The sequence below is a fragment of the Rutidosis leptorrhynchoides genome, chromosome 7, assembly GCF_046630445.1.
Source record: "Rutidosis leptorrhynchoides isolate AG116_Rl617_1_P2 chromosome 7, CSIRO_AGI_Rlap_v1, whole genome shotgun sequence".
NCBI classification, from domain to species: domain Eukaryota; kingdom Viridiplantae; phylum Streptophyta; class Magnoliopsida; order Asterales; family Asteraceae; genus Rutidosis; species Rutidosis leptorrhynchoides.
In genome coordinates, this window is record NC_092339.1 from 292,282,876 (window position 1) to 292,354,964 (window position 72,089).

The following is a 72,089-nucleotide window of genomic DNA, read 5'->3' on the forward strand; positions in this document are numbered from 1 at the left end:
AAACACCTCAATCGAGAGAGTGAATCAACTGCATCTCATCTACGGAAGGAAAGATTTATGCATATAATTATGCACCTGAAAAACTTTTGGAACCTGAGTAAACGTTTACAATGTATCTGTGCTAGCTTCTTTGGCGTTGTTATTACCGAAAATAACTTTACAATCCCTTTCCAAAATAGCCAATTTTGTCACAGCTCCAACAAGTCAACTTCGACTTTTCAGTCGGACTTACCTTATTATAACCTTGATATACACGTTGTATTTTCGCCATCGTTACCGGGGAACCTTTTACATTCCACCACATTATCAGCAGATGTACTAGCAACTTCTTTACCCTTTGACTTTAGCCTCTTCGAAAAGTCATTATATTATTGAAATCCTATCATGTACCCAACCGCATCTTGTAACGAGAAATGTCATACCAATTACTGGAATTAGCAAAACAATATTTTGAATCTCGCAGCGTTTCTACATCAACAGTTATATGTATACATATAACATTTATCTCTTAGAATTATGATTTCCAATTCTGATATTCTGAAAAGCACCCAGCCTACGAATCAATACTCTAAATTTTGAAAAAGTTGAATGAAGCAGTAAAAAAAACTATAGATGACTTTAACAGTCAAAAGTTTGATGATAAAGAAGGATAGTTGGAAAAGCTCAAAAGAAAATTTGGTACTGGAAAAACGGATTGAGCAAACCATGAGGGAGATGTGGACAACTTACAAAGACTAAACCTGCCTTCAAAGAATCCAAATGATTCAGTGTCTGCTAAAGTTATTAACGAATGCCTTGCTCCTGACTCTAAACCTTTACGGACAAATCCTCCTCATCATCCTTAAATATTAGAAATTCTAAGATATCATCGTATCTTTCATTATAAATATCCTCGATATTTCTGAAGATATTTTCATAACTATTCTTATCTGAAATCATTTATCTCTTCGCGATATCAGTGTTACGTCAGAAAGGAAACTGTTTTAGTTTCCAAATTCTGAAAAATTCAAACTTAAAATATGAATGTTATTGAAGTAGTGTTGGGAACTGAAGCATGAGTTAGTATAATATAATGACACTTGATCAACGTGATTATATTACAGTAAGTCATGCTGAGTTTCTAATGGAACGTGAGGATTCACAGACTATAACGTCATCATGTGCCATGTTACACGACTCTTACATTCTACCTAATCTCCAAACATATTGAGAACGTATCTTCCTAATAGTTCAATCTTTTCCCGTGACTTCTAGTAATTTGATTAATCAAGATCGTACTACTTCAATTTCTTTCTTAGAACATTAACTATGTTCATTCCCAAAATTTATATCTACGAATTCTGGACCATTACTTGCTACTTAAAATCGAGAAGAGGAAACAGAAGTATGAATTGAGAAAGAAAAAATAGAAGATGTGAGCTGTGGAAATAAGGAAATGAAGAGGGTAAATTTATAGTGAAATATCCGACAGAGTAATCGAGACAGATTATTGTATTTAACCAAAGAAGATACCTAATTTCCTTAATTACCGAAAATCAAAATCTTATTACGAAGATTTCCTCTAAATTCTTTGATTTCCGGAAGTCAACTGTGACTACGTCGCATTTAATCATTTCACTCTTTTGCGATAGCTTCACTCATACTCTTCACATAAATGAATCGTTTTATCCATATTACTAACTGATGATAAAACTATAATTTTCAACTCATATGAGTCATGAAAACATACTTATTGTCAGCCATGACGATCCCAATCAAATTTCTGGACGAAATTTCTTTAAAGGGTAGGTACTGTGACGACCCGGAAATTTTCGACCAAATTTAAACTTAATCTTAATATGATTTCGACACGATAAGCAAAGTCTGTAATGTTGAGTCTCAAAGATTTTGAACTGTTTCATATATTCAGTTGACCTTCAACTGTTCTCGACGATTCACAAACAATTAATTGTAAATATATATATGTGTGTGTATGTATATAAATAATAATTTGAAATATAATTTAAAGTATTGTATGTTGTCGTTATTAAAATTAATTATGTAAAATAAAATAAAAATTAATAATTATTATTTAAAACATATCTATATATAAATAAAAGTATATTAAAAATAAATATTAAATGATTGTAATACTCGTTTAATGTGCTGATTGATATTAAGCAAGTTTAATTCAAACTTATATGATTTTAAAATAAACGGTGATCCGAAAATGAGTTATATAATTTTTAGGCTTACTAAAAATGTATTTAGGATCTACTTATTAAATTTTAGCACTTTTTATATTTTACCCAGAATCGAGCGGACAGTTGATGTAATTTTTATTTAATAAATTAATGATCGATTTTTATACCATAATGACAGAAATAAATAAAGATAATTACTGTGGAAGTTCGAGACTTTTCCAAAGACTTTTATCGGCCACTGATTTATCAACGGAACACGAATTTCAGTCCGCAAATGAAATAGTAAATGACGGCTAACTATCTCACACGTTTAAATTATTAAATATTATTATATTATAATTATTGTTATTTGATTGAAGTGATTTAAAGTACTTTGTTTTCTTGTTTCACAATTATAAACCTTACGGAGTATAGATATTATATGCATATATGATAAGGGTATCCTATTATTCTTCTTCTTATTTATCTCTGCTACTGTCCCTTTACTCAATCAAGTCCCAAACACTCCAACCCCCTTAAAGACTGCTGCAAGGTTGTTTGATCAGTCACAAGAACAATCATAAGTCACCACCATCAAACACTGCCATTACTTCTTGTTCAACTTACACACATGTACCAACCTGCAAGTTGTAGCCGATTGATTTTTGTTTACTCGTGAATCAGATGCAACAAGGCGAAACCTAACTTGCACCATCACCAAGATCGGTCAACTGAGGACCATCATTCGAAATACTACTGCTGACCTGCTACTGTTTGCAGTTGCAAACCATCACGATAAACCACCCATATCGTTGTAAGTTTATTTTGTTTCTATTCCGGTTTAACCTAAGAACACTCACACAAACCATGATTTCTCCTGCATATTTCTGTTTAGACTTCGACAATCCACCTCACCACCGTCACCCTAATACAACTACTACCATCACTAAACCCTATCACCATTAACCGAACCATTAGGCTTAACTATTTATAGTTCTCTTCTTTTTAACCTACATTAGAAAAACCCATCAGGACCCAACCAAACCTTATTACTCATGCTGCTCGAATTCTTTTTGGCTCCAAACCATTGTAATAAATAGCTACTACTGTTCGAAAATTACTGCTATTACGGTTATCTCGTTTTCTGTTTCTTGTTTAAACGACCATCCAAAACCACCCAACTCCCTTGATAACCACTACAATGTGCCTGTTTCATTTCAAACTGCAGCTGCTCGGAGTTTCTGCTTTAACTAAATAGGACGATGCACAGTAGGAATAATAATGATAATAGTTGATGATGTGGATTATAATGGATGATGATGATATTGTATTATAATGATAATGATGTATGTAGAAAAGGTGACAAAAGAATGTGGGAGAGGGGTCACGATGGGGACAATCCTTGAATTCTAAATTCACATTAAACCAAACACACACGCATATTGTTGTTGTTTGGTATTAGAATAAAGAAATGAAAATAAATTATTATAGAATTAGGTGATGGGCCATGATCTATTTTTTTATGGGCTGAAACAGATAATGAGAACGTGATACTTTGATGTTGTACATGCAATATGACGATGAGGTTATATGAGGTATAGATGATGATGTACGGGTATGGTAACAGTGATACAATGATGTTGTGTTAATGAATTGGTTCGAATATGATACATGTTATATAGATCGTGATGATTAGGTGAAAATGATGATATATAAGAATGATGATGATGGATGGATATGATGTTTAGGAGATTATACGATGATGATAAAAGATAATAATAAAACTTAGATAATGATAATAAAAGATAATAATAAGATTATATAATAATATGATGATAAAGATAAATGGGTTTTGTGAGATTTAAGGTTAAAAGGATATAGACTGTGTATTAAAACAAAGATGAAACAGATGGAGGAATGGTTAGGGGTGTTGGTGTTTAACCGAGAGGTCTCAGGTTTGAGCCTGGGCTCGGGCAATTTTTTTTTAAAAGAAGAAGAAGGATGCAGAAGTAAAAGTTAAAAACAATTTAAGTTGGGTGTTATTTCAAAATTGAAACACACAGCGTTATGGTTAAGGATGTTATCGGGTTAGCGAGATATCGCGGGTTCAAACCCGGACTAGGGCATTTTTTTATATAAAAGCTTTGGAAGGTAGATTTCATTACCAAAACTTATTATTATTATTGTTATTATTATTAGTATTATAATTATTATTATTATTATTATTATTATTATTATTATTATTATTATTATTATTATTATTATTTATCATTTATTATTATTATTATGATTAAAGTAAGTATAATTATAATTAATATTATTATTACTAATATTATTATCATTACTATGTATTTTCATTAATATTATTATTACTAGTAGTATTATTTTATTAATATGTTTATTATCAATATTAACAAATATCATTACTATTATTATTAAAGTATTATTATTATTATTATTATTATTATTATAAATATCATTATTTTTATCATTACTTTAGTATAATCATAATTATTATTTTAACAAATAAAAGGTACTTGTATAAAAATGTAATTATTACATATATCATAAGTATGTCTAATTTACTATTTTAATATAAAAATAGCATATATAGATATATATAACATTTGAAATAATAAATACATACTAATTTAAATAAGTAACATATTATGTAATTAATATATATAAACTGGGTTAAATACCATTATGTGTTCAATATGTGTGTTAATATATATACTTGATATAGGTTCGTGAATCCGAGGCCAACCTTACATGGTTCATTATCATCGTATGCATATTTTTACTACAAAATATCGTATTGTGAGTTTCATTTGCTCCCTTTTTAAATGCTTTTGCAATATATATTTTTGGGACTGAGAATACATGCGCTACTTTTATAAATGTTTGATGAAATAGACACAACTACTTAAAACTACATTCTATGGTTGGATTACTATACCGAATATTGCCCCTTTAACTTGGTAACCTAAGAATTAGGGAAATGGCCCCTAATTAACGCGAATCCTAAAGGTAGATCTACGGGCACTGACCAGCCCCAGTCAGAGAATTTGAACTGCTTTAATACTTCGATTTAAATGGTGATTGCGATTGCCAGTATATGGCATACTTGCGAGTATGCGGGGAATATTCTATATGCATTATGTTAATGTCGGTTACCAGATGTTCATCATACGAATGATTTTTATACACTTGAGAGTGTAATGTTATTTATGAAAATGAAATCTTGTGGTCTATTAAAATTATGGAAATGAATGATTACGATAAACCCAACTCACCAACCTTTTGGTTGACACTTTAAAGCATGTTTATTCTCAGGTATGAAAGAAATCTTCCGCTGTGCATTTGCTCATTTTAGAGATATTACTTGGAGTCATTCATGACATATTTCAAAAGACGTTGTATTCGATTCGATGAGTTCATCAAGATTAATATTAAGTCATTCATAGTTTAGATATATTATGAAAGGATATGCATATCTGTCAACTTTCGATGTAATGGAAGTTTGTCTTTTAAAAACGAATGCAATGTTTGTAAAATGTATCATATAGAGGTCAAATACCTCTCAATGTAACCATATGTTATTGTATTCGTCCTTATGGATTAGGACGGGTCGCTTCAGTTGGTTCATACCCATTTGCCATCAATGTGGCCATCACATCCATTTCTTCTTCAAGAAATTCTTCATCTCCACTCGCCAAATCGTATACACCTGTTTCATCCGATTCGGGAAATTCCTGCAAGAACTCATAATGCAAATCTATACTTTGCATAAAATAACAAGTATCATCTGAAGATTCTGGATATTTCAATGACTTGTCAATTGCAAAAGTCGCACTAGCTTCACCAATTCTAAGGGTCAACTGCTGGTCATAAACATCAATGACACATTTAGCAGTATTTAAAAATGGTCGACCCAAAATAATTGGTATTCTTTCATCAACCTCCATGTCTAAAACCACAAAGTCTGCCGAAAAAATCAGATTCCCGGTCTTAACTAACATATTCTCTATTATTCCTCGAGGGAATTTTATAGAGCGATCGTCTAGTTGAATAGCCATTCATGTGGTCTTGAGTTCCCCAGGGGCTAATTTAAGGTAAATCGAATAGGGCATTAAATTTATACTAGCCCCCAAATCGGCTAATGCCCTCATACAATCAAGGTCACTGATAATGCTAAAAACAAACATATATTTCATAGCATTATTCCCCAAGAAAGACAAGCTTTTAGTTGCAAATGTTCTATTTACAAGTGATATTCGTTTAAATATTAAAAGGTGAAGACAAAAGACAGATTCGACGAATTGAAGACGCAAACGACCAAAAAGCTCAAAAGTACAAAATACAATCAAAGAGGTTCCATTTATTGATAAGAAACGTCTCGAAATTACAAGAGTACAAGATTTAAAACGCAAAGTACAAGATATAAAATAGTACGCAAGGACGTTCGAAAATCCGGAACCGGGACCAGAGTCAACTCTCAACTCTCGACGCAACGGACTAAAAATTACAAGTTAACTATGTATATAAATATAATATAATATATAATTAATTATATAAATTATATATATATTATATTTATATAATAAACCGTCGGTAAACAAAGAGCCAAAATGGAGTGAGCTGTAATTACAAACTCCACGACTCGCGGAGTTTGAAGAGCAAAAAGGGCGCGAGTCGCGGAGACCCCCTGAACTCAATTCCCTATAAAAGCAAACGCAGTTTGATCGCAAAAACCATCCATAATTCAATCTCTCTCTATATATGTATACGTAAATATATTTATATTTATATTTTAATTTTAATTTTAATTTTAATCCTAATAATAAGGGTATGTTAGCGAATGTTGTAAAGGTGTAAGTCTAAATTCTGTCCGTGTAACGCTACGCTATTTTTAATCATTGTAAGTTATATTCAACCTTTTTAATTTAATGTCTCGTAGCTAAGTTATTATTATGCTTATTTAATCCGAAGTAATCATGATGTTGGGCTAATTACTAAAATTGGGTAATTGGGCTTTGTACCATAATTGGGGTTTGGATAAAAGAACGACACTTGTGGAAATTAGACTATGGGTTATTAATGGGTTTTATATTAACTAAACAATACCTTGTTAATTTAATATACAAACTTATAATTCGACGTATTTATATATAACCACATACGCTTGACTGGGTACGGTGGGCGGGATATCTATAAATACCAATAATTATTCATTTTACCGGACACGGAACTAGATTAATAGTTAATAGACTTGTTGAAACAGGGGTGAATTACATTCAAGGGTAATTGGTGTAATTGTTAACAAAGTAGTAAAACCTTGGTTTACACGCAGTCGATAACCTAGTGTATTCATTAAACAAAGTATTAAAACCTTGTTACAATTCGAATCCCCAATTAGTTGGAATATTTGACTTCGGGAATAAGAATAATTTGACGAAGGCTTTCGCTCTTTATATTTATGACTGATGGACTATTATGGACAAATCCGTATGGACATATTAAATAATCCAGGACAAAGAACAATTAACCCATGGGCATAAAACTAAAATCAACACGTCAAACATCATGATTACGGAAGTTTAAATAAGCATAATTCTTTTATTTCATATTTAATTTCCTTTATTTTATATTTAATTGCACTTCTAATTATCACATTTTTATTGTTATTGTATTTAATTGCACTTTTAATTATCGTACTTTTTAATTATCGCAAGTTTATTTTATCGCACTTTTATTATTCGCAATTTCATTATCGTTATTTACTTTACGCTTTAAATTAAGTCTTGTATTTATTTATTATTTTACATTTGATTTTAACTGCGACTAAAGTTTTAAAATCGACAAACCGGTCATTAAACGGTAAAAACCCCCCTTTATAATAATAATATTACTTATATATATATTTGTATTTTTATAAATTTAAACTAATATAGCGTTAAGCTTTGTGAAAAAGATTCCCTGTGGAACGAACCGGACTTACTAAAAACTACACTACTGTACGATTAGGAACACTGCCAATAAGTGTTGTAGCAAGGTTTAAGTATATCCATTCAATAAATAAATAAATATCTTGTGTAAAATTGTATCGTATTTAAGAGTATTTCCTTGTAAAAATTAATAGTATTTTATACCCCTTAGCTTTAACTATCAAGTATTTTTGGCGCCGCTGCCGGGGACTCTTAAACGCCGAAAGCGCAACGCTAAATATTTTAAAAAAAAGGATTTTCATTTTTAGTTTACTTTTATAAAAAAAAATACACTTTTGTAAAAATACGTGTTAATTATTCGAAAACATAAAAAGAAAACAAAAATATAAATATTTTTAAGAATTCATTAAATATTTAAGTTTTATAAAGTTTCTTTATTTTTATTTTATAAAAATATAAGTTTTATTTAAATATTTTGTGTTTATTTAAAATATAAAAAAAAACCGAAAAATATATATATATATATATATATATATATATAAATCTAGTTTTAAGATTTTTATTTCTATTTTTATTTTAGTTTTTAAATATAAGTTTTTATTATATAAATAATTTTATTTAAACAGAAAATATAAAACAGAAAAATAAAAAAAAAACGCGTCGAATTTTATTCAACCTGTCATCTGAAAATTGGAACCCCGCGACTCGCGGAGTTTGCAGCTTCAAGTACCGCAACTCGCGGAGCCACCCTGACACCGACAGAAACCCTAATCAGCATTTATTACGGATAATTATTATTATTATTAATAAACCCTAATTACTTAATTATTATTATAATTAGTTTAAGTTTTTAAATTAATTTGTATTTTAAAGTTAAATTAGTTTAATTAAAATATAAAATTAATAATTTTATAAAATAAATAATATAAAAATAATATTTTTATAAAAATTGTACTTTTTACAACTTTTTATATATTTTTATATTTTGTCCCTTTTTAATTGTTTTAGCGTAATATTTGTATTTTTCGCTAGTTTTTAGTTTTAAACTTAGTTTTTGCCATAGTTATATTTTTATTTCTAGATTTTTAGGCTTTGCCGTAAAATCCCTTAAGTGCCTTTTCTTTAGACTAAGATTTAGGTACTTTAGAATTTTGCGACGCCTTTTTAAGTTTTAGTTTCTTTTTAAGTTATTGCCATTTGGGATATAGTTTTTCTTGTAAGCTTTAATATTTTTAGACACCTTTTACCTATGTATCAATTATCATTCCAATTAGTAATCTCAATTTGCGATTATAATTTTAAGTTAGTGATAGTAATAAGGTTGGGTTAGTTTAGTGTTTTTAAGTTCTATAAGTCATTTTTTTTCTTTCTTATTTTTATTTTTCGATCTTTTTCCGACACGCTCTTTTTCTTTCTTATTTCTCGCTATTCTAGTTTTTAGGACATAGATTTTTATTCTACTTCTTATCTAAATTTCTTAAAATTACGAAAATTTATTTTAAGTGGTTAAATTGATAGACATCAAAATTTTCTGGTTCGTAGTAATAGTTGGATTTGTACGTGGACCGGGTTATTGGAGCCAAACAGTCCTCAATTATATTGGGAAAAAACGAATCCTGCCCCTCTGCTGCATCTTTTGGCTATTCGAAACGTGGGCAAAATCAGAAAAGCCTATTAATTGGATAACTTATATAATTTTTCTTTCCTTTTTAAAAAACTAATAGGATATTCAGTGAATGCACCGAGCAAGACGTTCACCACCTTTTGTATGTTCACCACCTGTAACTAGATCAAGACATTTAGAAAATATTACCGCCGTTGATTTTTCTTTAGAATCGTCATCCAGTCGACCAAGTACTCCTGTTCAAATTTTCGATAATCCATTTTTTGAACCCGACCTCACAATTGAGAATCCGGAGAATATTCAGGGACGATTCATAGATCCTGAACCACTAAACTTTCCTCCGGAACCACCAATCATTCAAACAGAGATTGTTGAGGAACGAACCATTAAATCAGAATCCTCCAGTGATTCCGATTCAACAAATTCAATTATGGAGAATCTAGAACCTTTAAGTATGGAAGACCGAATGAGAGCTAAACGCACTGGCCAAGGTCACGCACTTACTCATCCTGACATTAATGCGCCAGATTATGAAATTAAAGGACAAATTCTACACATGGTGACTAATCAATTCCAATTTAGTGGTGCGCCGAAGGAAGATCCAAATGAACATCTTCGTACCTTTAATAGGATCTGCACTCTATTTAAAATAAGAGAAGTTGAGGATGAACAAATTTATCTCATGTTATTTCCCTGGACTTTAAAGGGAGAAACCAAAGATTGGTTGGAATCGTTACCTGAAGGGGCGATTGATACATGGGACGTTTTAGTTGAAAAATTTCTTAAACAATTCTTTCCGGCATCTAAAGCCGTAAGACTTCAAGGAGAAATTGTTACGTTCACACAGAAGCCAAATGAAACTCTATATGAGGCGTGGACAAGATTTGGAAAGTTATTAAGAGGATGTCCGCAACATGGTTTAGACACCTGTCAAATAGTACAAATATTCTACCAAGGATGCGACATCACTACAAGAAAAGACATAGATATAGCAGCTGGTGGTTCCATTATGAAGAAAACCGAAACTGATGCTTATAAAATTATTGATAACACTGCTTCCCACTCACATGAGTGGCACCAAGAAAAAGATATCGTTAGATCATCTAAAGCAGCTAGAGCCGATTCTAGCCATGACTTAGATTCCATTTCTGCAAAGATAGATGCTGTCGAGAGACGAATGGAAAAGATGACTAAGGATATTCACTCAATACGAATTAGTTGTGAGCAGTGTGGAGGACCACATTTGACAAAATATTGTCTTAGTATTGAATTAACAATGGAACAAAGAGAGAATGTTTCATATCTAAACCAAAGACCTGGAAATAATTATCAGAATAATTATCAACCGCCAAGACCGATTTACAATCAAAATAAGAACTATAACCGAAATATTCCATACAACAACCAACAAGGTCCTAGCAATCAACAAGTGTCCAACAATAATTACAATCAGCAAAGACCTAATTTTCAAAACAAACCACCACAACCCGATGATAAAAAGCCGAATTTAGAAGATATGATGACAAAGCTAGTTGAAACTCAAACGCAGTTTTTCACATCTCAAAAACAAACTAATGAACAAAATGCTCAAGCATTTAGAAATCAACAAGCTTCTATTCAAAACTTGGAACAAGAAGTAATTAACCTAGCAAGGTTAATAGGTGAAAGAAAACCGGGAAGTCTACCTAGTGATACAAATGCTAACCCCCGGAATGAAACAGCTAAATCCATTACCACAAGAAGTGGTACAACACTTAAACCACCTGAAATACCTGTAACTTCTGATGAAGCTATTCCTACTCCACAAGAACCACAACCTGATCAAGATAAGGAAAAAGAACCGGTAGTTGAAAAGGTTAATGAAGATAACACAATTAAGAATAAACCTTATGTTAAACCATACCAACCACCACTTCCTTACCCGAGTAAAATGAAGAAAGAGAAACTTGAAGCCGAGCAATCCAAATTCTTGGATATGTTTAAACAGATAAATGTAAATCTTCCTTTCATTGATGTGATTTCAGGAATGCCTAGATATGCTAAATTCTTGAAAGATCTAATCTCAAATAGAAAGAAAATGGAAGAACTCTCGGCTGTTACCATGAACGCTAATTGTTCAGCAGTGCTGTTGAATAAGATACCAGAAAAATTATCTGATCCAGGAAGTTTCACAATTCCATGTTTTCTGGGTAGTCTTAGTTCAATAGAAGCATTGGCAGACTTAGGTGCTAGTATAAATCTAATGTCGTATTCACTATACGCTAAACTAGACCTTGGAGAATTGAAACCAACAAGAATAAGCATACAACTAGCCGATAGATCAATAAAATATCCTAGAGGGATAATGGAGAACATGCTAGTTAAAGTTGGTACTTTAGTATTTCCAGTAGATTTTGTTGTTCTGGACATGGAAGAAGATTCTCAAGTTCCTCTCATATTAGGAAGACCATTCTTAAACACGGCTAAAGCAATGATAGACGTGTTCGGTAAGAAATTGACCCTAAGTATAGAGGATGAGAGTGTTACCTTTTCAGTTGATAGAGCAATGCAACAACCACAATCTGCAGATGATACATGTTATTATATTCAAACTATAGATGCACATGCAGAATTGTTAGAAGAATTTCCAGAATTACAAGGAACAGGAGAATGTTCTTTAGGAGAAGGAACTGAACCAATTGATGAATCTGAAATGTTAGCTACACTTATAGCTAATGGATATGAACCAACAACAGAAGAAATTCAAATGCTAAAAGAAGAAGACAGATATCGATATAAATCATCGATAGAAGAACCTCCGAAATTAGAGCTAAAGCCACTTCCAAACCATTTGGAATACGCTTATTTACATGGTGAATCTGAATTACCTGTAATAATATCGTCTTCTCTTACTGAAAATGAGAAATCACAACTCATTTCTATGTTGAAAGCTCATAAACCAGCCATTGCATGGAAGATTCATGATATTAAAGGAATAAGTCCTTCATATTGCACACATAAAATCCTTATGGAAGAAGGTCATAAAACGTATGTGCAATGCCAATGAAGACTAAATCCTAATATGCAAGATGTAGTTAAGAAAGAGATTATTAAACAGCTAGATGCAGGTTTAATTTATCCAATCTCTGATAGTCCATGGGTAAGCCCAGTTCAATGCGTGCCTAAGAAGGGTGCCCAGATTAGTGAAGTTGTTGGTAAGTTTATTGCTAATGTGGTGAATATAAACGATTCCCCGGTAACGTTGGCGAAAGGGCAACGTATCTATCGAGGTTATAATAAGACTGTTTTGATTGAGAAGTCGAAGTTGACTTGCTGGAGCTGTGACAAAACTGTCTATTTTGAAACGGAATTGAAAAGTTATTTTAGCTAGTAAATGCCAAAGGGTCTAACACAGATACGTGTTGAACTATGACTTGGGTTTTGAGAGTTTTTCAGGTGTATAACTGTGGGTAACATGTGGTTGGATCATCATCTCGATTGTTCCTTAGTTGAAGTGTCTTCGGGAATTTCGAAGGGTTTGAGCACATATTGTAATCGTTAATACATATGATGTTCTAACACAGTTTTGAAGTCAAAGTATAGCTTTAAAAGATATAGGAATCTAAGAGTGATGATACCGGTTATAACTTGAATTGAATTCGGCGATTTCAAAATCAGAATATGTAATTAGATTTTTGAATGAGTATGGTTGTTTTGATTTCTATAAAAGAATGTATATTGTTGTGAAAGTAGGGAGTATAATGGATGATCTGCTAAATCAGATTCGAAGAATGTAACATATTAATTGTGAATTTATATATCTCTCGGGTATTACCTACCCGTTAAAAAAAATGTCACAATTAATATTTTGTACAAAAGAATTTTATTACAGTCTTTATGGAAATATATGTGTATATTTCTTCAGATGTAATATAGATTTAATGAGTTAATATTAAATTAAACTCACTTGATTTATGGTTAAGGCTATGATAGATAATTTATAAACTTTAGAAATTACATAATCGTCGTAGAATGTTTTCCCAATGAAGTTATGAATCAATACTTCATCGTTGTGGTATTCCTTAGTATCTACAGGGCGTATGACGTCGATGCTCATGGGACAGATTGTGAAGTTGAGGTTTGCGATGCGGTTGTTGTTGGTGGTGGTAATGGTACTGTTGATGTTGTTGATGGTGGTACTTGTTATGTTGCTGGTGCTGCTGCTGGTGTTTGTAACCTTTGCACCATATTCTCCAAAGCCACTACCCGAGCGCGAAGCTCGTTGACTTCTTCTATTACACTTGGGTGATTATCGGTTCGGACGAGCGGATAAATAAAATCTAGAATTTGGTGTAGTATGTAATCGTGACGAGATACTCTAGAAATAAGAGAGAAAATGGTGTTTCGGATAGGTTCGCCGGTAAGTGCTTCAGGTTCTTCGCCAAGAGGACAATGTGGTGGATGGAAGGGATCACCTTCTTCTTGTCTCTAATGATTAAGGAGGCTACGAACCCATCCCCAATTCATCCAGAATAGATGATGACTAATTGGTTGATCCATTCCGGTCACACTGCTTTCGGAACTTGAGTGGGATTCCATTTCGGAATTCGAGGGACTTGAACTAATGACAAATTCCATTTCGTACGATTGAATAAAGAATTTTTCGATATGAAATGATTTTTCAGCTATCGGGTGGTATTCTAATTATATAGAGCAAAAGGTTTCGTAGATTACGGAGGAATTTACGGAATATGTCAGGCAAAGTTTAAAGTAACAGATACGCTAAGATATGAATTTTGTCTATACACTATTCATGCAATCATTGCAATAAGATGTGTCTAGACTAAGAATGATAAGCAGGTAATTTTCGACAATAATGATGAGCAAAACTTTTGACATGCAGACACGGTCGAAGTCCAGACTCACTAATGCATCCTAACGACTATCAGTTAGACACACTAATGCAGACCTGGTTCGCTAAGACCACCGCTCTGATACCAACTGAAAGGACCCGTTCATATACATTATAAACGATTCACAATAGTTGATTACATCGCGAGGTATTTGACCTCTATATGATACATTTTACAAACATTGCATTCGTTTTTAAAAGACAAACTTTCTTTACAACGAAAGTTGACGGCATGCACACCATTTCATAATACATCAAACTATAATTGACATAATAATAACCTTGATGAACTCAATGACTCGAATGCAACGTCTTTCAAAATATGCCATGAATGACTCCAAGTAATATCCTTAAAATGAGCTAATGCACAGCGGAAGATTTCTTTAATACCTGAGAATAAACATGCTTTAAAGTGTCAACCAAAAGGTTGGTGAGTTCATAGGTTTATCATAACAATCATTTCAATATATTAATAGACCACAAGATTTCCGTTTATAAATATATGTACACTCGCAAGTGTATAAAAGTATTCTATAAGTTGTAGGCACCCGGTAACAAGCCTTAATATTCATGTTTTACCCTCTGAAGTACACCAGATCAGGTGTGTTTAAAATAACCTCGAATTACTAAAGCATCCCATAGTCAGGATGGGGTTTGTCAGGCCCAATAGATCTATCTTTAGGATTCGCGCCTACCGTACATAGACAAGTAGTTTAATGTTACCAAGCTAAGGGTATATTTCTGGTTTAAACCCACGTAGAATTAGTTTTAGTACTTGTGCCTATTTCGTAAAACATTTATAAAAACAGCGCATGTATTCTCAGTCCCAAAAATATATATATAAGGGAGCAAATGAAACTCACAATACTGTATTTTATAGTATAAATACATATAACGTCATTTAACAAGTGCAAGGTTGGCCTCGGATTCACGAACGTATCAATATTGAGATTCAATATTGCAGGAAAGTACGTAGACGCAACGGAGATGATAAACACTAGATTGACCTCACGAGCATACCCATGAACCATACCCATCACCTCCATAGCTATAACCCATAATTTTCTTAGCTTCGACTCATTCAAAAAAAACTATTTTGAAATCACTCGGACAGCACTCCGTCGTAATATTTTATGTATACTAATAATATCTTGAAATAATACAGAGAAAATATATATATTTATATATATAAATCGATTGAGAGAGTTTAGAGAAATATATTTTCAAGTTTCTATGAAATAATGAAACCTACTGAATTCTATTTATAATAGATTTTTGAATTATTAAAGTGAATTATTAAAGTATGAATTATTAAAGTGAATTATTAAAGTGAATTATTAAAGTATGAATTATTAAAGTGAATTATTAAAGTATGAATTATTAAAGTGAATTATTAAAGTGAATTATTAAAGTATGAATTATTAAAGTATGAATTATTAAAGTGAATTATTAAAGTTAAAGTAAAGTAAAAGTAAATTAAAGGTAAAGTTAAAGTATAGTAAAAGTATAAAAACTATGTATGTATAATACGTGTATAAATATATATAATATTAATTTAAATCGTTATATATATTTAATGAAATAAAATATAAATATCGTTATATTTATTATACTGGTTAAGTAATGAGTTGTCAAAAGTGATTCTAGATATTTATAAAAGTTATATACGTTTTAATAATAAAGTTCTTTTTTAAACTGAAAACGTCTTTGTACGTTTGAAAATAGATTAATAGAATATTATGGAAACCAATTCTCCACTAACTTTTGTCTAACTTTCGTAAATGACACTTTTTGTTTTTATTTATAAATAGCTTTACAAATTATTCCAAATATCGTTAAGAGGAATAGATTTTCTCAAATCATAGTGGACCTCTCAACAGAGACTTGCAATCATAATTCAATGTTTCTGATAATTCAATCATTTAATATATATTTAATTTCGTCAAAAATCATATTGAAACAAATACTTTCGTGTAAAGTATTATACGTTTAATACTTTATTAATATTCTCAAGTTATAATATATATATATATATATATATATATATATATATATATATATATATATATATATATATATATATATATATATATATACATATACATATCTATTTATATATAACGGTTCATGAATCGTCGGAATTTGGTCGAGGTTATAATGAATGTATGAACACAGTTTAAAATCCTTGAGATTTAACTTAACAAACTTTTCTTATCGTGTCGGAATAATATAAAGATAAAGTTTAAATTTGGTCAGAAATTTCCGGGTCGTCACAGTGTGTGTATTGATTATAGAAAATTAAATGACGCCACCAGAAAAGATCACTTTCCCTTACCTTTCATTGATCAAATGTTGGAAAGATTAGCCGAAAATAGTTACTATTGTTTTCTTGATGGATTTTCCGGATATTTTCAAATTCCAATAGCACCCGAAGATCAAGAGAAAACCACATTCACGTGCCCTTATGGTACTTTTGCTTACAAACGCATGCCATTTGGACTTTGCAACGCCCCTACAACCTTTCAAAGGTGTATGATGGCGATTTTTCATGACATGATAGAAGAATGCATGGAAGTTTTCATGGATGACTTTTCAGTCTTCGGTGATACATTTGAATCATGTCTAGCTAATCTTGAACGAATGCTTATTAGATGCGAACAATCAAATCTAGTTCTTAATTAGGAGAAATGCCATTTCATGGTTAAAGAAGGCATCGTTCTTGGACATAAAATTTTAAAAGAAGAAATTCAAGTGGATAGAGCTAAAGTAGATGTAATTGCTATACTTCCACATCCCACCAATGTTAGAGGAGTTAGGAGTTTTCTAGGGCATGCCGGTTTTTACCGACGTTTCATAAAAGATTTTTCTAAAATTGCGACTCCTATGAATAAACTCCTAGAAAAGGATGCTCCATTCATCTTTTCAGATGAATGTATCAAATCTTTTAATATTCTTAAAGAGAAACTCACTAATGAGCCGATCATGATAACACCAAATTGGAATCTACCATTCGAATTAATGTGCGATGCAAGTGATTTTGCAATGGGAGCCGTTTTAGGACAAAGGATTGAAAAACGATTTCAACCTATATATTATGCTAGTAAGACGTTACAAGGAGCACAAACAAATTACACAACTACTGAAAAAAAACTACTTGCTATTGTCTTTGCTTTTGACAAATTTCGATCAGATCTCGTTCTAGCAAAAACGGTGGTCTATACCGACCATTCTGCTCTTAGATACCTATTTTCAAAACAAGATGCCAAACCAAGATTAATCCGTTGGATCTTACTCTTACAAGAGTTCGATATTAAAATCCGAGATAAAAGAGGAGCAGAAAATCTCGCCGCTGATCATCTTTCTCGTCTTGAAAATCCCGAATTAGAAGTTATAAATGAATCGGCCATACAAGACAACTTTCCTGATGAATATCTATTGAAGATAGATTATAATGAAATTCCATGGTTTGCAGACTATGCAAACTATTTAGTATGTGGATTCCTTGAAAAAGGATTATCGTACCAAAAACGAAAGAAATTCTTCAGTGATATAAAACACTATTTTTGGGAGGATCCACATCTGTTTAAAAGTTGTCCAGATGGAATAATATGCCGATGTGTATTTGGAGGTGAAGCTAGTAAAATTTTAAACCATTGTCACACAGGACCAACAGGAGGGCATTATGGGCCTCAATTAACAGCAAGAAAAGTTTATGATGCTGGATTCTATTAGCCTACAATTTACAAAGACGGACACCTTCTTTGCAAATCCTGTGATGCTTGTCAAAGGGCCGGAAAAATATGTCAACGTGATGAAATGCCATAAAATGTCATTCAAGTATGTGAAGTATTTGACATTTGGGGTATTGACTTTATGGGTCCATTTCCAAAATCTCATAATAATCTCTATATTCTCGTAGCCATTGATTATGTATCTAAATGGGCGGAAGCACAAGCTCTCCCAACTAATGATGCACGAGTTGTAGTCAACTTTTTAAAACGTCTTTTTGCAAGGTTTGGAACACCGAAAGCTTTAATAAGTGATCGGGGTACTCATTTCTGTAATAATCAACTTGAGAAAGTTCTCAAAAGATATGGAGTAACTCATAAAATCTCCACCGCATATCATCCACAAACAAGTGGACAAGTTGAAAATACCAACCGAGCTTTAAAACGTATTCTAGAGAAAACCGTAGGATCAAATCCGAAGGAATGGTCCGTTAAGTTGGAGGATGCACTCTGGGCTTTTAGAACAGCCTACAAAACTCCAATTGGAACCACACCTTTTAGACTTGTTTATGGAAAAGCATGTCATCTTCCAGTAGAAATTGAACACAAAGCATTTTGGGCTTTGAAGACATGTAATCTTGGTTTACATGAAACTGGACGTTTACGATTAAGTCAACTAAACGAATTAGAAGAATTAAGACATGAAGCATATGAAAATTCGTTAATCTATAAAGAAAGAACGAAGAAATGGCATGATAAAAGAATCAGAAGTTCAAAAGAATTTAAAGAAGGAGACAGAGTTCTTCTTTTCAATTCACGATTCAAGCTATTTCCTGGAAAATTGAAATCAAGATGGTCTGGACCATTCATAGTCAAAAGAGTTTTCCCATACGGAACGATAGAATTAATAAATTCAAATGGAATTGAATTTAAAGTTAATGGTCACAGAGTTAAACATTACATACATGGTCCGATGGAAGTTGACAATGAAGTTAATCATAATTTCACCACCCAAGAAAACCTTCAAAATGAAAACATAAATATGTTATCAACAACATATGAAAAATCAAAATTAGAATATAGGGAGGATTCAAATTTGAGTGATGAAGAAGAATTCTTATACAAACCTCCCATTCTAAGAAACGAAGAAAAATGTGAACAAGAAATTCAAATAGAAGTGAAAGAACCAAGGAAAGAACACCCGAAAAAGGTTTACAAACCAACTCGACTTACTAAAGCAGGAGACCCGGGTGAATTTATCATTTCTTGCTTACTTAATGATGGTGCTGTATATAATGGACTCGCACATTTAGGAGCAAGTGCAAATATTATGCCTCTTTCCTTATACAAAAGATTAGACATGGGTAAATTAAAATCAACCAAAATAGGTGTTCAATCATATGACCAAACCATTAAACACCCGGTTGGAATAGCAAATAATTTACTTGTTAACGTGGGAAGTTTGACCTTTGTTGCAAACTTCATAGTGATTAATATGGAGGAAAACCTTGATATTCCTCTAATTCTAGGTCGCCCATTTTTAGCAACCACCGAGGCATTCATTGATGTAAGAGAAGGTAGAATGACACTTAGGGATGGTGATACATCGATCACCTTTGTGAACTGAAAGTTTAGATCTCCACAAACCAAAACTGTTAGACCAATAAAAACGCATAAGTGTGGGGAAGATGAAGAAACACTTAATGATGATCCAATCACAAAGAAAGCCGTTGATGATACGAAATTAGATGAACCCATTTTTAACAGTTCAACGAAGAAATTTTATAAACGGATTCACGATGCTAAGATTAAAGGAAACTTTAAGTTATATAACCGATTAATATCCAATTTATCGTCAAAAGAAAAGGCAATGTTAGTTGAATTTGTGAAAGTTACGGAGGAAATCAACAAATGGATTGAAGTAAAAGTCAAAGATATACAAGTTATTGATGATTCAATTGAAAATAATGTTAATCACAATTTCAACTAAGTATAGGGGGTTTATGTATTTCTGTTAGAGTTAGATTTTCTGTTTTCGTGTAGTTCTCGAAAATGGAACCCGAATGGTCTTTCCCTAGCAGACCCTAAAGAACTAGTCTTCTCCCCCATTCTGAATTTTTATTTTTTTTAGGTTTTTACGAAATGAAGACTGCCTGTGAACTAAACCATGGTCTAATGCTACACGCTTTGATCACTAAACGTAATAATGACACACTTCTGAGTGAAATAGTATCAGTAATCAGAGAAAGATTGGACAGAGTAAGAAAAGAATCCAGATGCGAAGATAATAAGTCACAATTTGGTAAAGGAAAATCAAAATCCGCAGCGAAAAGAAGAGCACGACACCTAGAAAGATGTCACAAATGCGGAAAATGGTCACATGGAGGTAAATGTTCAAATAATCAAACCTATTCAAACACCGAATTTGTTACTTTATGCAGAGACGGACCGTTCATATGTTTAGAAGAAAAAACACTGAATGCTCGAGGTTACGCCTATGTAGCCATGGAAAACCAATTAAACCGACTATCTTATGAATGGGATAGATCATATAACTAAGAATACTATCTCACATGTAAGTCTGTACAGTTTTTATTTTTATTTTTATTTTTAACCTTTTGATAATAAACGCTAATTTGTTCGCTATAAAGTATTAAATTGGTATTGAATAAAATTAGGTTTGGCGACCGAAATTATTGATATCATACAAAAATTTATTACATCACTGCGAAATTTAACGTTTATTCTTAAGGTATAAATATCTTTAATCAATCAATCCAAAATATTTCAAAAATTCGTCATGAGTTAAATTAATTCTTGGAACCGAAATTACTTTACCGAAAAGAGGGGCGCATATTTTTGATAATATTTGATTGATTAAAGTGGGATAAAAAGCCAAAAAGATTTTTAATTTTATTTTTACCATGTTTTTAAAATTAATATATAAATCTTAAATTAATATTGTAAACTTTGTAAAAACAATATATTTAAAATTGTAAATATTTGAAAAATATAATATAAGTTTGGTGTGATTTTATAATATGAATTTTTAAATTAAGTTTGGTGTTAATTTTTAATATTAATTTTGAATTTTATGTATTTTTATTTTAAGTTGTGTGAATTTAAAAAACAAAAATTTACTTTATTTCGTTAAGTTAAAAATATGATTTTTAAAATTCGTCGTAAGTTGAAGACTAGGTCTTTAAACCGAAATTGCTTTACCCGAGGGAGGGACGAGAACTTTTATTATCATTATTTTTAATCTTATTGAATTAAAATATGCCAAAAACATTAAAAAAAAACCAAAAATCTAAGCTTTTAAAACAATCGCTACAAAAAGACAAATTTTAAAATTTTATCGAAGGACGGACTAGGACATCGATCCGAAACGACCTCATCCTAAATAACAAGGGAAACAAAATTTTAAAATTAATTACTTAATTGTTTTAATTAGTATAAGAAAAAAAAAAATACAAACTCCGCGACTCGCAGAGTTTGAAGGGTCAAACACCGCGACTCGCGGAGCTTGCAAAATCCAGAAAAAAAATAAAAGCTGAACGAACTGATCAGTATCCACACACCACAAAAACAAAAACTGCGAAAATAACCCGCAAAAACCCGAAAAATACACACCAAATTCGCAATTTTTGACCGTTAATCATCAAATCTTTTACTAAAATCATGTTAAGAAGGATGCTATCAAGGAATTACTCAAGAAAAATGGTAAATTTCTACACCTAAACACCATTTAATCCTAAAATTAGTGTTCTTGAGCAATTTTATACCCAATTTGATTTTGATGCTTTTTAGTGTAATTATGTTTAAATTGCTTATGTATTATGCTTGTATAACCTAAATTGATGCTATTTAACATGATTAGAAGCCTTAAACTTCAAATTTTGAGTAATCTAGGGTTTGTGTTCTTGAGCAATTTGGGACTTTTTGATATAAACAGGTTATGGCCGATTTTTGTCATGAATTGTTGCTAAATTAAGTAGTGTAACATGTTTAGGTAGTTAAATGATCCAAACTTTGAGCCTAAACATGATTTTGAGAATTAAAATGGACTTTTTCAAGTCTAAAATTCAGGAACTTGATTTTTGAGAGATAATGCCATTTGAAACATGTTTAATTGCTAGTAATGATTATTTTGACATGTTATTTGAGTTGAATGCTTATGAACTTGGCGAACATTTTCGTATATGCTTATTTGAAAAAGTGTAGATTTGATGAAAATATGAAAATGAGCTTAAGTTTGATATAAATTGATCATGTCATTGTAATTATTTTGATTGATGATTTTGCTGACACTAATGCATATTTGGATGCACAAAAATTGTGTTTGATGTGTTTTGCAGACTGAAAGGGGTGAATCTTCATCCCAAGCTCGCAATGCTCCTGCTGAGAATACGGAACAACATGAGGTGGATAACTACTACAAACAAGATATACCTCATCCAGTCATGACATTTTCTGATATGCACTTAGAAGATTTGCACCCGAACCTGAGATTTGACAGACTTTGGATAGATTATCCAAAATACCAAAGGGGTTTGCATACACTTCATTCTAAAGCTGTTGAGGTACCTAGGATCATAGAATGGGGACCATTAGAAGCTGTAGAATTGGCCGGGCCAATTAGGGAATTACTTGCACAGAGGTATGGTAATTCTACTTTTAACGATTGAGTACGGTTATTCAACATGCGTAGACCTGTATATAAAGTATGGTGTGAAGAATTGTTGTGTAGTATAGAATTAAATGATCGGGTAGCTAGTTTAACCGATCGATCTTTTATTAGATTTTTGTTAGGAGGTTCGATGCGCCACATGTCTTTACTAGACATGGCTCGGGCTTTACGTATATATATGCCTGAGGAGTTAGCATCTGCCGATTGTAGAGGGTTGATATTGAACGGTAGGAAGATAGATGAAAATTTTGATACGCATGGTGTATGGAGTCAAATGACTAGCCATCACCGATTTAAAGGGGGAAATTACTCTTATTTGGATATAGATAGAGCTGAATTAAGAGTAATTCATAGGTTTTTAGCCAATTCGATTACACAACGAGGTAAGAACAAGGAAAAGGTAAATGATCAGAATTTGTTTTACCACATGTGTATTCGAGACCCACAAAGCGCTGTAAGTATACCTTATTATGTGGGTTATTATTTATCAGCTATGGTTAGGGGGATGAGACCGCATAGCATAATAGGAGGTGGTATATTTATTACTTTGATTGCTGAATATCTATGTGTGGATATAAGTCGGGGGGGTTATTAGTCGAAGAACCAGAACCCCGCGATACAATAGGTTTAAATGTATACCATGGTGCGAAAGTTTTGAAGAGGCGAAATAACGCCGCAGTACAATACCATGGTAGACATCCACAGGTTGAGAGAAACCAACAGCAAGGTAATGTAGGAGGGTGAAATGAAATGGCAGAAATGCAAAGGTTTATAGCTTCACAAGAGTATGAAAATGCTAGACATAGAGCATTTGAAGATTGTCAAGTTCATCAAAACCAAATCATAGCTTATTGCCAACATATAGGTAGAAACTATATTCCTACTCCATCGCCCATATTCCCTCCCTGGTCTATGGAGATCCAACCACCGTATCCTACGTATAACCCATCCGAAGCATTTTATAGCACCTATGGTTATGCATGGAACCCCTACTGGTATCAGTATCATCCCTAGTCTACTTAGTTTTTTATTTATTTTATAATTTGTAATGTTGATACGTTTAATACTTATGTTAATATTGTAATAGTTTTTATAATTTTCTAACTTTTATTCTTAGATTTCAATAATTTTTGAATGTAGGGTAATATACCAAACTTCAAAAATATGTATATATGTTTGCAGTTTATCTTATGTACACAACAGGGTAAAACAACGCATTTTCAAAGACTGGCATTAAGTTCAGCAAAAGCAATAATTTTAACGACAAGATGCAAAATAAATGTGATATAACAACAAGACGGAATGAACAAATGATGTGCACCATTTATCATTCAACACAAACACAAATATGTTTGGAAAATTTGGTAAAATTTAATCATTTCTACGCTAATCACCCTCAATAATTTAAATTGTTACTGATTTCTTGCAAATGAGGGCATTGCAAGATCTTAAGTGTGGAAAGGGGTTAAATTCTTTCGGATTTTTAAAATTTTTATCTTAAACACTTGGTTACCATTAGAAATACTAGTAAAGTAGTAGTTGTATTAGAATCTAGTGCTCTCTGATAATAAAGAACAGCCCTAGTCTTATATACTGACTACCCAATTCTAGTAAAAAATTTTAAAATTTTCAACTAAATGAACTCAAAATCATGTTTATACATATTTATGAACGATAAAACTAGGTGTTAACACCGAAATTATTGTTACCTCGGAAAGGACATAAATTGAGAAACAAACCAAAATGTTAAAATTCATTTAAAATGGAATAGAGGACAATAAAAAGGAAAATAAAAGCCAAGTGTGGGAAAATTTACCAAGATATTTTAAACATATGTCACATATTTCTGTACAAATAACTGAAAATACTTTTGCTTTGGACTAAACTAAAAAGTTTTACCTAATTTACTGTAAGAAAGATGGATCTACACGATTAATCAATTCCATCATTAAAAGGAAGTAAAGTCTTTCGAAAAAGAAACGCGCTTCTTGATTTAGGTCAGGAAGTTGTCGTCTAGACCAGCTGTAGGTTGACGAAAAATCTAGAAAAGTCATCACTAAAATCAGCAGGAAATCCACGGACCTCAGCATCAAACAGGGTCGCCAAGTGGTCAGATTTATCCTAACCATGAGAAGGATTTATCTCGTACAATGGGGGGGCACCGTGCAAATTAGCTTGATAAGACTAATGAATCAGATCCCCAGAAAGGATAATCTCCTTAAAGATTAAAAATCAGCTTTTAAGCCTGATATTACTCAATCCTTGAGATTGACCTTAAAGATTGAGAATTACAAACTCATGGAATTCAATGATATCTAAACTCGAGCTTGAACGAGAAAATATTTTGATCAAATTATAAACCGATTTGTTTTCTGAAAACCCATTTTCAATGCGTTCATTACCATTGAACGTAAAATCCTAGGAATTCACCTGGGATTCATTAGGTCACCTGAACTAAATCGGGTGTCAACCGTAAGAACGGTGGTTGCATAGCATGGTCAAAGACAGGACCTTGTGCCAGATCGACAAATTAAAAGGGTGAGCTTTACTATTGCTCCTACAAAGGATAGTAATTGCGTCCGACACGTTATAGACCATAATTAAAAGCATGTCAGGGGACATTGCCTTAACAGTTGCTTGTTCAACGCTTTCCTTTACAACCGGACGGTAGTTTACCGAAAGGTAATATACGGGACAAGTAAACTGGACGTGTTGCTTTCCTAATACAAGGTTAGCAAGTGAGTGACACAAAACCGCAAGTTTTGAGCTAAAATTTTCAAATATGAAACCCACCAAACCCACAAAAATAATTTGCAAACACCGGTAAAGGGTTATTCCGGAAAACTTATCTAGGGTAAAAACTAGATTTAATTTTCAAAAGATCAAATGTTTTCATAAAGATCCAATTTCCTTAATGGATCTAAATTTTTATAGTCATGTGGGACTGTAAACCATATCGTTACTACCATTGTTTATACCGCCGTAAAGAAATCACTGATGTACAAAGTGTGAAGAATAAAGAAGTGATTCTAGTATTTCAAGACTATATTGCTTGAGGACAAGCAACGCTCAAGTGTGGGAATATTTGATAATGCTAAAAACGAACATATATTTCATAGCATTATTCCCCAAGAAAGACAAGCTTTTAGTTGCAAATGTTCTATTTACAAGTAATATTCGTTTAAATATTAAAAGGTGAAGACAAAAGACAGATTCGACGAATTGAAGACGCAAACGACCAAAAAGCTCAAAAGTACAAAATACAATCAAAGAGGTTCCAATTATTGATAAGAAACGTCTCGAAATTACAAGAGTACAAGATTCAAAACGCAAAGTACAAGATATAAAATAGTACTCAAGGACGTTCGAAAATTCGGAACCGGGACCAGAGTCAACTCTCAACGCTCGACGCAACGGACTAAAAATTACAAGTTAACTATGTATATAAATATAATATAATATATAATTAATTATATAAATTATATATATATTATATTTATATAATAAACCGTCGGTAAACAAAGAGCCAAAATGGAGTGAGCTGTAATTACAAACTCCGCGACTCGCGGAGTTTGAAGAGCAAAAAGGGCGCGAGTCGCGGAGACCCCCTGAACTCAATTCCCTATAAAAGCAAACGCAGTTTGATCGCAAAAACCATCCATAATTCAATCTCTCTCTATATATGTATACGTAAATATATTTATATTTATATTTTAATTTTAATTTTAATTTTAATCCTAATAATAAGGGTATGTTAGCGAATGTTGTAAAGGTGTAAGTCGAAATTCTGTCCGTGTAACGCTACGCTATTTTTAATCATTGTAAGTTATGTTCAACCTTTTTAATTTAATGTCTCGTAGCTAAGTTATTATTATGCTTATTTAATCCGAAGTAATCATGATGTTGGGCTAATTACTAAAATTGGGTAATTGGGCTTTGTACCATAATTGGGGTTTGAATAAAAGAACGACACTTGTGGAAATTAGACTATGGGCTATTAATGGGTTTTATATTAACTAAACAATACCTTGTTAATTTAATATACAAACTTATAATTTGACATATTTATATATAACCACATACGCTTGACTGGGTATGGTGGGCGGGATATCTATAAATACCAATAATTATTCATTTTACCGGACACGAAACTGGATTAATAGTTAATAGACTTGTTGAAACAGGGGTGAATTACATTCAAGGGTAATTGGTGTAATTGTTAACAAAGTAGTAAAACCTTGGTTTACACGCAGTCGATAACCTGGTGTATTCATTAAACAAAGTATTAAAACCTTGTTACAATTCGAATCCCCAATTAGTTGGAATATTTGACTTCGGGAATAAGAATAATTTGACGAAGGCTTTCGCTCTTTATATTTATGACTGATGGACTATTATGGACAAATCCATATGGACATATTAAATAATCCAGGACAAAGAACAATTAACCCATGGGCATAAAACTAAAATCAACACGTCAAACATCATGATTACGGAAGTTTAAATAAGCATAATTCTTTTATTTCATATTTAATTTCCTTTATTTTATATTTAATTGCACTTCTAATTATCGCATTTTTATTGTTATTGTATTTAATTTCACTTTTAATTATCGTACTTTTTAATTATCGCAAGTTTATTTTATCGTACTTTTATTATTCGCAATTTCATTATCGTTATTTACTTTACGCTTTAAATTAAGTCTTGTATTTATTTATTATTTTACATTTGGTTTTAACTGCGACTAAAGTTTTAAAATCGACAAACCGGTCATTAAACGGTAAAAACCCCCCTTTATAATAATAATATTACTTATATATATATTTGTATTTTTATAAATTTAAACTAATATAGCGTTAAGCTTTGTGAAAAAGATTCCCTGTAGAACGAACCGGACTTACTAAAAACTACACTACTGTACGATTAGTTACACTGTCTATAAGTGTTGTAGCAAGGTTTAAGTATATCCATTCAATAAATAAATAAATATCTTGTGTAAAATTGTATCGTATTTAATAGTATTTCCTTGTAAAAATTAATAGTATTTTATACCCCTTAGCTTTAACTATCAGTCACCCATTAGACACGGAATAGTGAAACAACCCGGATCTTGAAGCTTTTCGGGAAGTGTATTGGACACCAGCGCTGAACATCTAGCATTTAAAGTGACCGATGAAACGCTTTCCATCTTCTTGCGGTTAGTAAGTAAGTCTTTTAAGAACTTAGCATACTTGGGCATACCTGAAATCACATCAATAAAAGGCATATTTATGTTAATTTGTTTAAACATATCTAGAAATTTTGACCTTTCGGCTTCGAGCCTTTTTTGTTGTTGCTTCCTTGGGTATAGGAGCGGTGGTTGATATGGCTTCACTACGGGTTTCTCCCGTTCTTCCTTCTCAACCACTTGCTCCGGCTCCTTAACCGGTTCATCATTTTTGTTCAACGGAACACTGAAATCAGAATCTTCGGGCATTATTGGAGCTTCATATGTTAGACCACTCCATGTGGTGATAACATTGGCGTGCTCATTTCGGGGGTTCTTATTATTATCGTCCGGTAAACTCCCTGGTTTTCTTTCACTAAGTAAACTAGCCAAACCACTCATTTGCTTCTCCAAATTCTGAATTCCGGCTTGTTGGTTTTTGAATTGGTGTTCGTTTTTCTCGTTTGTTTGGCTTATATTGGTAACAAGCTGGGTATGAGATGCAATTAACTTCTCCAACAAACTCTCCACATTTGACTTTTTCTCTTCGTTTTGGGGTTTTTGATAGAAACCCGGAGATTGTTGTTGGAACCCATTACTTGACCCTTGTTGGTAATTGGAATTTTGACCTTGAGGGTTGTATGGGTTGTTGAAATTTCGGTTAAATTGGGCTCTTCCTTGAAATTGATTATTATTTCTTTGGCTTATGAAAGCCACTTCTTCTTTCTGAGCCATTGTTAAACTGTAACGACCCGAAAATTTCCGACTAAATTTAAACTTTATCTTTATATTATTCTGACACGATAAGCAATGTTTGTTAAGTTAAATCTCAAGGATTTTAAACTATGTTCATACATTCATTTAAACCTCGACCAAATTCCAATGATTCACGAACCATTAAATGAACATATATGAATATGTATGTATATGTTATAAATTGAAAATGTCAACAAAGTATTTAAACGTATAATGCTTTATATGAACGTATTTGTTTCAATATGATTATCGACGAAATAAAAAAATAATATTAAAAGATTGAATTATCAGAAACATTGAATTATGATTACAAGTCTCTGTTGAGAGGTCCACTATGATTTGAGAAAATCTATTCCTCTTAACGATATTCGGAATAATTTGTAAAGCTATTTATAAATAAAAATAAAAAGTGTCATTTACGAAAGTTAGACAAAAGCTAGTGGAGAATTGTTTTCCATAATATTCTATTAATCTATTTTCAAACGTACAAAAACGTTTTCAGTTTAAAAAGAACTTTATTATTAAAACGTATATAACTTTTATAAATATCTAGAATCACTTTTGACAACTCATTACTTAACCAGTATAATAAATATAACGATATTTATATTTTATTTCATTAAATATATATAACGATTTAAATTAATATTATATATATATATGTATACGCGTATTATACATACATAGTTTTTATACTTTTACTATACTTTAACTTTACCTTTACTTTATTTTTACTTTACTTTAACTTTAATATAATTTAATAATTCACTTTAATAATTAATACTTTAATAATTCACTTTAATAATTCATACTTTAATAATTCACTTTAATAATTCATACTTTAATAATTCACTTTAATAATTCATACTTTAATAATTCACTTTAATAATTCATACTTTAATAATTCACTTTAATAATTCAAAAATCTATTATAAATAGAATTCAATAGGTTTCATTGTTTCATAGAAACTTGAAAATATATTTCTCTAAACTCTCTCAATCGATTTATATATATATATTTGCTCTGTATTATTTCAAGATATTATTAGTATACATAAAATATTACGACGGAGTGATGTCCGAGTGATTTCAAAATAGTTTTTTGAATGAGTCGAAGCTAAGAAAATTATGGGTTATAGCTATGGAGGTGATGGGTATGGTTCATGGGTATGCTCGTGAGGTCAATCTAGTGTTTATCATCTCTGTTGTGTCTACGTACTTTCCTGCAATATTGAATCTCAATATTGATACGTGAGCACTCATAACTTAACTTTTATATATCAATAGTGTATCCCTGACTAGTGCTCCAGTATATAGGATTATGCATGCTTGTACATTCGATATTGTCCTTAGATAGGTTTGTTGAATCCTGAATTAGATACATATGCTAGTGAGATAGGGTATATGATATGCATGTCGTTGGAAGGCTAGCGAAAAATTAAGAACTTTTCATTTAGATATCGAATGGTTTCGATGAACGGATTAGAAGTTATAGTCAACTGAATTTTAGTTTTATTGTTAAAATGATTATTATTACTATCGTCGTTATTATTTTAATAGAAATATCATTGTTATTATAAAATATCATTATTACTATTATGTTAGTATTATCATTTTATCATAATAACATTTTTAGTAAATATAAATATTGTTATTTTTTTATAAGAATAATAATAATTATTATTACAAAATAATACAACTTTTACTTATTATTATTATGATCAATATTATTTTATCAAATAAATAGGGGATACAAAGATATTTTTCACCACGCGTAATATAATTACATTAATAATACTTACCACTATAGTTTTACGATATTAAGTGAACTTTATAAATTTTACTACTTAAGATATATAAAAGTATATTTTATCATATATAAACGTTAATATAAATTTTTATTAATAAATGATTTTATTATTATAAAATCTAATAAATATATTTAAATATATAAAACGACTATAGTTAAGTTATATAATAAACACGTATAAATTTTAGAAGTCATTTTGGGTCAAGTTGACTTTTGTTGACTTTTGCATATTAGTCTCGAGCATTAGGATTGTGGTACACTATGACTTGACCAAAAATTGTTACACAAATATTGACCAACATATAAATATATATAATTAATATAGGTTCGTGAATCCGAGGCCAACCTTGCACTTGTTAAATGACGTTATATGTATTTTTACTATGAAATACAGTATGGTGAGTTTCATTACTCCCTTTTATATATGTTTTTGGGACTGAGAATACATGCGCTGTTTTTATAAATGTTTTACGAAATAGACACAAGTACTAAAACTAATTCTACGTGGGTTTAAACCAGAAATATACCCTTAGCTTGGTAACATTAAACTACTTGTCTATGTACGGTAGGCGCGAATCCTAAAGATAGATCTATTGGGCCTGACAAACCCCATCCTGACTATGGGATGCTTTAGTACTTCGAGGTTATTTTAAACACACCTGATCTGGTGTACTTCAGAGGGTAAAACATGAACGTTAAGGCTTGTTACCGGGTGCCTACAACTTATAGAATACTTTTATACACTTGCGAGTGTACATATATTTATAAACAGAAATCTTGTTGTCTATTAATATATTGAAATGATTGTTATGATAAACCTATGAACTCACCAACCTTTTGGTTGACACTTTAAAGCATGTTTATTCTCAGGTATTAAAGAAATCTTCCGCTGTGCATTAGCTCATTTTAAGGATATTACTTGAGGTCATTCATGGCATATTTTGAAAGACATTGCATTCGAGTCATTGAGTTCATCAAGATTATTATTATGTCAATTATAGTTGGATGTATTATGAAATGGTGTGCATGCCGTCAACTTTCGTTGTAAAGAAAGTTTGTCTTTTAAAAATAAATGCAATGTTTGTAAAATGTATCATATAGAGGTCAAATACCTCGCGATGTAATCAACTATTGTGAATCGTTTATAATGTATATGAACGGGTCCTTTCAGTTGGTATCAGAGCGGTGGTCTTAGCGAACCAGGTCTGCATTAGTGTGTCTAACTGATAGTCGTTAGGATGCATTAGTGAGCCTGGACTTCGACCGTGTCTGCATGTCAAAAGTTTTGCTTATCATTTTTGTCGAAAATTGTCTGCTTATCATTCTTAGTCTAGACACGTCTTACTGCATTGATTGCATGAATAGTGTATAGAAAAAATTCATATCTTAGCGTATCTGCTAATCCATATCTTAGCGTATCTGTTACTGTAAACTTTGCCTGACATATCCCGTAAATTCCTCCGTAATCTACGAAATCTTTTGCGCTATATATATAGATATTCTATGTAATTAGAATACCACCCGATAGCCAAAAAATCATTTCATATCGAAAAATCCTTTATTCAATCGAACGAAATGGAATTCATCATTAGTTCAAGTCCCTCGAATTCCGATATGGAATCCCACTCAAGCTCCGAAAGCAGTGTGACCGAAATGGATCAACTAATTAGCCATCATCTATTCTGGATGAATTGGGGATAGGTTCGTAGCCTCCTCAATAATTGGAGACAAGAAGAAGGTGATCCCTTCCATCCACCACATTACCCTCTTGGTGATGAACCTGAAGCACTTACCGGCGAACCGGTCCGAAACACCATTTTCTCTCTCATTTCCAGAGTATCTCGTCACGATTATATACTACATCAAATTCTAGATTTTATTTATCCGCTTGTCCGAACCGACAATCACCCCGGTGTAATAGAAGAAGTCAACGAGCTTCGCGCTCGAGTAGTGGCTTTAGAGAATATGGTGCAAGGGTTACAAACACCAACATCAGCACTAGCAGCATAACCAGTACCACCATCAGCAACACCAACAGTACCATCACCACCACCAACAGTAACATCCGCATCCCACACTTCAACATCACAACCTATATCCCACGAGTACCAATGACATACACTCTATAGATACCAAGGAATACCAACAACAACAAACGATGAAGTATTGATTCATAACTTCATTGGAGAAACATTTTACGACGATTATGTAGTCTCTAAAGTCTTAGAAATTATCTATTCTAGCCCTAACCATAAATTAGATGAGTAAACCCAAATGATAGAAGGAAGAGTAGAAACCCTGACAAGAATGATGTGTGGTTTACAAGCTAGACTTGATTTACCAACAGCATCAACAGTACCATGAACATCACCAGTACAGTCACTGCCATCAGCGTTGTCAGAATCAGCAGCACCTATAACATCACAAACTCCGTCAGTTCAAGAATCACCGTGGACATCATTATAAATCAACAACAAGTATGTCATATCAATGAGTTATGAAGTATTAACTCATTTCCATGAAAGGATTTATATGTATATCTTATATATATAAATTTTTAGACCATAATAAATATTTCCGTACTAAGCTATTATGTGTGAATCTTAACTACTCGGTTAATTCATATTACTAATATGCAATAATGTACGTCCTTCGTCCACAACTTAACCATCATTAACTACAATCTCTGCCTCAATTCAATAAATCCCAATTCATAATAAATCAAATGAATTATTCAAATATAAGTTTGATTTTTCACTTTCATCGTCGATGTACTCGAAACTTTTCAAATAACATTATTCGTACCTTGCGAAATTCACAAGAATTCCACAAACACCAACAAATAATGAAGTATTAATTCATAATTTCAATTTTATTGAATAAATACTCCGTAAAAGTTATGTAATTTCTAAAGTCTTTAGAGATTATTCAGTTCTAGTTTCAACCGTAAATCAAATGAGTTTATTTTAATATTAACTCATTAAATCTATGTTACATCTGTAGAAAATATGCACATATATATTTTCATAAAGACTGTAATAAAATTCTGTTGTATAAAATATTAATTGTGAATTTTTTTTAACGGGTAGGTAATACCCGAGAGATATATAAATTCACAATTAATATGTTACATTTTTCGAATCTGATTAAGCAAATCATCAACTATACTCCCAAAATCTCACAACAATATACATTCTTGTATAGAAATCAAAACAACCATTCTCACCCAAATTTGATTACGCATTCTGATTTTGACAAATCAAAATCCAAGTCATGATTTAACAGAAGACATCACTCTTAGATTCCTACATCTTTCAAAGCTATACTTTGACTTCAAAACTGTGTTAGAACATCATATGTATATCAACGATTACAAACTGTGTTCAAACTCTTCGAAGTTTTCGAAGACACTTCAAACAATGAACAATCGAGATGATGATCCAACCACATATTACCCACATTTATGTACCTAAAAAGCTCTCGAAGCCAAAGTCATAGTTCAACGCGTATCCGTGTTAGACCCTTTGGCATTTATTAGTTAAAATGACTTTTCAATTCCTTTTCAAAGTAGACAGTTTTGTCACAGCTCCAGCAAGTCAACTTCGACTTTTTAGTCGGACTAGTCTTATTATAACCTCGATAGATACGTTGCCCTTTCGTCATCATTACTGGGGACCTTTCATATCTCGCCACCTTAGCAATAACTTACCAACAACTTCAATTATCTTTGACTTTTCAAAAAATCATTATATTTATTGAAATCACATCATTTACTCATTCGCATCTTGTAACGAGAATTGTCATACGAATCATCGGAAAACAGTAACCAGTATTTTGAAATCTCGCAGCATGTCTACGCCAACAGTTATATGTGTACGTAAAACATCTATCTCCTGGACTTACATACTTTGAATGTGAAGTTATGAAAAATATTTTGAACTGCAAACTAGTTCTTGAAATGCTGACGAAGCATAAAAAAACTGTAAACGATCTTAACAGTAAAAAGTTTGATGACAAAGAATAGTAAGGTGGTAAAGCTGAGAAAAAGAGAAGGTTTGGAACTGGAAAACGGATTGAACAGACTATGAAGGAGGCTGTGGACAAATCACAAAGACTAAATCTGCCTTCAAAGAATCCAAATGATTCAGTGCCTGCTAAAGTCATTAACGAATACCTTACTCTTTATTCTAAACCTTTACAGATAAATCTTCATCATCATCCATCAATATTAGAAATTCTAAGATATTATCATATCTTTCATTATAAATATCCGCGATATTTCTGAAGATATTTTCACAACTAATCTTATCTGAAGTCATTTATCTCTTTGCGCTATCAGTATTACATCATATAAGAACTATTAGTTTTTATATTCTATAAACTTTCGAGTTTAAATTATGAATGTTTTGAAGTAGTGTTGGGAACTGAAGCATGAGTTAGTATAATATAATGACACTTGATCAACGTGATTATATTACAGTAAGTCATGCTGAGTTTCTAATGGGACATGAAGATTCACAGACCATGCCGTCATCATGTTCCATGTTACACGACTCTTGTATTCTATTTAATCTCTAAAAATATCAAGAATATATTTTCTTGATGATTCGGTCTTTTCAGGGTATTGTGGTAAATTAACAAATCAAGATCGTGCCATTACCATTTCCTTCTTAGAACATTAACTATGTTCATTCTGAAATTCATATCTGCGAATACTGGACCATTACAAACGTTGCTTAATCGCAAGAAGAAGAAACGAAAGGACAAAACTCCAAAATAGAAAGTGGAGTATAAATCGCAGCAAATAGAAGGGAGCATTAACTGTGGATGTCAATGATTATAGAAGACAAAAGCAGTGGCTTTGAAATATAAGGGAAGATATAAAACCCAACAACCACCCAAAAATTATAAACCGTATATATCGATGAATATAGCAATATAAAGACACGGAAGAACTAAAAACACTATAAAACCGAGAGTATAGTAGAAGTAAATAGATTCTTCCAGAGGCAGATGAAAAAGAAGAACGGCAGATATGAAAGTGAGGAGTATATCGAGAATCAGTACTTGATGAAGCATATTGACAAATACTTTAAAATATGAGTTGAGGGAGAAAGAATAGAAGGTGTGAGTTGTAAGGAAACGAAGGAGGTGGATTTATAGTGAAATACCCGATATAGAAATCAAGATGGATTATCGTATTAATTCGAAGAGAATCATAATCTCCTTAATCACCGAAGCATCAAATCCAACATAGATTACAAAGATTTTCTTTAAATTCAGAGATCAATTGTGATGACGTCAAAAGATATGACGAATCACTATAATCTTATTTTCTTCATTTACGATAACTTCCCTCATACGCTTCGAGTTATCGAATTATTTTATCCATACTTCTTAGACATGATAAAACTTCATAATGGTCATAATAACATTCTCATTGTTAGCCATAACGACCTCTATCAAATTTCGGGGACGAAATTTCTTTAACGGGTAGGTACTGTGACGACCCGGAAATTTCCGACTAAATTTAAACTTTATCTTTATATTATTCTGACACGATAAGCAATGTTTGTTAAGTTAAATCTCAAGGATTTTAAACTATGTTCATACATTCATTTAAACCTCGACCAAATTCCAATGATTCACGAACCATTAAATGAACATATATGAATATGTATGTATATGTTATAAATTGAAAATGTCAACAAAGTATTTAAACGTATAATGCTTTATATGAACGTATTTGTTTCAATATGATTATCGACGAAATAAAAAAATAATATTAAAAGATTGAATTATCAGAAACATTGAATTATGATTACAAGTCTCTGTTGAGAGGTCCACTATGATTTGAGAAAATCTATTCCTCTTAACGATATTCGGAATAATTTGTAAAGCTATTTATAAATAAAAATAAAAAGTGTCATTTACGAAAGTTAGACAAAAGCTAGTGGAGAATTGTTTTCCATAATATTCTATTAATCTATTTTCAAACGTACAAAAACGTTTTCAGTTTAAAAAGAACTTTATTATTAAAACGTATATAACTTTTATAAATATCTAGAATCACTTTTGACAACTCATTACTTAACCAGTATAATAAATATAACGATATTTATATTTTATTTCATTAAATATATATAACGATTTAAATTAATATTATATATATATATTTATACGCGTATTATACATACATAGTTTTTATACTTTTACTATACTTTAACTTTACCTTTACTTTACTTTTACTTTACTTTAACTTTAATATAATTTAATAATTCACTTTAATAATTCATACTTTAATAATTCACTTTAATAATTCATACTTTAATAATTCACTTTAATAATTCATACTTTAATAATTCACTTTAATAATTCATACTTTAATAATTCACTTTAATAATTCATACTTTAATAATTCACTTTAATAATTCAAAAATCTATTATAAATAGAATTCAATAGGTTTCATTGTTTCATAGAAACTTGAAAATATATTTCTCTAAACTCTCTCAATCGATTTATATATATATATTTGCTCTGTATTATTTCAAGATATTATTAGTATACATAAAATATTACGACGGAGTGATGTCCGAGTGATTTCAAAATAGTTTTTTGAATGAGTCGAAGCTAAGAAAATTATGGGTTATAGCTATGGAGGTGATGGGTATGGTTCATGGGTATGCTCGTGAGGTCAATCTAGTGTTTATCATCTCTGTTGTGTCTACGTACTTTCCTGCAATATTGAATCTCAATATTGATACGTGAGCACTCATAACTTAACTTTTATATATCAATAGTGTATCCCTGACTAGTGCTCGAGTATATAGGATTATGCATGCTTGTACATTCGATATTGTCCTTAGATAGGTTTGTTGAATCCTGAATTAGATACATATGCTAGTGAGATAGGGTATATGATATGCATGTCGTTGGAAGGCTAGCGAAAAATTAAGAACTTTTCATTTAGATATCGAATGGTTTCGATGAACGGATTAGAAGTTATAGTCAACTGAATTTTAGTTTTATTGTTAAAATGATTATTATTACTATCGTCGTTATTATTTTAATAGAAATATCATTGTTATTATAAAATATCATTATTACTATTATGTTAGTATTATCATTTTATCATAATAACATTTTTAGTAAATATAAATATTGTTATTTTTTTATAAGAATAATAATAATTATTATTACAAAATAATACAACTTTTACTTATTATTATTATGATCAATATTATTTTATCAAATAAATAGGGGATACAAAGATATTTTTCACCACGCGTAATATAATTACATTTATAATACTTACCACTATAGTTTTACGATATTAAGTGAACTTTATAAATTTTACTACTTAAGATATATAAAAGTATATTTTATCATATATAAACGTTAATATAAATTTTTATTAATAAATGATTTTATTATTAAAAAATCTAATAAATATATTTAAATATATAAAACGACTATAGTTAAGTTATATAATAAACACGTATAAATTTTAGAAGTCATTTTGGGTCAAGTTGACTTTTGTTGACTTTTGCATATTAGTCTCGAGCATTAGGATTGTGGTAAACTATGACTTGACCAAAAATTGTTAGACAAATATTGACCAACATATAAATATATATAATTAATATAGGTTCGTGAATCCGAGGCCAACCTTGCACTTGTTAAATGACGTTATATGTATTTTTACTATGAAATACAGTATGGTGAGTTTCATTACTCCCTTTTATATATGTTTTTGGGACTGAGAATACATGCGCTGTTTTTATAAATGTTTTACGGAATAGACACAAGTACTAAAACTAATTCTACGTGGGTTTAAACCAGAAATATACCCTTAGCTTGGTAACATTAAACTACTTGTCTATGTACGGTAGGCGCGAATCCTAAAGATAGATCTATTGGGCCTGACAAACCCCATCCTGACTATGGGATGCTTTAGTACTTCGAGGTTATTTTAAACACACCTGATCTGGTGTACTTCAGAGGGTAAAACATGAACGTTAAGGCTTGTTACCGGGTGCCTACAACTTATAGAATACTTTTATACACTTGCGAGTGTACATATATTTATAAACAGAAATCTTGTGGTCTATTAATATATTGAAATGATTGTTATGATAAACCTATGAACTCACCAACGTTTTGGTTGACACTTTAAAGCATGTTTATTCTCAGGTATTAAAGAAATCTTCCGTTGTGCATTAGCTCATTTTAAGGATATTACTTGAGGTCATTCATGGCATATTTTGATAGACGTTGCATTCGAGTTATTGAGTTCATCAAGATTATTATTATGTCAATTATAGTTGGATGTATTATGAAATGGTGTGCATGCCGTCAACTTTCGTTGTAAAGAAAGTTTGTCTTTTAAAAATAAATGCAATGTTTGTAAAATGTATCATATAGAGGTCAAATACCTCGCGATGTAATCAACTATTGTGAATCGTTTATAATGTATATGAACGGGTCCTTTCATAAACAGGCATCACAATCTTTTCCTAAATGGAGACCACCACAGTATTCATAACCTACCTTCATACTATGGATTTCCTTGTTGATCTTTTCCATATTTCGAGCAACACCGTCTATTTTCACACTTAGGGAACTAAGGTCATCATAAGCACCGGCGCTTTGGACTTGAGCATGACGAGTAATTGGTCGTTCTTGATGCCACTCATGAGAATAATCGGCTTGCTTCTCGATTATCTTATAAGCTTCTTGCTCGATTTTGTCCATGAGTGAACCTCCGGCCGCTTGATCAATGGAAATTCTGGTTGCAACATCAACCCTTGTAAAAGATTTGAACTTTTTGGAAGGTATCCAAACCATGGTTTGGACAACCTCTTAGCATTTTGAAAAATCGATTCCATGCTTCATACAAGGTTTCCATCGGCTTTTGACAAAATTGGGTAATTTCTTGTTGGAGTCTCGCGGACTTAGAAGCTGGAAAATATTTCTTAAGAAATTTTTCTAACATATCATCCAAAGTTTCTATCGTAGCCTCGGGCAATGATTCTAACCAACTACGTGCTTCCCCGTGGAGTGTCCATGGGAAAAGTCTTAAAAATATGGCTTGATCAGTGTCCGGTTAAAGCTTGAATAGAAGACATATCTCTTGAAAAAGAAGAATATGTTCGTTTGCATCTTCATTCGGACCACCACCAAATTGACATCTGTTATTAATCATTTGGAGAATAGGTCCTTTTATTTCAAATTTTACCTCACCAGGTGTCTGAGTAATTGCACTTCCTTGTCCGGTTCGGGTTGCCTTCATCTTGGCCGCCATTGATTGTCTTGGTACCACCGGTCTTGCCTCTCCTTTCATTTCAAAATTTGGAGGATGAACGGGTTCACCAAATTTAAAATATCGTGGCTTGGTTGTACTTGATTCTGAATCGAAAGTTTCTTGCTTTGATGAAAATTCAAAAAGTTCAAGTACTTCTTTTGGGATTCTACCAAGCTTTCTATCAGGTTTTGTAAGCGGTGTAAGTAATGGAGAATCTGAACTTCGGGTATGTGGCATATGCAACCTAAAATATGTCAATCACACAACTAACAAAACTATTAAACGCACCGATTCTATAAGTTTAAAAATCAAAGACTATTAATAATTTAAAAAGAATTAAGAAACTACTTAATCACAAATTAGTTAATAATTCTATTTTGACACAAAACTGTCCCCGGCAGCAGCGCCAAAAACTTGATGTGCAAAACGTGTCATATGATTTATATTAGGAAAAATACCGGTTATTAGAACTATTACACTACGGGCAGTGTACCCGATCGTGTAGTAGTATAGATAATGGTTTAGTCCGTGTATCGTTCCAAGGACAATTGTACGTATCAAACTACAATTAGAAACTATATTATGATTAACTAAGTTAATGAAATTGAAAGGTACGAAATATTTTGGTTTTGCCCTTTAACGATGGGCGAATCAAGAGGGTTTCTAGTTTTATAAGTAAAGGAACTGTTTTTGGTATTTTTAGTTTTAAACAATTGTAAATAAAGCAAGTAAAGATAGTTTGAATTAAATCAAAGAGACGAAATGTTTATCTAGATCTTTTACCCTCTGTATTGAATGTAAGTTTTGATATTAAGGCCCGATTGAATGACTTTGTATGTAAGTTACCTATTAGATTCACCAAGAGTTCTCTTTAGCGAATATGCAAACACAATTACAAGATCAAGGGTTCCCTTTTCACTATAGTTCTTGTATTTGTAATCGGATAACTTAGCTAGTTCTAAGGCTTGAAACTTGACTTCTATGTTCATAGTTATCAATAATTGTACAAACGTTCGTTGCATACAATTCATCCCCATATCGTCTAATCATTTGAATCTAATTTACCCCTTGGTCCGGTTTAGTAAACAATCAATCTAAGACAAGTTGATTGTAAATCAATATGATAAATCAACAAGAGTTCTCTTTATCAACAACATATCAATTAACTATATACAAATGATTTTTAACATCAATAAGCATGTTCTTGATTCAAGCATTAAAACTATCACATAAATTACATTCAATTAATAAGTTTACATCCAATACCTTGGTTATTAATCTAGACAAACATTATGAAATTAGCCAACAATCATATTAACAAACACAATAACAATCAAATGATAAGAAGAATTCATTATTTGAGAACAAGAAATCAACCTACTAGAAGAATGAATCTTGGATTGAGAAGGATTTGAAGCTTGATTCTTGATTGTTAGACCTCTTCTAAGAGCTTGGAGTTCTCCAAAATTGCTCCTAAATTCGTCTCCAGAACTGATTTTTTCGTGTATGCCAACTGGTCTCTCAATCATTCACTTTTAAAGTGGTCAAAGTGGCCCAAAAGTCAAAAGTAGGCTGAAACCTACTACTGGACGGCGTCCCTGATTCTGGACGGCGTCCAGTACTAAAGGACTTGGACGACGTCCCATTTCCTGGACGGCGTCCAAGTGTGAAGAGTGGGACGGCGTCCCAATTCCTTGGACGGCGTCCAGATCAACTAATGTTCACTGTCTCGCTTTTTTTATGTTCTCCCTTAATTTGGACGGAGTCCCAATCATTTTGGACGGCGTCCAACATATCTGAAGCCTTGTTTTACCATTTTAGAGCGCTAATTTGACCATAACTTGTGTCGGGATCAACCATTATGATATCACAACTCATATAATGGTCATAAATCATCAAAACTCTTCACAAATCACTTTTCGATACAAATTTGCATATCTTTGTGTATTACTTGTAGAAACCGCCTTAACTATCCTTGATTCGAGAGCATTTATTATGATATTGCGAGAGATATATATGATGAAATCGAGCAATATCAGTTATCTAGTTACACTTATCAGTGGAGTTTGGAGAGAGTTGAATGAACGCTCATAAGAGTTAACTAAATACTTTCGCCAAAATAGCGGGGGTCAAGTGGACCGCACCCCCTTGTGGGCATCAAGGGGCAGCGCCCCTTCGGGGTCCAAGGGACAGCGCCAAAAGTCTTATTGTTTCGGTTAACGACTTTTAGGGTTACATTTTTTGTTTTACTCAATCGATTATAACTAATTTCCCTCTAGAATATCAGTCTTAGGCTTTTCATTAACAAACATAGGATACACACATCTCTCTAATATAAAGCTAATTGATCAAATTTTGTTTTAGATTCTTATTCCACTCAAACTGGTGGTTCTTGCCTGCAATCAAATCACGTTCTTGTCTTATCCCAATTAGGATTTCATGATACCCGAAGCTTGTATGGTCGAAATATTTAATTAAGGAAGTATTTCCGATTCAAGAAACAATCGGATTATCAATTTCATACCCTTGATTTCTAACAAGAAGGACAGAGATTAAAAGCTACAATTAAAAGCTAACTACATATAATATCATGTGTTTGAATAGTATAGATAGTTGTTACAATTGTTATATAGGTGAGGAACACGTTTGGAGGACAACTTATTTAATGGGGTTCAATAGATGATTATTTAGACAATTTATTTACTTAAAATGGTTTATGTAACACCAATACTATTTAATCTTGTCAAAGAGTGGATATATGAGAGTTACAGATATAAACAGTGATACCTCATACCTTCATTCATATGTAAAGAGACTATCCACATGTAAAGAAATTTCTTCTTAAAAGACATCTGACAATCCCAAATGCATAAATATAAATATGTTTTATATTGTAACTTATATATATCTTTCAAAGCTTTCAATTGGGTTGAATTAAGTTTGAATAATGGATTGTGTATTTTACTCGATAATAACCATAAATTAGTATTCATACAAATACTGATCACTTATCATTTAAACCTGTCAATTGCTTTATCTTTGAAGAGTGTACAACCTATGAATAATTGTGATCACAAGTTTCCAAGGTAAAGGGAACGAATTTTTCCTCTTGTCATCTTATATATAAAACTTTCTTAATAAAAAAAATGGGCAATTGATTCTTAATATTATCGTTTGTACTTTCTAATAATATAAATAATATAAATAAAAATAAAAATAATATAATATTACTAACATTTTCTATTACTATTATTATTACTCGTTTTTTGATGCTACTATTATAATTAAATTAAATTAAATTAAATTAAATTAAATTAATATTGATATTAATATTTATACTCTCTTAGTCTCTTATACGGAGTACTTGATTAGTGGTTTTGTTGCTTTTAATATTAAATTAATATAAAAAAATGATTAGCCAGTCGTGTTTTTATCATTAGGAGGTCACTGGTGAAATTACTATAATAGAAGTGACAGCAAATATGATAATGGTTAATTAAAGCTTAAACATGAAATCAAAATACTTACTCCGTATTAATCAATTTGTGTCCAAGTTATTTCCTTTGCCATGCTTATCAAAACCAATGAATGATTAAAGATTACACAAGAAACTAAACAAAGATATGAATCAAGCCAAATGTAGAGACTAGAGAACTCTAATGCTTAAAATATACAATTACAAGATATATTCTATGTAACTAAATCCCCCTAAAAAACCCTAACAACCCAATCTTATACCAACAACTTCACTTATCAACCACGGTACACGAACAAATGATTTAAAATGCAAACAAAACAAACCACCAAATAGCTTGTGAGCTCACAGAAGAAACACACACAAAGGTTTCACGTTTAAATTGCAATACGAAGATTTCATGTGTTCCCCCCTTATATTTCTAGAGCCTACGTTTAACCGCAAATCAAAAAATGTTGTTTTGATTAAACCAACTGATTTGTAGTTAAGTAATACATTTAACAAATAAATATTGCAAAACAAAAAGATATAAGTACTAAATAAAGTTAATAATAAAAAAAAAAAAAGGTAAAAACAACAAGCATACTTTCTGTGATATGGATTTGCTTCGCAGTATCCCAGCAAATTTGTGTCATATTTTACCGCATTGAACGCCTCGGGTTGGGTTTTGTCACAGCCTCCAGGAATCTAAACATCCATCGGTCAAGCATTCCTGAAAAAGACGGTATCAAATATAATAAACGCTTTGTTGAAAACACACATATGGGAAACCTATATTTTGGGCAATCCACGAAGAACATAAAACATTCTTTTATGATACAGATTTTCTATATTATGTAATTGTTTTGAAGTTTGAGATATTTCTAAAAATAATCTAACATCACAAATTTCTTTATTAGCAAACTTGAACCCTAAAGGTTTTAACAATGGAGCTAGCATGATCGCAATTGCAAAGCATCAGCCTGCTAGTTCAAAACACCATATTATGAAAAAACCATATTATCTCTAACCAATCAAGTATGATTAAAAAACCATATTATCTCTAACCTAATTTTTTTAGAATAGCATGAATTGAAAGATGCTATACATTAAAGTTAAAATTTAGGTGACTTTCAACCCGATTCTGTAAAAATTATTTTTATTTCACTTGTTTAACCAGTTAAACACGAACATAACCCACATCAATACATTAACATGTTACTGTGTTGAAATTGTCACCTCAAGTTCGATACTCCATTTACCATAATCTTAATTCGAGGTAAGCAAAAGAGTTGAAACAAACCTGTTAGAGCAAATGTACCACCGAGCACTGCACATAAACGAGTTATGAAGTGAAGAAAACTGCGCCGTTCTTCTTTAATGGTAACAGTAATTGGTGAAAGATCATATAAAAAGTAAACAGCTGAATCACAAAGAAAACAGTGATTATTAAGACCCGCATAAAATAGTTAAAAACACGGACCGTAATGATAAAAAATAATCCATTTCAGAAACAAACCTGGCCATGTCCTGTCATATGGATTCATTGGGGAGAAATACTCGGTAACAGAGAACTGGTTGGTAGGTAAGACCTCTTTTGATATGTATTTATATTCGGTTGGAACAATCTACATGACCACACAAAACAAAATACCATGTTATGATAACAAAAAAATAAGATTATGAATTTTTATAGTAAAATGATCAAATGATTAAAATATCTTCAAAATCTAATAAAAGGGTGTTAGAAAAGATAAACAAGTTACAAAATTTAAACCACCCATATGAGATTCTAAACTTAGTTTTCAAGAAATAATATGTATACATTTCAAATTGAAAATCACGAGAAAATAATAATAGAAGGGATACATTTCTCGAAAAGTGATATGCAAGTAAATTAACGTTTATAAAATTTAATAAATCGTTCAAAAACAAAAAGTAAATTAACCTTTATGTAATATTTAAATGTTCCGCTAGCACCATGGAGAATTCGGTTTGTATCATCCAGAGGATTGTGGAGTCCTGGATATTTGGGCCCAAAAGACAAATCGTGAATCACATGGCTGACGTTCACATGTGACGCTCCTTCAAAAATCTGTGTAGAAACCGAGTAAACGTTAAATTAAGTTAACAAAAATTTATATATGAAATATGGGCCACTCGGGAACCATTTTTTTTATCCTCATACAATACCATTATGGTAACTAAAGTAGATACATTTTATAAAGTAGACATGGATGTCATGTTTTACTTACCATCTGTGCAACAAAAATGTTCAATCCATGAACTGATATATGGAAGTTTCCAGCAACTCTTTGAACATCTAATACCCCGTAAACCTAATTGAGTTAACGAGGATATTAGCTCATTATTGTAATGAACAATGTTTATCCAAAACAGTAGGTTATAGAACCGTAAAGCACCTACCCTGCAACCTTCTCCATTAGCTAATGCTTGCTTGACCTTCTTAATCATATTTTCGGCCTCATCGTCAAATTTATCCAGATGAACTTTCTTGTCTGAATCATTATGATGATCTGTCTCATTTTCTGATTAAAATTGTACCCAAGAACAACACCATTAGAAATGGATAATTTCAGCATACAACGTAAACATTATACATTCAAATTCCTTTTATTTCGCAAAGGGCTGACAACTATCTTAGAAACGCAAGATCCATCAAAACAGTATTAATAACATTTAGTGATCACTATGTATATCATATAACATAAGATCCAATAGGTCTTAATTACACCAAGGCATTGTACACACTTGGATGCCAAACTTACATGCTAAAATGTACCAAATATTTTTCATAATAACATCTATTACTTCTAAGAGAAATACTGATTATTTTACAACGAAGTCATCTATGTTACATGCAACCCAAAAGACAAGTGGTAGTTCTTCTAATGTGTTTTAAAGACATGTTTAACAATGGGAACAAAGTTAAAACAAATAAACAGCAAAAGAAGCAAAAGCATATATTAATGAAAATGAAGTTAATCATATGAATAGAATAGATAAGGTAAAATTTCACAGTTTAGCTAGCAAACAAAGAGGCCATTACCATGGTTATGAGCTGTATGCCCCTTTTCTACTAGATCAGATAAGTACTCTGTCCCGATGATCACCCCCTCTCTGCTCAATCGAAGCTGCAACAACTCTTACTCGTTATAAATATACATATCCATCAAGTGGAAAAAGCAAAATATAAAAATTCAATCAACAAGGCCTTTATTTTTTTATACTATCTTAGGTAAGGTGAACAGAAACTACACGATGTTAATGTCAAAAGTACAAGGAAAAGCTGACACCGGACAAGACATTAGGCCCTATGTATTATGGCTTGAGATTTTTAAATTTCATAAAATTGTACATCATCTGCTTTATATCTCAAACTAATTCTGTATTCTTCCCAACTCACATACTATTACACTAACATTCTCAACTTACATCCTATCTATCATTCAACTCCAATTCTATCTTTGTAGTATCTAATAAACATATTATACTCAATCATGTGTTAATTATATTTTGTTTCTACAGATGTATATATTTAATAGTTCATACTGATGAAGCCCATAAGAAGATGAAAGATTTATAGCTAGTAATAATAACATGTTTTCAACTAAAAGTTCTACCACTAACAATAAAATATGAAAGGAATGTGTCAAGCTAAAGGTGCACAAACGTTTTCAACTAAACTCGTCCTACCATACGCATTCATTGCAGACCTAAGATTCAAAATTAGATAAATAGATCGTTGCATAGATCATATCACTACAACAAAGGATGAGGGGGTGCATGTCTACAAAAATATAAAACAATTTGTGCCTCTACATAAAGAAAACATAAGTTTCTAATAACATAATGAAAACCATACCTTCCATATATTTGTATCTAAATCCACTTCATGTTTGCCAGACATATCAATAGCATCTACACTCAAAACTGACCAAAATACAATTGTGAATAACATAGGATACATAATGCTAACCATGTATAACAAAACGTGAGAGTGAAAATGACTACATGATTGCTAACCTTGACAAGGTAAAGAAGGGAACGAAATATTTATATGTATTGGTAATGTTTCTCCACGTTTCAGGTCAACTGCCATCTGCCAACATATCATAACAATTTATAACCGCTACATAAGCACAAGTTCTAACACACTTAAAGGCATGACCATTAAGACTAAAAATAATAGAAAATTAAAACAAGAATAAACACTAACCTCGTGAACTTCATATGTAGATATGTAGTACGTCAACTCGTGCAAAAATAGTGTTGCCATTATAACCAAACCTACAATGGAAACTACACAAGCAAAAGACAAGAGAAAAAGACTTCAATCACCAATATAACTCATTAAACAGATAAGCCCCTATTCAGATACTTCATTATCTAACGTTAACAACATAAAAATGACCTGAAGTATCCACCCAGGTCGCCTTTCGCTTGGTGCAGGGGCAGCGGGGAGGGGGGTAAAACCGGTCATGCCCTCGGATTGGTCCGGGTTTCCTCCAGGGCAGTAGTTGGGGGCGGGTTATGCAACTACGTCAGATGAACGCATGGGTGGTTTAGTCCCCCGGGTGATCCCAAACTGATGTCCCAAAAAAAAAAAAAAGGATGTGTCGCTGCGTTTATGGTTCACGAGCGCATAATTGTGAACAACAAAGTGACTAAAAGTATTAATACATGTAAGGCCACACTATGAGTTTTTAGTATATTAAATTAATACTTACCAAGAGCACCAGATTGTGTTTTCTGTAATAAATGTTCTTCAGCACGCGGAAACGCATCAAGGTTCTTTAAGACTTGTTTCACACCCATTATAACTTATTATTATTCCTTCAAAAACCTTTCACATATACCTGCAATTGATATAAAACAAATTCAACCTTGATTTATGAATTGAATCGATAACTAACATAATTCAATCAAATTACGCAGGAAAAACATCAGAAAATGTATCAATTACGCGTCTAGGGTTTCTGTTACGACCTAATTTCAGATTTCTAATACGAATTCTACCGAATCATGTAATCGCATGAAATTATATACGAATCTGTATGATTCAGTTGTGAACCTGACTATGAATCATATAGCTAAAATAATTTTATGAATTTGAATTAAAAGAATATGCTCTGACCTGAATCGAGAAATGAAAAAACACGCAAAAAGTAAGACCAGATAATTTGACCGGTGACAAATCCGAAGAGGACGATGATTTTACAAAAAAGGCCGTCTTTTGTATTATTATTATTATTGTTATTATTATTATTATTACCAGTGGAGGACCCGCGAATTCGCGGGACTATGTGATTGTTTGTAAAGAAATAATGTTTATGATTATTGTATTTAATGTAAGTAGTTATGTTAGTTGTTCTGTATCCAATGTATGTACTTAAAATTTAAAAATCAACCATATATGTCTGTAAATAACTTTAAAAGTTGAACACAGTATAAAATACTTAAACAGTTATTGTAGACGTATAAAAAGCATTGATAATGAAAACCAAAAACATATTTATTATATAAAAAATCTAGAAGGAAATGTAGTCATTGAAATGCAACATAAAAACAAATAAAAAAGTTTGTTTGGGGCGTTTGGCTCGTGTGGTTGCACAATCAGACCACGTTTATTGTAGCATGAGTATTGCATGTTGAAAAAATATACATTATATTTATTCAAAAATTTGACAGTGCATCAAATCAGATGGGTTGAATCTTTGCTATATAGTTGTTGAGCAAAAGTCTATCTCAAATGCAGCTCCATTATGCGGTGTAATTTTTTCGTCCTCATTTTTCACAATTTTAGCTAATTGTATTTCACACTACAAAATAAAAATAATAATAAAAAATTACAGTCTCATATACCTATGTATATTAGCATGTAGCCATAGACACGAGAATTTTGCCAGTTTATCTGCTTGATGTAATCATAAGACATTACTAAAGCACATAAAGAGAAAGAGTTTCACCTCAAATATGTTGGTCAATTGACACCATCTCACTTTTTGTCCAAGTTCAACACTTAAAGCATAACATCGACCGCTTACAAATTTTATTAGGTACATCACCTTAGTCGTGCCTACAAAAAAATAATTGTAAATTTATCAAATTCATGTATCTAATATTTGGGTATACATTCACACTAACTTAGAGTGTATCTTCAAACACATGAATGACATATCAATAATTAACCAAATTTTACAAATTTCATTAAGCGTTAAGATGTAACCAACTGATAAAGTGATCTCATTTATATTACCAACAAAATACTGCAGTTTGCATAGAAGGAAGACCATTTTTTATTTATATTGTATATTGTATGTACCTAAACAATGTTAATCAGCATACCACGGATCAGGTACTGACAACAACATGAACAAAGTTGGTTAACCACGTGATAGGCAGCAAATCTGAGAGAATTACCTTCGTTACCATCACCGTTTAATCGTGGTAGAAATTAGGAACATTCAAAGTACTTTAAATACTCTAAACCTGGTTACCTACATATAAAGAATAAAGAAATAGAAATTATAAAAGCTCAATATACAATTATGAACAAATTACATCAGATCATCTTAACGGTATATGTATATAGTAGTCGATTTAAACAATTTTGATTGATTGTGACCCAACAATAAGTTATCGACTGACATTACTGGACAACTAACAATCAAAGATGACATATGAAAGACTTTCCGAGATGTATATACTCATTCATCATTAAAATGCTTAAAATGCAACCATATAACAGTAGTAAGAGTTTCGGGACATACTTTTTATAACATTGTAGTAGTTCAAAGGATATATTTTTAATGAATAATTTAGTTAAGAGTAAGTACACGCCTACCTCTTTCTATTCGTGAAGTCAAGTATAGACGTGACATACCGCTTACCAAATACTCTGTATATGTGAATAGCATAGGTGTAGCTGACAAAAAGGTTATGAATAATAAACAATTGATGAAAAAGATTGTACTTAAACAAAATATTAGATGTAAATCAAGATTATTATAGACTTAATAATGATCGAAGGCTTAAATCAAAAATACTCACCCGCGTATCAAGATTATGCATGAATCATCTTTCTTGAAACCCGCAAATTCGCAAATTTTTTTAAGGGTCAAATAAAAATGTGTATTAATATTGCAAAAACCAAATAAGACGAAGATGTAAATCATAATATCACAAAAAGGCGAGACTTTGTAGTTATGAGTATACTTTGGATCGTTGTAAATCATAATAATGCGAAGTATACTTTGGATGAACAGATCAATTACTTTGGATCGTTGTAAATCATAATAACACGAAGTATACTTTGGATGAACAGATTGCTTCAAGGTAACAGCGCTTAATTTATCTACCTGCCTGCAACATGTATAAAATTCTATAACTTGATAATAATTCCAAAATGGTGCACATTTATCATACCAGTGTAATTTTTCTAGAAGAATTTAGTTAGAGATAGCATACAAAATACAACAAAATAACAATTTGTATAGGTAGTAAAAAAACCTAAGTAACCCACAAAATAGATAGAAAAAAAAAACATGAAGTATGCAAAGATTCATTACATAAACTATTTAAATCTGTCACAATAACTGCATAGGTATATATGATATCCATCAATTGAAAAAACACCTTTCAACTCAGATAAGACTAAGAAAGTAAAATACACAAACAATGTGTAAAGCAATATAAATGTCTTTGCTTCTCTGCTTCCAAATTTGAGCTTTCAATTGCTACTAACTACAATAAAAGGTGATCAACCGTCAACGAAATCTACAAAGTCTATCAACGATGAATGATTTGCTTCGAACTTTGTCATTTAAAATTAACATCAGAACTCCCCAAATCTGAGCTAAATCACATAACAATATCTATCGAAAAACATGAATAACTTTAACACAACAAACAAAATAAAGAAACGCATACTATATATGCAATACACTTACACTTAATCTATATATAACACTATCAACAATGAACAATATGAAAACCCTCCCAAACCAAACCTCAACTTGAAAAGACAAATAACTAATAATGGTTATTTTGTTCAAACATCAAATAACATGCAACACTTTAAACCACCATTTGACTGCCAACAATACCAATACACAAATCAAGAAACTGAAATCCATTAGTAAAACAGAAAAATGCAACAATGCAATAAAACCAACATCAATGAAAAATAAATGTATTAACCAGCTGTTAACAAATATAGTAGATAAATGAGCTCTATGTTTTATAGTCTCTCTTTTATCTTACTAATTCAAAATTTAAAGTAAAAACATAAAACATGAACATACCTCAATCATCCACTTCAAGTTCATAAAAAAAAACCCGGTCAATCGCTGAAACATCGTGGTACATCCTTTTTTACACCAAGAAAAACGATCTTGTGAAATGAATATCAAGTAACTGACCATCAAATAGTGCATTCCCAAATAAATCATAGTGAATCTTAATTCTTAAGTAAGAAAAGCACAATTCTGGATCTCAAAATACAAAGTGAAGATGGTTATCTCAACCCATATAGTCATAAAAGAATTGATTTGGGTCATGATTTACTTATAATTTTTAAATCATGTTAAATAAACCCAATTAGAAAAAGCATAATGGGTTTTAATAACCCATAATCAAGATATAATTTGCTTGACTATTTAACATTTCTAAGTCTATTTGAGAGTTCTTCCAAAAAATACCAACTTTTATCTTTCAAAAAAACACTTAACTTTAATCTTCTTTAACAATAAAAAAAAACCTACAATTATAGGAGACACTTACATAGCCGTTGTATTTTTTGAGCAACTACATCAACTTCTTCAACCGATGACATACTAACAAACTCAAAACCTTTGCTTCTTCCACTAATGTTGATATGTATTACCTACACAAAAAAGCATTCTATTTCATTATCGTTTTCATTTCAGAATGGTAATTTCCTCCATTAAAAAACAAAAGTTTAATCTTAATATTACACTTAACTACTCACACATATAGTATATCATCAAATGGTTAATAAAGATAGCTTCTTGCAGCTAAACAAAGGTGCACCAGCTAATGATATGCGATTGTTGTGCTAATACAACACATAGTAATAACAAAAATGTACATTGTTAACATCTATAATTTACACAAATACATAACAATAAACAACCATACCGGGGGTTGCATATGCAAGCTCAATCAACAGTTCGTTTGCCGCAAGGACCGTATACACCATGATTGAGTGTAACAAAACCGATTTGCGTACAAAACTCTATACCCACAGTTTCTCTGCTGAACAAAAAAAATTATTAAAAAAAGCAAATGCGATAAAAACAAAAAAAAAATCAAAAGGAGAAATAGATGAATTTGTAGGTCAATTCCATTGACATTAACAATAACATTATTATATTAATCTTCGTGCACGATAAAATCAGACAGCTTATTATTCAAAGAACATTAGATTCATGAATTTTAAATAAAATAGATGTGCTTCAATGCAAGTTGACCCAAGTTATGCAGAATTTGTACCTAAATCTTGAAACACATCTTCACTATTTTAAAACCAATATCACATTTGCATTAACATTGCGCTCAGACTTCTATCTGTTTGGGTCAACATTGCCATCATTATAGAGAAAACTGTGCTTCCACCTAAATATCACATTTATACATTACGAAAATTGTATTAGGAGAAACCTATAACGACTTTAAAAAGTCTCACTAAGAAACATCGACATAGAATGCTGATCAGATGTGGAAATTTCAACCCACTTCAGTTTTATACAACATAAAAGTCTAGTTTTACCAACCGTTCAAAACCCGTTCAGACTCGACAAAATCAAACACATCATATACAAATTTGAAGGTTGTCGGATCTAATTTCTAACTTAATAATTAGCTTTCATAGGAAATTACCCTTTTTAATTTTCGAGAGCGTAAAGTAAACCCAAGAGTAATTTTAACTTTTTTTGCCCAAAATAACATAAAATGGGTTGATGACTGTTATTTTTATCCTGTTGACCCGTTTGACCGAAAATCATCCAGCAGCTCCAATATCATATTCTAAATGTCTTGGTAACTTCAAAACCTCAAAATCACCCAAACGGGTCAAAATATGCACCTTTCCTTAAATAATTTTTAACAAACCGTTTAATTAAAATACATGTAAATCTCATTTTTGAAAACACCAAAAATTGAAAACACACCTAGGACAACATAGTAGATGTGTCCAAACAACCTTTACCCAATTTGATACTAAAACGGCAAAAAGGATCAGATGGGTCCAAATGGGCACCAAACGGCTTATAAGTTTAAAACACTCAGAAAACTATTATTTCTTTCTAGGACCGGCAGATTACCATTATGATGTTATTAAGCTGATGTTTCAATTTTAATGGTCATGATGTAATCAATTTCTTTAAATAATGGCTCAGATCATTTTAATTCCTTAAAGATGGAATTGAGGATGTGCAAGTCGTAATGGCTAACTACATACCTAGTGGATACCTATGTTTGAGGATGTGCAAGTCGTAATAGCTAAAGAAGGTTGAGGTCGTATACATCTGCGCATCCTACAGTTGTGTATACTCTGCAAATGAATATGTAGATTAAGATTAATGAATTCAGTTATGTATGAAAGTTACACATAATGCAAGTCAAACATAAATTATAAGACAAACATAGAAAGTTACGTATAATGAATATTATGTATGAATTCACCAAAAATATGAGCATCCTTATTTAAATGGTATCTTGGAGTCCTGATTAATCCAGCCATCCCAAGAAATGTGGTTCCATACTGATTACAAAATTAGCAACATAAAATACTACTAATACAAAGACAATTAGAAGAAACACTTACCTAAAAAACTCCAGCAAAGCAATTAGCTTTCTTTATCAACTCTTCAACAAAAAGTGCAAGAATTGATGCAACTTTGTGGCGCACAAGCAAAGAAGAACGATACATGTTAAGTGAGAAAGAAAATGGAAATGAAAATGAAAATAATGAATGAGTGGACCAGATTTGGGGATAAAATCTGTCCAATATGCGAAATGACCAAAACGCCCTCACTTTCCCTTTAAAATTGCAAAATCCGGAACCAAACTCCCAGAGGAGCCGCGACGCGCCTTCCTCCTCCGCGTCGCGCCCCAACAGCATGTCTGATGGTTTTTTTTTGTCGAGCGACTGTTTGTGAAATCAACGTGATGTCGCGCCACGCCCCACTGGTCCCACGCCGCGGCTCAACAGCCATTTTGCCCCTTTTTCGCGTACTCGAGTCCTTCCACTCGTACACACTTCGAACTCTTCATTCATGCAACGCACATACACTTTAGAACTTGTATAACAACCCTCGATCAACGCTCGCACTCTTTATGCGTACATGCATATATATACATATACATATAATTATTCGTTACACACACACACACACACATATATATATATACATATATATATATATATATATATATATATATATATATATATATATATATATACATCGTACGAATAAACGGGTCTTACAATAAGCCATGCACATATACATTCATATGAATAACACATATTATGATTCTAACTGGTACTGGGACTTGGATTCTTATTGAAGTAAACTGGACTGTAAGATTTAATTGTGAATTACACATTTAATGGTGGATGTAGTGAGATATCCATCAGAAATGAAGTGACTAACTTAAAAAACTAACAAAGTAATCACAGACCAACAATAAAACTATTGTTTTATAAAAGTAACTTAAAACTTTTATGATCTCTCCAGTTGGAATATTTAAACCGCAACTCACAAAATGAAATAGTGTAAGAACTCTAAAATTGCATGGAGAAAGTATACATAATACTTACATAGAATTTCAAATCCATATCGATTATTTGGATCTAATTTTATACATAACACAGTAACTATAGTACTCCGTACTAATATATTACGAATCCCAAAATATACGAAGTGAACAACCTAAACATACCTCTTTTCACTAATATAAGATTAACATCCAAAGAACGGCACCTTCTAAGTACATTGACTTCTGCCACCACAATCTTTAATCACTATGAATTGTATGTCATCTTCCAAGTAATACTACACCATCACTACTATCAAGAGCTACAACAAACACAAAAGAAATTGAAGAAATACATACCGGAATCAACTAAAATCGAAACTCGCTCGAATCCATTTGTTGTAAAGGTAATGCAATAAAACTCCACTGCTATTTGACCTTTAAAAGAATCATTGAGATAGAGAAACAATTATTCTGTATCTTCTATCTTTAGTACTACGTAACAATTAATAATAAAACACTAAAACACCAAATCGACTACTATATATATATAATTGAAGAAATAATGAAAAACAAAACACGAAACAACAACCTTTCAATTCTTGAAATGAGAAAAGCTGTCTGAAATTAAATCTTATTGATTGGAGAATTAGCAAAACCTAACCCTAGAAAATAAATATGTTGAAATGAAATCACATATAAAATAGAACCTTACCTTTCAATAAGAGTGCCAAAATAAAATAACCTTTTAAATTCGCATGTATAGATTTAGGTATTTGCTTGTAGCCTTATTGCTTAGACACCTGAACAATACCAAGTACTTTATAAATATATCAAGATTCACATACACATCATTTTTTAACTTAAAGCCTTATTGCTTACACAGTTACACTCCTAAACAAAGCCATGTACTTGTTAAAAGATTCCTTCTATAACCAAACTCTTGAGAACTACAACCTCAATAATTCAAGCATAGAACCCAAATGTAGATGGATAATGGATGTTTGCGTAGATTTTTTATGACTGATGTTGATTTTAAACACAATGCTGGGTATAGAAACACTAAACACTTTAAATATGCAATGACTGCTTATATTCATCTCCGTCATTTCATCGAGCACCTAATGTGCATCAAAGATGGTACATATATTTTGCCTAATTTAAGAAAATTTCAACTTTACAAAACCAAATGCATTCATCCCATCAATGAGTTAACAACTTCAAACAAACCAAATTTATGTTTTTAAGCAAACAAAAACACAAAGTCATTTCAACTTCAAGCAATCAATTGTTGAGAAATATTAGCAGAACGCATGTTAAATACACAAATATTGTTAGCTGAATACCTTAGCTTTAGGAAGAGATATGAAAGAAGGAGATGATGGTTAAAGAGATCGGTCCAAGGTCTGCACCAATCAAAAGGCGAAAAAAAGTAAGAATTACTCAGGCAAAACTCAAAACCTGCACTGGAATCAAGTTATCATATGTCAATAAAGTCGCCCTCAAAATTCAAAACCCTAGTATTCTACTAACGATTTAAACCGAGGACGAATATACACGTATAGATACATATACATATACATATAAATACATATATCTGAAAGGCAGAATAATTAAATCGCTATCAAACTGATGGATTTTACCTTCGATGCTTAATGCCGATGAAGAACGGATCGTGGTTTTATTCTGAAAAGACCCGAGTGATATTCATCGGGTTTGATATGATATGTGAATTAGAGATTTTGAATCTGATGAATACCGAGTGATATAGATATTGTTGATTAGCTGAGTGTTAGTGATTTAAGATGAGAGAGTTTTGAAGGGTTGAAGAAGACTGCGTAGCTTGCAAATGAATTTGAGATGGAAAGATCCCTAGGCTAAACCCCGTACGTTTTTTAAGGTTAATTTTGTCAGATTATCTCTGAATCAAGGATTATCACGTGATTAAGGGTTGGTTTTGAAATGAATGGCTGTGATTTAGAGATGATTAAAAGATTGGATGGCTAGGATTTATTTTTAAGGTGATTTGTCACTTAATTGTGTGTTTACTTTAATAGAGATAGAGATAGAGATAGAGATAAAGAGATAGAGATTATTATTATTATTATTATTATTATTATTATTATTATTTTATTATTATTATTATTATTATTATTATTATTATTATAATAAACTTAAAAGTTTTAAAACTTACAAAAAATTAGTGGGAAGCCTAGAGACAATCTGGGCCCCACACCTCTAGCAATAGCAAAACCTATCCTAGTAAAAATATGAGCAGCAGCACCGGCACCAATATCTTGCGCCATCGAACTCTTCTGAACCCGCTTTAGCAAAGAAACAGCCTCCTTCTCTAATTCCCCAAGGGAAGAAAATGAGAAAGGAATGAAACCATAACCAATCGCCAGACAACTAGATTCGTACTTGACCCGCTTTCGACGAGCCGCATCAATCACAGCACGTCCAGGGACAAAGTCAGAAAGCCCAGACTGTGTCAAAGGAGAAGACCCTGTCAAGTCAACACAAACATCGCGACCACAATCCCAGGAATAAAGTAACACATCTGCAGGTCTGAGGGCCCTGTCGTTCCCTCCAGACAACCCAATGTCAACCTCCTTTCTCGCTGAAATCCCAGATCGATAACAAACATCAACAAGGGAATCCCGGACAATATTATGTCGATGCTTAATACCCACCATACCAGCACAAGACACCGCGTGATCCCCGAAAATATCCCCAGTAAAAACCCTTGAACAGGCAGAGCATGCCGTCGAGATAGAGAACAATGGAACACCTAACCGGTAGCACAACACACATCGGTAAGTCTTTGTGTTCATCGTCTGACCCAACCCCAAAATAGGGATGACCCTTAGCCAAGCAGAGGTGTGATCACTCTGCTGTGATTTCCATAAGGCCGATTGTCGGGGAGATAACGAAAAAGTGGATTCTGCAGAAGCGGTAACCTTTGTGAAATAAACATCTGCCAATTTCTTCATGAGTATTGGGGCAGCGACCTCACTCGGATTACCTAAAATATCAAACCCAACTGTTTTATTAAACAGACCCAATGCATCTTCAAAAGCACGACCAAGACCAACAATACTCGCATGACGTAGGAGCTTGGTCTGCAATCCAGCAGACTGTAATCGAGAAGCCAGAAAAGCATAATGACGAACATCTCCCGCAGAATAAACACCAAGCCCTCCAAAAGCAAATGGCAAGGTGGCAAGCCGCCACTGCCAATCACCAAACCCAGGCCCTGAAGCAGTAACAATACGCTCCAAGGAAGATCGAAGGGCTCCATCGAAAGCGCGTTGAGCCGCCTCAAATATACTAGGAGGACAAGTACGCAAGGAAAAGTAGAGTTTAGAAACTCCCGTACATGCTCTAAGCAACAACAACTCACACTGAGGATCATCAAGCTTAGCAACCTTATCCATAAGCGCAATGGACTTGGTCACCCTTTGCATCACCAGTTCACTACTAAAACCAGGATCGGAACTTGCGGGGGCCCCAAGCAACTTAACACCATTTAAAGGCCGAGCAATATTAGGAGGAAAGACACCTACTTGCCTGCTGCGAGGGTCCTCCGTAGGCCAGAAAATTTCTGTTTTTTCAACGTTGAGATGCAGCCCAAAACGAGGCCCATCCTCCATAATCAAATGCAAAACCTTCCCCACCACCAAAGTGTCTCCAATAATAGTACCATCATCCAAATACCACGCCTGAAGACAAACCTCAAAATTATCTCTGATTTTAGAAACCAAGGGTTGTAGGACCAAAGCAAAAAGCAGCGGACCAAGGGGATCACCCTGTTGCACCCCCTGAGAAGACCATAATGTGTGGTTCCCATAATACAATCTGGCAGGATTAGAGTAGCAAAATTCAACCCACCGAGAAATGCTCGGACAAAGGCGGCGAACTTCACGTAACATGACCGTACGATCAACTAGATTGAAGGCATTTTGAAAATCAACTAATAACATAGAGAGGCCAACATCAGAGCCACGATCCTCAATCAGCCGATTCACAGCATGAAGAATAGCCTCACCACCTGAAGAAACACCAACACCAAACTGAAGACCATCAAAGTAACTTCCCAAAGACTGGCCAACCATAGCAGCGCCAACCTTCGAAACAAGACGTAGAGACAATCTGAGCCCCCACACCTCTAGCAATAGCAAACCTATCCTAGTAAAAATATGAGCAGCAGCACCGGCACTAATATCTTGCGCCATCGAACTCTTCTGAACCCGCTTTAGCAAAGAAACAGCATCCTTTTCTAATTCCCCAAGGGAAGAAAATGAGAAAGGAATGAAACCAAAACCAATCGCCTGACAGCTAGATTCGTACTTGACCCGCTTCCGACGAGCCGCATCAACCACAGCACGTCCAGGGACAAAGTCAGAAAGCCCAGACTGCGTCAAAGGAGAAGACCCTGTCAAGTCAACACAAACATCGCGACCACAATCTCAGGAATAAAGTAACACATCTGCAGGTCTGAGGGCCCTGTCGTTCCCTCTAGACAACCCAATGTCAACCTCCTTTCTCGCTGAAATCCCAGAGCGATAACAAACATCAACAAGGGAATCCCGAACAATATTATGTCGATGCTTAATACCCACCATACCAGCACAAGACACGGCGTGATCCCCGAAAATATCCCCAGTAAAAACCCTTGAACAGGCAGAACATGTTGTCGAGATAGAGAACAATGGAACACCTAACGGGTAGCACAACACACATCGGTAAGTCTTTGCGTTCATCGTCTGACCCAACCCCAAAATAGGGACTGCCCTTAGACAAGCAGATATGTGATCACCCTGCTGTGATTTCCATAAGGCAGATTGTCGGGGAGATAATGAAAAAGTGGATTCTGCCGAAGCGGTAACCTTTGTGAAATAAACATCTGCCAATTTCTTCATGAGTATTGGGGCAGCGACCTCACTCGGATTACCTAAAATATCAAACCCAACCGTATTATTAAACAGACCTAATGCATCTTCAAAAGCACGACCAAGACCAACAATACCCGTATGACGTAAGAGCTTGGTCTGCAACCCAGCAGACTGTAATCGAGAAGCCAGAAAAGCATAATGACGAACATCTCCCGCAGAATAAACACCAAGCCCTCCAAATGCAAATGGCAAGGTGGCAAGCCGCCACTGCCAATCACCAAACCCAGGCCCTGAAGCAGTAACAATACGCTCCAAGGAAGATCGAAGGGCTCCATCGAAAGCGCGTTGAGCCGCCTCAAATATAGTAGGAGGACAAGTACGCAAGGTAAAGTAGAGTTTAGAAACTCCCGTACATGCCCTAAGCAACAACAACTCACACTGAGGATCATCAAGCTTAGCAACCTTCTCCATAAGCGCAATGGACTTGGTCACCCTTTGCATCACCAGTTCACTACTAAAACCAAGATCGAAAGTTGCGGGGGCCCCTAGCAACTTAACACCATTTAAAGGCCGAGCAATATTAGGAGGAAAGACACCTACTTGCCTGCTGCGAGGGTCCTCCGTAGGCCAGAAAATTTCTGTTTTTTCAACGTTGAGATGTAGCCCAAAACGAGGCCCATCCTCCATAATCAAATGCAAAACCTTCCCCACCACCAAAGTGTCCCCAATAATAGTGCCATCATCCAAATATCACGCCTGAAGACAAATCTCAAAATTATCTCTGATTTTAGAAACCAAGAGTTGTGAGACCAAAGCAAAAAGCAGCGGACCAAGGGGATCACCCTGTTGCACCCCCTGAGAAGACCATAAGGTGTGGTTCCCATAATACAATCTGGCTGGATTAGAGTAGCAAAATTCAACCCACCGGGAAATGCTCGGACAAAGGCGGCGAACTTCACGTAACATGACCGTACGATCAACTAGATTGAAGGCATTTTGAAAATCAACTAATATTATTATTATTATTATTATTATTATTATTATTATTATTATTATTATTATTATTATTATTATTATTATTACTACTACTACCATTATTATTATTATTATTATTAATTATTATTATTATTATTATTATTATTATTATTATTATTATTATTATTATTATTATTATTATTATTATTATTATTATTATTATTATTATTATTATTATTATTATTATTATTATTATATTGTATTATACAAATGGGATGGATTTGGGTTTCGTCACAACTCAATTTTTTGTCATTCCACACACCCTTTTCACATTTGCATTTTTCTTAAACCTCCTCTACTTTGTCCAATCCTAAAATTATGCAGGAGCTTGAAGTGTAAATTCGATATTTAATTCATCAATACTCACAACATCCACCGCCATATTTAAGGACCTAAATCATCCTGTTCGACGGGAATTATTGTCCACTCACACCACCATTAAATTCTAAATAATTTTACAAACAAAACGAGACTAACTATGCTCGAAACAGACACCTTTTCAAAAACGCCAACCTAATCAACATCTAAAACGGGTCTTTAGACATGAGCCGTCACCCCCTCTGTACATACACAACGCTACGTTAAATACGAACATGCAGACCAAAATCCCCCGCCGCATCGCGCGAGTCGATCCAAACTAGTTATTATTATTAATATTAATTGTTAATTATAATTATAATTATAATTATAATTATAATTATAATTATAATTATAATTATAATTATAATTATAATTATAATTATAATTATAATAATACTAGTTTAATACCCGCGAATTCGCGGGATAAAAAAATAAATATTTTTATAATTGAACAATGTGATCAATTGATTTCATAAGGAGGTTATGAATAATAATTTATATTTATATATAAGGATCAATATTATGGAAGATTTTAAATTTCAAAAAATCTCAACTATTTCAAAGGTTACCAACTCAATCCCATAATCTTTGCCATGACATCCTCACGAACTAAAGATTCACACAATACTTTTAACATATCAAACAACTTTTTATCAATGATTTCTAACCTTGATCACTGTCAAACATATAAGTCAACAGTATGTAAATTACATATTGAAATCGAAGATTATTAAAACATCATGTAACCTTCACTGAAAATGCCATAAGAAGCATAAAAACATACACTGGTGTAAAGGGACTGAATCAAATTATACATAAGAAATCTAATTACTTAATACTCCCTTTTACAAATTATTTGTTAGGAACTCATCTCGAAAATGAAGTCTCATAACTACAACAACACGTGATTTTTAAACCAACAGCTCATTCATCTTGCCAAAACAAATTAGTCAATCTAGGAGGCTTCGTGAATGTTACATCAGGTAATCACATTTTTTAGTAGCAAATAAATAAATTTCAGCAGACAACACAGTTTGTATATCTGCTTCTTTTGCTTTTATACTTTCCAATTTTTGCAAATTGTACTGACATAACAAAATGCCAACATAATGACATAATTAAATGCCACCATGTTGACATATTCCACTGCCACAAGGTTCATTAATGCAAGAGCAAAATCATAGTCAACACTAAGGTTATATTCTTGTCCTTGTAGCATAATAAATTTGAACATATGCTATAATTTAGTTTCACATTTACCACACCCCATATACGTATTAGGAGTATATAACTAAATTTGACAAAATTACCTGGAAAGAATTAGCTTATTGGATACTTCTGAAGAAGGCTCAATTGAAACTGGTGGGAGCACACATATTCCAATTACGTAGTTGGCATACATTAGCTCAAGTTTTGAAAGTCAATCTTCATTCAGATCACATCTTCAAGTGGTGTCTGACTTCCAGCTACAACCTCACAAATTTACTTTAACAATGGATCATTAGTACCTGCAAGTAATAAGTGAATGTGGTTATGACACCTCTTGACAAACAAAGCCAAAGAAAATACATGAACTAATGAAGAAACTAACCATCATTAGTCAGCCTTCTAGATTTGTACTAACAAATATGGTGAACGATGATGAATATGAATAGAGATGCTCATCCCAGGATAATAACCAACCTTCTGACCACATGTTGCCCACAAAAACAGTGGACATTTTATATCACAAGGTTATACAGAGATGACATATACATCCATTTATACCTTTTTAAAATAAACAAACCGAAGATGCTATTTTTAGCATACCATTTCACCACTACTTCCATCAGTCATGTGCTAGCCAGATTCACCATTGAATTCTATGTTGGTAACCTCCTACATTTGGTAAATACATAATTCCGAACCAGGAACTTCTGCTAAACAATTTAAAAAACCTTCGCCAACCTATTATTAAAAACGAATTTGAACAATGTATACATGTTTTATGTGATCATAAGAAACGCCGAACATGTTAAAACATTAAAGCAAACATCCTAGTATTTTTGAATACGTAAAGACAGACCTGAGAATTTTGCGTTCACAATTTAAGTACAACAGTTATAAACTTTAATCAAACACATAGAAAGATCAATAAGCTTAACCCTTGCAGACCCTCAACATACTATAACATATGATCGGCGGCAGATAATAGGTTCTTGATATAACATTCACATCTCATAAGTTCATCTAATTCCACTTGACGCCACATTCAGAACAATTTTCCCACTCAGGAAGATATAAGATATAAATTATGAAGAATTAAAGTAAGATCAACCAACAAGAGTTGATTAATAATGTTAGTCAATTCAAGGACAGTAGCAGTTACAGTTGCCATCGTTGTGGTAATTGATTGTGAGTTTAATGATAATTGAAATAATTTTGCAACTGATACTATAATTCGGGGATACCATTTGCAAATTAACCGTTACCACAAGTCAAAATTAGTTGCAATACTCTAAAATAATTATGTGAAAAATGGTTGAATGATATTTCAGAATCAATTACATTCGTCGGTGACCATAAATTATAACCAACATAAATCTTATAGTAACACTTCTAACAATTAAATCAGATATATGAACCATTTTACTAAATATTCATGTTCTTTAAATGTACTTCTAATAGAATTAAGAATCGTCAATGGAATATGTGCCATACCTGTATCAATGAGCAACTTGTTCCAATTACACATTAAGAACGCCATATGAATCCTACACAAATATCAAACTGACAGATGAGACTAAGCAACTCGATTGATGATTTAACCCAAAGATATTAGATAAGCCAAGCCGATACAATTACCAATAATGCACTAATCGGCAATCAACTAAAGTGTTGAATCAATCAAAATACATCGATTAAAATGAATCACATACTTATGGTTGATTCGTAAAGAGAAGAAGAATAACCAATTGATAAATCAGATTCATGAGTGATGATTAAAATACTAAGAATAATTGATCGTTAGAAATCAAACAAACAAAAAATGATATTTAGACTAATTGATACCTCGATTCAAAATTGCATATGTGTATGCAACGAACTATATGTTTTATTGTTGAAGGTTGAAGTTATTAAAACGGTTTCCAGGAATTTATTTGGTTATGGAGTGAGAATGTGAGATAATCGTAGACGGTTTTAATCTAACTTCTCCGTATTTTAGATGGGAAGTCAATTTAGGGCATAATTGGAACAGAAATAAACTCTAATATGAGAGAGACAATTCTTAATACATATAAACGTGGACCATCAGATTTGTTTAAAATATTCCTATCGTAGGGCTAAAATTTAATTTTGAAAGAATCTTTTTTTCATCTTAACTAATTTAGACTCTGCTTTAATATATAGAGAAGATTCTCTACTCACTAATCACTAATTCACTAATATATATAATAACAAACACAAAATTATGTCATCTAAATTTCTAATAATTAATCCTAGCCATCTCCTCTCCCTACTTATTAAAACAAGAGCTTAAATATGAAATAATTTTTTAAATTCAATCTTCAAATTAATTACTATATTATCAAATAGACAAAAATGGTGAATAGTAACCAGGGGTATTTTCGTCATTTCACCTTTTTAACTAACTTTCATTACACCAATAAAGCCCCCTACACTTTTTTCATAAATTCAAAACGACCCCCCAAATAGGGGGTAAACTGTCAAATAACCATTTTCATAAATAATCTTAAATAAACTCCACCCAAATATTCAACGGGTTCTTCTCGCTCGCAACGAGTTAAATTTTTCCGACATCATCGTTAAACTCGAAATAATTTTAGGAACACAATGTCACTAACTATACGCAAAATGGACGCTTTTTAAAAAAACGTTAAATATTTAAGTTACTTTTCATACATGTTGATTTTGCGTTAAATTTTTAAAAGTCGAAAATCCCATAGCGAAACGCGGAGATGCACATATATTGTTAATTTAAAATAACATTTAAATCTTTCGTGGGTTATACCTTTTAGTTCAACTCGAGTTGCGCTTCAACGACATTATCGTTAGCCACGAAATAATTTTACAAACTAAAGGCAATAAAATACATTGAAAACTGAACCCCCGGCGCGAAGCGAGGGTTCAAAAACTAGTTCATATCCATTGGATCACGATTCTACAATCAAATCTAACCATTCATTTAATTCACCAAATTCAATTACTAATGATTTTTAGAATTCTTTATGAAAAATCATTTATACAAACTGGATGTGTAACTATCCTAGTGTCATAAATGGGGTGTGTGAGAGAGAGTGAGAGGAGAGAGAGAGAGAGTGGAGTGAACAACTATGGCGGCAGGACTAGAACACGAGAGCGGTACAACGGAAGACTTCAAGATCGATTAACAAGCCTTTTCGGAATTCACTTGACATCATTCATGTTCTTCAACTTTCCGGACAAGTGGTCGGTCACGGATCTATGGAAGGTGTTCAAACCACATGGCGACTTACGAGATATCTATATGGCGGGGAAGAAGCTGCGAAATGGTAATAGATTTGCCTTTACAAGATTTGCCAGCGTAAAAAATAGCGACCAAATGTTAAGTTCCTTGGAAAAGATTAGCTTTGAAGGTAATCCAATCAGGATCTTCAAGGCTAGAGAAAGAGTAAATGTTGAACAAAATCGGTTTAACAAGGGCCTGAATAACCACCGTTTCAATTCCTTCAACAATTGCAACCAACAATTCAACACCTACAGAGACGAGAGAAACTTTAGGGATGTAGTAAGAGAACCACAGGAAGATCTAAGGGTTAGACTCAAGAAATTGCAGGAGGAAAGGGAAGACCTCAGAACTAAACTAGATAGCTTGAAGTCAGAAAAGAAGGAACATCCTAAGGGTGTGGGAGAAGATAATGAAATGATTTATAGAGACGGCAGAACCATCAAACTAAAGAATGAACATCGTAATCGTGAGCTACATGAGAGATCAATTTTATGCGAAATTAAGGGGTTAGAATACTTGCAATTATTTGAAGATCTCTGTAAAGCCGAAGGTATGAGTAACTTTTCTCTAAAATACTTAGGTGGTCTAACTATCCTGGTATGTTGCGAGTCTCCTGCTGGTGCGAAGGCATTGATAGACAACAAAAGACATGGTATCCATAAATGGTGCAATAAGGTTTGGACTCCTAAGGATCAGCACTGGTCTCCTGGAAGATTAGCTTGGGTTAATATTAAAGGGGTTCCAACACTTCACTGGAATGAAGACACGTTTAAATCTATCGCGTCATGGTGGGGTAGGATACTAGAGCTTGAAAACTGCAGTATTGAAGATAAGAACCAAAACCTAATTTCGAGCAAAGTCTTAATTCATGCTCGTATCAATATCGGATTCATAGACGGCTGGGTCAATCTCTCCGACGATAACGGGTTAACTTATATGTCTGTTAAAGAGGACAGGAACAGAATTGTGGAGATGTCTTTTGCAAAACGTATGTTTCAAGAAGATAACAATTCAAATGCAGTTGGAGAAAATGTTGGAGTGGACGATGAAACAACTAATGAAGATGACGAGGGTGTTGAGGATACATATGATGATTCAGATGATGATAACAACTTTTTCAATCTAGAGAGAGAAAATTCAGACAACCACATATCTCCTAACAGTAACGATGGTGAAGGTGATCAAAAAACACAAGAACATGATCGGGTAATTCAAGAAGATGACCGGAATATTCCCTGTCTGGCAGTAGAAGATGAAGAGTCTGGGTGTTGGAACCTAGGTAACCTTTTCCAAAACATTCATGATGAAGCGTGCATAGGAGACACTCAAAAGGTTACAACTAACTCCACTAACCTAGACAAGGTAGGGCCAAGCAACTTTAGTCAAACGGCTCCATGTGAAAACTTACCATCCCAACATGATTTAAATTACGTACCTATTAGAAGCCCAATCTTGAGAAGCCCAATTAGTAGGTTTAATTTTGAGCCTGTAGATGTTGGGCCGAATGCTAAAAGTAATAAAGATGTTGGGCCGAATGAATGCACTAACCATGATGATGGGTTGGGCCATGAGGTTAGACAGAATTGTCCAAGTAATCCCAAGAACAAAAAAGGGGCAGCTGGTGATAAATCAAAAAAGGGTATAAATAAAAAAGATTGTTGCTTCTCTAGCATTCGACGGTGGAAAACATCCTCACGGATGATTAATCTCAAAAATGCTGCAAGGAAAACCAATGAAAACCAACCGATTCGATCACAGTGTACTTCATGTGCAACTTTAAATAGGAAATCTCATTCAATTTCTGATAAAGTGGCATCTTCTCAAAATATTGTGGCAAAAGGAAAAGGTTCGACAAGCACTTTTGGTTCAATCAACTCGGATGGGGTTCGAGATTTTGGGCATCAATTAGGACTAAAGTGGCAGAAGAAGCCACTTAAATTGTAAGTTAACTATGCCGTTCCATGTCGAATCGTTAATTTTTGTTTTTCCATGAAGATTGTTTCTTACAACATCAGAGGGTTTGGTTCGGGTAAACTTAGTAAATTTGGTGCGATAAAAAAATTGATCCTAAAAGAAAAACCATCCTTTATCGCACTTCAGGAGACGAAAATTAATTCAGTGACTGATTCGTGGATTCATAAACTATGGGGTTCGTCAGATTGTGATTTCATTCAACAAGCTAAAGTGGGGAAATCGGGTGGGTTACTTTTAATATGGGACTCTAATGTTTATGAAGCTATTGACACCATTTTTATTGATCGGGCGATTGGGATTCGTGGTAAATGGAGGAATAGTGGGATCGAGTTCAATGTGGTCAATGTTTATGGCCCACACGACGATGCGAAAAAAATAGATTATGGGATACACTTTCACAGCTATTATCAGACCGAGAAGAGGCATGGGTAATATGCGGTGACTTTAATGAAGTACGCAACCAAAACGAGCGTTTCAACTGTGAATTTGTGGATTACCGGGCACAAAGATTCAATGATTTTATCTCTTCAAACAACCTCACAGATATCCCGCTAGGTGGAAGATCGTTCACACGAGTTAGTGATGACGGGATGAAATTTAGTAAACTTGACCGCTTCCTTGTCTCCGAAAATTTTCTCTTAATATGGGACAGTCTTTCAACATTGGCGTTAGAAAGAAAAGAATCGGATCACTGCCTGATTGTGCTAAAAGACGAGGAGAAAGATTATGGGCCGAAACCCTTCAAAATTTTCGATGTTTGGCTCGACGAAGAGGGTTTTGACAAATTGTTTCTTGATGCGTGGAGAGTTGGGTCTGACTTGACACAAGCTACTGTTCCAGAGAATTTAGGTTTTCGAAAAGATAGGATTTTTATGAATAAGCTAAAGGCTGTGAAGATTGCACTTAAAACGTGGAGTAAAGAAAAATTTGGGGTGCTTGATCAAGAAATAGAAGTGCACAAAAGTGTGGCTCATTCGATGGAACTAATGGCTGAACAAAAACCACTATCTTCAGAAGAGTACAACACTTGGAGAAATGCAAGGAAAGGGTGGCTCGATAAAGAAAAAATCAAAACCGAAATGATCAAGCAAAAGGCTCGGGTTAGATGGGCACTTGAAGGAGACGAGAACACAAGGTTCTTTCACTCCATTATCCGACACAGGTACATTAGAAGCAACATTAGAGGTCTAATTATTAATGGGGTGTGGAATGACAACCCGAACGATGTTAAAGCTGAAGCTCTTAGACACTTTAGCAATGTCTTTAGCGAACCAAATGAGTTAAGACCCTCGATGGAGGATTTGTGCTTCCCGGTGATTTCAAGTGCTGAGGCAGCTTCTTTGGAATGTAGATTTCTCGAGCCTGAAGTTCTTGATGCTATCAACGATTGTGGTAGCACGAAAGCCCCGGGCCTGGACGGGTTCAACTTGAGGTTTTTCAAGAAATTTTGGGAGGTAATCAAAAGTGACTTAGTTGAAGCTATCAACTGGTTTTGGGAAAAGGGTGAGATATCGAGAGGGTGTAACGCATCGTTTGTCACTCTCGTTCCTAAAAAATTGGATCCTTCAGGACTTGGTGACTTCAGGCCGATTAGCTTAATAGGTAGCTACTATAAGATTGTAGCCAAAATGTTATCTAATCGGCTACGTAAGGTGTTACCTTCATTAGTAGGCGTTGAGCAAAGTGCTTTTTTAAAAGGGAGATTCATCCTTGACGGGGTGTTGATCGCGAATGAGACGGTTGAATATCTTAAAGGGAAGCATAAGAAGGGATTTTTCTTTAAAGTTGATTTTGAAAAGGCATTCGATAGTCTTAATTGGAACTTCCTTCTTGAAGTAATGAAATCTATGGGATTTGGCATTAAATGGAGAAAATGGATCTTGACTTGTCTTAAGTCGGCATCGATCTCAATACTTGTTAACGGTTCTCCCACTAACGAGTTCTCATTAGGTAGAGGCGTTAGGCAAGGTGATCCTCTATCGTCGTTCCTCTTCATTCTAGCTTCGGAAGGGTTAAACATTCTTACCAAAGCAGCTTTAGGCAAGGGTCTCTTCAAAGGTATAGAAGTTGGCAATGACAAAGTACTCATCTCTCACTTACAATATGCAGATGATACTATGTTTTTTGGAGAGTGGAGCCGTTTAAATGCTTGTAATTTGATGAATCTACTCAAATGTTTCGAACTTACCTCGGGTCTAAAAATAAACTTCCATAAGAGTTGTGTTTATGGAATTGGTATTGATCATGGTGAACTTGAAATGCTCTCGCATCATATGGGTTGCCAAGTTGGAAGATTCCCTTTTGTATACCTTGGACTCCCGATCGGTTCAAATATGAAAACCCTAAATGATTGGCGACCGGTAATTGATAAATTTGATAGTAGACTCTCGAGTTGGAAAATGAAAACGTTGTCTTTTGGAGGAACATTAGTGCTTATTAAATCGGTTCTCTCGAGTCTTCCGTTGTACTATTTCTCGCTCTATCGTGCTCCGCCTTGTGTTCTTAAACATCTTGAAAGTGTGAGGAGAAAATTCTTTTGGGGTGGGTCGGGTTCGGGTTCAAATATTTCTTAGGTTAAATGGGATTGTGTCATTAATTCTTTTGAAAACGGGGGGTTAAATATCAGGTCTTTGAAAAGCAAAAATCTTGCTTTATTGGGGAAGTGGTGGTGGAGGTTCAAAACCGAAACCGATTCACTTTGGGTGAAAATCATTCGAAGTTTACATGGTTCTTGTGGCGGCCTATTGTCGGGAAGTGACCAAAATCACTTGTCGACAAAAGGTATTTGGAAAAATATTATTCGTGCAGGTAACTCTATAGAAGATTCTAATGTGCACTTCAAAAGCTCGTTCATCAAATCAATTGGCGGTGGAGACTCAACTTCTTTTTGGCATGATCATTGGGTCGGGGACAATGCATTAAGATTTCGTTTCCCAAGACTGTTTCATCTAGATCAGTTCCCCGATATCACCATCAAGGATCGCATATGCAACGGTGTAGCGGTTTGGCATTGGAAAAGATCTCCATCAGGTCGAGTTCAAGAAGAATTAAACGCGCTGACAGCCCTATTAGCAACATTCGAATTTGATCCCATCAGTCGAGATAAATGGAGCTGCTGTTTTGCTCCAAATGAGGTGTTCAGTGTTCGAGCTTTGGCATCCGAAATCGACTCTAATCTCCTGGTCGACAGCATCACACATCAAGGCACCTTTCGTAACAACCTCACCCCCAAAAAAGTCGAAACTTTCGCATGGCGGGCGCTAAAAAAAAGGCTCCCCGTTAGGCTTGAATTAGACAAAAGGGGTATAGATCTCCATAGTGTTCGTTGTCCTCTATGCGATGATGACTTAGAATCCGTAGAGCACTCTATTATTTTTTGTAAGCACGCGATGGACGTTTGGGAGCGGGTCTTCAATTGGTGGGGCGCGGGCAATTTCTCTAACTTCAGCCTCTTCGAAATCTTTAATGGTAATGGGAGTTTTGTGATGTCGGGTATTGGCAAAAAGATATGGCAAGCCGTGTTATGGATTAGTGCGTATCTCATTTGGAAAAATCGCAATATCAAGGTGTTTCAAGGTAAATATAAAATTGCGCCGGTTGTTCTCAATGAGATACAAGCTATTTCCTTCGAGTGGATTTCTAATAGAGCTCGAGGAAGAAAGTTCGATTGGCTCATGTGGATCTCAACCCCAAATATTTATCTTTCCTTACCTTAGTTAGCATTATGTAGTTGCTTTCTTAGCAACAAGTGTGTGTATAATAGTCTCGTGTTCGTGTTTGTTCCTGTCTCATTTTCGTGTTTGCTGTATGTAATGAGTTCATATGCTCATTGCTTTGAACATGTATCTCTTGGTTTTTATTAATAAATTTATCCTTGCTGTTCAAAAAAAAAAAAATCATTTATACCCTTAAACCATAATATTATTATTATTATTATTATTATTATTATTATTATTATTA

The 72,089-nt window shown here is 33.0% G+C and overlaps 1 protein-coding gene and 1 non-coding gene across 4 annotated transcripts; one reads left to right on the forward strand and one right to left on the reverse strand.

The window, feature by feature from the left end:
* Positions 1–39,656: 39,656 nt before the first annotated feature.
* On the forward strand, positions 39,657–39,763 carry LOC139861017 (small nucleolar RNA R71). The gene has a single exon (XR_011763637.1). It is a non-coding gene; the product is annotated as a small nucleolar RNA R71 (small nucleolar RNA).
* A 4,274-nt stretch (positions 39,764–44,037) lies between these two features.
* Positions 44,038–48,825, reverse strand: LOC139857716 (uncharacterized). Of its 3 annotated transcripts, none has more exons than XM_071846540.1 (12): positions 48,733–48,825; positions 48,326–48,454; positions 47,815–47,897; positions 47,622–47,697; positions 47,461–47,528; positions 46,645–46,729; positions 46,002–46,123; positions 45,830–45,913; positions 45,523–45,669; positions 45,094–45,202; positions 44,878–44,997; positions 44,038–44,307 (listed from the first exon to the last, which is right to left on the reverse strand). In XM_071846540.1, exons 2-12 carry the CDS (start codon positions 48,411–48,413, stop codon positions 44,234–44,236), a joined length of 1,056 nt encoding a protein of 351 aa, XP_071702641.1. In that variant the 5' UTR covers positions 48,414–48,454; positions 48,733–48,825; the 3' UTR covers positions 44,038–44,233. The 3 variants fall into 3 exon arrangements, with proteins under 3 accessions (XP_071702641.1, XP_071702642.1, XP_071702643.1); XM_071846541.1 differs by lacking the exon at positions 48,733–48,825 and adding an exon at positions 48,585–48,682; XM_071846542.1 differs by lacking the exon at positions 48,733–48,825 and adding an exon at positions 48,562–48,583.
* Positions 48,826–72,089: the final 23,264 nt, after the last annotated feature.

Bases quoted from the DNA above. Each gene is read 5' to 3' on its own strand.
- LOC139857716 (XM_071846540.1), bottom strand. From the start codon at position 48,413: ATGGGTGTGAAACAAGTCTTAAAGAACCTTGATGCGTTTCCGCGTGCT. The intron at 45,914-46,001 runs GTAGGTGCTTTA...TAACTCAATTAG, and splicing joins CTAATGGAGAAGGTTGCAGG to GTTTACGGGGTATTAGATGT. The intron at 44,998-45,093 runs GTTTGTTTCTGA...TTTGTGATTCAG, and splicing joins ATATGACAGGACATGGCCAG to CTGTTTACTTTTTATATGAT.